The sequence below is a fragment of the Heteronotia binoei genome, chromosome 7 (genome assembly GCF_032191835.1).
Source record: "Heteronotia binoei isolate CCM8104 ecotype False Entrance Well chromosome 7, APGP_CSIRO_Hbin_v1, whole genome shotgun sequence".
In the NCBI taxonomy this organism is placed as follows: Eukaryota; Metazoa; Chordata; class Lepidosauria; order Squamata; family Gekkonidae; genus Heteronotia; species Heteronotia binoei.
The window spans coordinates 22,223,775-22,295,640 of record NC_083229.1 but is presented as its reverse complement, the minus strand read 5'-3'; the positions used below and the strand labels follow the sequence as shown (position 1 = coordinate 22,295,640).

The 71,866-nt window shown below is 45.6% G+C and overlaps 1 protein-coding gene across 2 annotated transcripts; it reads right to left on the bottom strand.

Annotated features, from left to right (window-relative positions):
• Window positions 1–39,632: 39,632 nt before the first annotated feature.
• LOC132574695 (kelch-like protein 12) lies at window positions 39,633–49,464 on the bottom strand. 2 transcript variants are annotated; one of them, XM_060242930.1, is made up of 5 exons: window positions 49,361–49,464; window positions 47,749–47,868; window positions 46,201–46,279; window positions 43,829–44,053; window positions 39,633–41,360 (listed from the first exon to the last, which is right to left on the bottom strand). In XM_060242930.1, exons 2-5 carry the CDS (start codon window positions 47,825–47,827, stop codon window positions 39,857–39,859), a joined length of 1,887 nt encoding a protein of 628 aa, XP_060098913.1. In that variant the 5' UTR covers window positions 47,828–47,868; window positions 49,361–49,464; the 3' UTR covers window positions 39,633–39,856. The 2 variants fall into 2 exon arrangements, with proteins under 2 accessions (XP_060098913.1, XP_060098914.1); XM_060242931.1 differs by lacking the exon at window positions 49,361–49,464 and having other exon boundaries at window positions 43,829–44,088; window positions 47,749–47,870.
• Window positions 49,465–71,866: the final 22,402 nt, after the last annotated feature.

Here is a 71,866-nt window from a genome sequence, read left to right as displayed (position 1 = left end):
TTAACTGAAAATGCCTGCTTTTATTTAAAGGAGTGTTTTTCCAACTTCCTGCATCCAAGACCCCCTTACATTTGCCTTGGAAATCCTCCCATTCTAGAGGATTCTGGGTTATAATATAGGCCTAGGGTTGCCAAGTCCAATTCAAGAAATATCTGGGGACTTTGGGGGTGGAGCCAGGAGACTTTGGGGGTGGAGCCAGGAGACATCAGGGCGGAGCCAGGAACAAGGGTGTGACAAGCATAATTGAACTCCAAGGGAGTTCCGGCCATCACATTTAAAGGGACCGCACACCTTTTTAAATGTCTTCCTTCCATAGGAAATAATGAAGGATAGGGGCACCTTTTTGGGGGGCTCATAGAATTGGACTCCATGGTCCAATCGTTTTGAAACTTGGAGGATACTTTGGGGAGAGTCACTAGATACTATACTGAAAATTTGGTGCCTCTACCTCAAAAAACAGCGCCCCCAGATCCCTCAAAACCTCCAGATCAATTCCCCATTATACTCTATGAGAATCGATCTCCACATACTCAGCAGACTCCCCCCCCCCATTTCTGGCAACACTGAAGGGGGACTGGCCTCTCTACTCACGAGTTGCTGCCAACTTCTTCAAAGTTACACAGACACCCCATCCCAAGAGGAAGCCTTTCAATCAGTGACTGAAGCCTCCGGAGGTAGAAACGCACATGGTCCTGTGGGGGCGGAGCTCCCCCCCTCCGCTGGCCAGACTCCCCGAGGAGACGCCTGTAGCAGCCGGAGAGGACGCAAGGACTACAAGTCCCAGCATGCACCTCACGAAGGGAGGCCGCGCCGTTTTCCCCCCACCCCTCCCACTTCCACGTTTTTGGAGATTGGGGGAAAAGGCTGCTAATCCAGGGGTCCCCCGGTAGGGCGGGGGGGGGGGTCGGGAAGCCTATATAGGCCACAGAACTAGTTGTAGAAAAATAGGTGGTGGGGCTCATTAGCATATGCCACCCCCCCACCAGCCAAAAACAACCTGACACAAAAAGGAGAGCCCTGGGCAAGCGAAGCCTGCTTAGGCTGGCTAGAGATCCAGCCCTTTCCCCACAGGCAGAAGGCCAGGAAGCCACCTGCTCCCCAAAATCACATAAGAAGTGGAGAAAGAGTGGTGTAGGCTTCTCCAGGGGTTGATGAGGACTGCTGGGTGTGTTGCAAAGATCCTGGTGGCTGGCTGGCTGCCCTCTCTCCTAATCCAGGGATTGTCATGCAGCTGCACCTACTATTCAATGGACAAGGTAGGTACGTGGGGGGGGGAGGAGGGGGGCATCAGAAAGGTTTAGGAGCTGTGCTCCTGTGAGCTCCTGCTGAATCTGAGGCCAGCGCAAGACATTGATCTGGCCTACTATCTCCACTATCACCAGGTAGCCCTTTTCCTGTGTTACAGTGAATGTATGGAAACCTGCATTTACACAGTTTTCACCAGCTTTCCACTCGTCAGTGTAGCTGACCATATTTTTGACAGGAAATACACACTTTGGAGTTCAGGAAATACACACTTTGGAGTTTACGTTCAATGAATTTACACCAACAGGATGTTGCAAAAAGACAACAACTGACTGCAGGCCACCAATACAACAGAGAGGCATTCTGAACTCAGACACTAACTCATACTAACACATTGCGGAGAAAGAGAAACAACAAGAGGTAGGCTGAACTTGCAAGAGAAAACATTCAATAAACTTTAAACGCTAGAGAATGCTCCATAGCTCCCCCTAAGATACAAGTGGACTAAACCACTCTTTCAGTGGTATTTACAGTAATTAAGACTCTCAGCAGACTGTTGCTTCTCCAACACATCTTGCATAACTCTCCTAGCTCTTGGCACTATCCTTTTGAGGCTTGCCAGAGGCATCTGTGGGAAGGTGGAGAAATGGACTGTGTGAGTGCGAGGAGGGGGAGGTATTTGTGAATTTCCTGCATTGTGCAGGGGGTTGGACTAGATGACCCTGGAGGTCCTTTCCAACTCTATGAATCTATAGCTTCCACCAGCCTCTTACTCAGGTGCTGTGTAGATTCTGGCCCAGTTTACATTGGATGGTATTGCTTGAACCTTCTGTGTGATACTACATCAGGCGTGGCCAAACTGTGGCTTGGGAAAGGTTTCTCTGTCTTTAAATCACTTCTCCAAGCCAAGTCAGCTAGCCACTTGAGGAATGCATTTAATATTAAAGTTGCTTTCCTTCCACCTCCCTCCCCATCTCCTTCCTTCCTTCCTTCCTTCCTTCCTTCCTTCCTTCCTTCCTTCCTTCCTTCCTTCCTTCCTTCCTTCCTTCCTTCCTTCCATCCTTCTCTCAAACATCTGATCTTTATATTTTGTGGCTCTTTTGTTAAGTAAGTTTGGCCCTGTACTACACATTAGATCAATAATGATGCTTCCCAGACAATCTGGTTAATGTAACTGCAGGGGAGAAGGATATGTGTACAGGAATTTGCTAGAATATGATTGTTTCGTCCTTCTTGAATTTGTCGATTTTCCCCTGCAAATGTACCACAGTGTTTCCCCTACAACTGGGCTTCCTTTAGTCTTGGAGTCTAGTTGTAGGAAAAGAGGCACTTGTACTGTGGTTCAGCAGGGATCAGAAAGGTGTGCAGAATGGCTGAAACACCCTCCTCTCATCTTCTGAGTATTCTGTGCAGGCATCCGTCCCTCTTCCTATTAACGCTAATGAAGAAAACATGGGTTTGAGAACCTCATTCTTTGTAACGTGCTCCTCTGCACCTAGGCATACACTGAGCCCAGGCTTCCTCTCTCTAAGCCTCTCCCAGCACAATTTTCTAACAGCAAATTACAACAGTGCATCATTCCTGGTTGTGGAAACCTCTGATAGAGGGCATGTGTCTAAGCACACCTCTGCGTAAGAGGGTGTCAGCCAGACCCCTAATGTTATTGCCTTAATCTCCAGCGTCTGTTTAGCAGAGATATATGGCTATCGGCCCCAAACGGGTGAGCTTCAGATGCTGAATCCAAGCCCTTACATGCCAGTAGGATCCCAGCTTATCACGCTGGGACGTTTGCGTCATTGCCTAAGGCGTTGGACACAAAATACCGCTGCACTGATAACCACTGGGTATCCTGCAGGATTGCTGTTGGGGTTCAACAGGAGATCCAAATGCTGTGACTAAGCAATGAGGCACTGTCTGGTTTTGGTAGCCTGCCATGGAAAGGATTTGTAAGAGGAAACCAGTGTGGATTTCAAGCCACCGTGGAGAATCATTGCATTCGTGAAAGAATTCTTATGCGGCAGTGTTAAAAGATGGATATTATTTCAGAAGTTGGAGTTTAATCTCACTCGAGTTCTAGTCGTTGTAGCAGACAGTTGTGCAAAATTATGATGTCTCTGATGGTGTGGATTCCCCTACCTCCAATCAGCTTGGCCGGGGGAGGGGGGATGTACTGGCAATGAGAACCAGTTTGGTGTAGTTGTTAAGAGTGGTGGACTTTAATCTGGAGAACTGGGCTTGATTCCCCATCCCTCCACATGCAACCAGCTGGATGACTTTGGGTCATCATAGTTCTCTCAGAACTCTCTCAGCCCCACCTACCTCACAGAGTGTCTGTTGCAGGGAGAGGAAGGGAAGGAGATTGTAATCTGAGACTACTAAGGGGAAGTGAAAGGTGGGGTATAAAACAACCACCACCACCTCCTCCTGTTTGGTGTAGTGGCTAAGTGCACAAACTCTTATCTGGGAGAACTGGGGTTGATTCCCCACTCCTGTTTGATGTAGTGGCTAAGTGCACAAACTCTTATCTGGGAGAACTGGGCTTGATTCCCCACTCCTGTTTGATGTAGTGGCTAAGTGCACAAACTCTTATCTGGGAGAACTGGGCTTGATTCCCCACTCCTGTTTGGTGTAGTGGTTAAGTGCACAAACTCTTATCTGGGAGAACTGGGCTTGATTCCCCACTTCTGTTTGGTGTAGTGGTTAAGTGCACAAACTCTTATCTGGGAGAACTGGGTTTGATTCCCCCATTCCTCCACTTGCAGCTGCTGGAATTGCCTTGAGCCAGCCATAGCTATTGCAGAGTCTGTCCTTGAAAGGGCAGCTTCTGGTAGAGCTCTTATTCCCACCTTCCTCACAGGGTGTCTGTTTTTTTTGGGGGGGAAGGTAAAGGAGATTGTAAGCTGCTCTGAGACTTTGAGTGTTGGGTGGGGTATAAATCCAATATCTCCTCCTCCTCCTGGCTTTGGCCAACAACGCAGTGGTGTCACCAGTGATATGGCAAAATCACTTCCAGAGCACACCAGAAGTGACATCAGCTAATCACTGCTGATACAGGACACTTTGGTATTTGGGAGTGTCCTACACTCCTGGGTGATGTCACTTCCAGTGTGTGCCGGAAGTGATTTATGCAGCATTGCTGGTGATATTGCAGTAGGCCTTGAGCCAGTGTGAGCGTAGTGCCTGTCTTTGAAAATTGTTTGGAAACACTTTCTGTGCCCTTGTGAAGAATTAACATTATTTGCAGTCACGAAACGCTGTGGAAGTATTAGTGTTAATACTGATTTGAACTGCAGTCTTTTTGCTTTAACATTAATGGAGCACCCTATGCATGAAGAATGATCGAAGCCGGAAGTTTCAAGTTGACCCCCTGCACGTTGGGACTCCCCCTTGTTGTTAATCATTGTTAGTTATTGCAATTGTACCTTGTCTTATTATTATTTCGTTATTTGGTCACTATAATCGTGTATTTGTATTTTTTTCTTGGTAATGAAGAACCTGGCAACCCTAATTCTGGCCCATGAACATTTCTGCCCCGTCTTTAAGGTGCTGTAGGGATTTTTGTCACATTAAGTACTCCAGACTCTGGCAGAGGGATGGAATTCTCCTCCCCTGTGGGTCTTCACAGGTCCCCCTGTTGTTCTACATAACAGTAAAATGCCCAAACAAAATTGACTTCCCAAGTAAACAAGTGCACTTTTGATTCTCAGCCTCAGCGATTGTTACTGGACCGCATCCATCCATTACCCAAATTTTTAGTTTATTAATCCTTTCATAAAACCATTAAAACTTACAGACCCTGGGGCAATCTCTTCTAGACATACTGAATTAAAAAAAAAAAAACCTCTGTGGGGTTGTTTTTGAGCCACTGCAGGCTGCTGTTCAGAAGCAATTACAGTCTTTGGCATAGTTCAAAACCTTTATTGTTTGTTCAGCTGCAGACTGCAAAGATGGAAAATTCTAAAAGATAACGTTAGAGATCCTTTGTGTGGCATTCCTGATACGTGATGGTCTGCTTCAGTGGACACAGCATGTGGCTCATGGCTGCCCACCTCTCACGAATCAAAAACACACTTGAAGTTTTGAGGGAACTTGTCCTTTGAAACCCGGTCACAAGTACGTGGCATCCAATCCGACATTTCAGTGTATTGTCATGATCGTCATTTTGTAAGGTTTTGCCCAAGTTCAATCACAAGGCTCCTTAGGTCGGTTCAAAAGAAGCTTTTAACGGTGAGGCGTGAACAAACATGAAGGGCATGCGTTCGCAAGACCAAGTCTTGCCAGACTGAAGTGAATTGGCGGTTCCCTAGCAAATATAGATTACAAAATAACGGCTCCCCTTTTTCACTCACCAGGACAGGCTAGCATATCTTCTACCACCTTCTCCCCCCTGTTTCTTTTTAGACTCTCTTTTTGGTGTAGTGGTTAAGTGTGCAGACTCTTATTTGGGAGAATCAGGTTTGATTCCCCACTCCTCCACATGAACCTGCTGATGTGACCTTGGGTCAGGCACACGTTCTTTCAAAGCTGTTCTGCTCAAGAGCAGTTCTGGGAAAGTTCTCTCAGCACCAACTACCTCACAGGGTGTCTGTTGTGAGGAGGGGAAGGCAAAGGAGACTGTAAGCCACTCTGAAACTCCTTTGAGTAGTGAAGGGTGGGATATAAATCCAATCTCTTCTTCTTCTTCTTCATTTCCACCCTGCCCTTCCTCTTAGTTAGCTCCCGTTATGTGTTTTTAGTGTATGTGTGTATGCAGTTCTGTCCATTTCTTTCTTTTTTTACAATTAAAACATTCCCAGTTGAACTTCTATCTCGTTTACTGGATAGTTCTCTTAAAGGGGAAATCCCCATAAACATTGGTGGAGAATCCCAGTCACCCCCCCTCTCACTTTGTCTCCTTTAAAGCTAATGTTCCTCAACTAATTAGGAGATGGCCTCTTTGGTTAAAAGAAAAGTCTCCCAGGACCCTAGACCGACACTCTATCTGCTACAGCACATTGGCTCTCAGTCATGCAATCCTTTGCAGTGTTGTGGTTGGCAGAAAGTGCCATCAAGTCACAGCTGATTTACGGCCATGGGTGGTATTTTAGCAGGAGCTCCTTTGCACAGTAGGCCACACACCACTGATGTAGCCAATCCTCCAAGAGCTTACAAGGCTCTTTTTTTTTTGTAAACTCTTGGAGGATTGGCTACATCAGAGGTGTGTGGCCTAATATGCAAAGGAGCTCCTGCTAGAATTCCACCCCTGCTTATGGCAATCCTGCGGGGTTTTCAAGGCAAGAGACAGTCAGAGGTGGTTTGCCATTGCCTGCATCCATGTCACAACCCCAGTATTCCTTGATGGTCTATTAGCCAGGGCTGGCCCTGCTTAGCTTCTGAGATCTCATGAGACTGGGCTAGCCTAGCCTATCCAGGTCAGGACAGTGTTATTTCAGTGTAAATGCACTGCCTGAGGTCCATGAACTTTGACTGGAGCAGGTCTGCCCATGAGTGCTTTACAACAGGTGCACACAAAGAGGTTGACTGCTAGACATAAGAACATAAGAGAAGCCATGTTAGATCAGGCCAATGGCCCATCTAGTCCAACACTCTGTGTCACACAGTGGCCAAAAACTCCCCCAACCCCAAGTGCCATCAAGAGGTCCACCAATGGGGTTAGAAGCCCTTCCACTGTGCTCCCCCCCCCAAGCACTACAATACAGAGCATCACTGCCCCAGAGAGTTCCAACAATAAGCTGTGGCTAATAGCCACTTATGGACCTCTGCTCCATATCCCTCTTGAAGCTGTCTATGCTTGTAGCCATCACCACCTCCTTGTGGGTGTAAGGAGTCCTCCTTTACACAGCCTGACAGGTGCAACGTGCCAGCAGGAGATCTAACTGACAGGTCAGGTCAGAGTGGCCTTGTCAGCAAGCCGGTTCTGGCTGGATAAGGACAAGGGGAAAGTACCTGCTGGAGTCAGCAAGATTATGGACTGCCTTGATTGGCTGATGTACATATATAAGGACTGCATTACCTGTGTATAGGTGGAGAGGTGAATGCTGGCGGAGCACATTGTCACTGAGATCCATGTTTGTCACTGCACTAGTTACTTTGTATATAGCTTGTAAATACACTGTTTTAATACTAGGTGCAGGTGTCTGGCTCACTTCCTTACCGGAGCTCACTATTGTACATATCTCAGTTCCTCACTATGCACACACACGCACCGATACTCCTGTGGCAGTGAATTCCACATGTTAATCACCCTTTGGGTGAAGAAGTACTTCCTTTTATCTGTTCTAACCTGACTGCTCAGCAATTTCATTGAATGTCCACAAGTTCTTGTATTGTGAGAAAAGGAGAAAAATACTTCTTTCTCTACCTTCTCCATCCCATACATAATCTTGTAAACCTCTATCATGTCACCCTGCATGCAGTCGACGTTTCTCCAAGCTAAAGAGACCCAAGCGTTTTAACCTTTCTTCATAGGGGAAGTGTTCCACCCCTTTAATCATTCTAGTTGCCCTTTTCTGCACTTTTTCCAATGCTATAATATCCTTTTTGAGATGTGGTGACCAGAACTGCACACAGTACTCCAAATGAGACCGCACCATCGATTTATACAGGGGCATTATGATGCTGGCTGATTTGTTTTCAATTCCCTTCCTAATAATTCCCAGCATGGCGTTGGTCTTTTTTATTGCAATTGCACGCTGTCTTGACATTTTCAGTGAGTTACCTACCATGACCCCAAGATCGGAGTGAACTTGGTCCTTTGAGAAACCTGTTACCAATGAACACAGAAGCAAAGGAGATGAAACCGAGTTAAAGAATAAACCGAGCAAAAGGAAATAATGTGGATTTAATAGGATATGAGTGGCATAAACTACATGGTACACAGTGATTCTTGCTTCTGAATGGTGATAAACGGAAGAGGAGACTTTGAACTCTAATCCAATCTGCCGTGGCTTTTACTGAAAACGTTCCACCATAATTCGATCGACTGCTGGTACAACTCGAGTTTAGATAATCTTACATTTCTGCTGCTCCTCAAGAATGCACTTGAATATCATGCCTAGTGATTACCAAAGTGAATAATTTTTGAAAGCTGTTGATTGTGGGCATCAAGTCCAGTGCCCATTAAGCAAGTGTAAAGGGGATTTCATATCAAAGCTTTAAGCTTCAAGCACCGCAGAGAGAAATGGTGTTTCTAAAGATGCCTTGAGACATAAATCCAACCAATGAATCAGTCTAAATTTTTTTTTTGCATGACTAAAAGTTGCCACCGTGTCAAGCAAGATACAAACAGGAGACATTATATCACATCCGAACACTGTGATTGCTATGAAGAGATCTGATGTGCAACGATTCACAAATAAGAAGATAGAAAGAGGTTCCAGGTAATAGTTTTGAGCCGCTAAAAACATATAATAAGCAAAAGTTGGGTAATGCATTTTATGAAGCTAAAAATCGATATAGCACAGTGTGCTAAGTGTTCAGTTTTCCAGAAGATCTTCAACAAAGCTCTTTAAGCATCAGACTGGATGCAAAAGAAAAGGAAGGAGGAGAAAAAGAAAAGTGTTTCAGGCTTATGATCTTGAGGGCCTGTCTACTCTTGGTTTGAGGCCTGTAGAGTTCATAGAAACCTGGACTAGGGTTGTCCAAGTGGAACCTAGAATTATTCCGGAATTACAATTGATCACACTGCAGAGGTCAATTCCCTCACTGTCAAGCCTTGCTTCCTCCTACTGATCAGCTGGCCAGCGGGAGGACTTACCAGGAAAAAGAGGAAAGCCCAGCCCATGTTGCTTGCTGCACAGGAAGTGATCTCATCACACCAGCAACTACTGGGTGACGCTCTGGTATTTGGGCAAAAACTCTATGGTAGAAGCCTGTTTTACCATAGAGTTTCCCCCCAAATACCAGAACATTGCTTGTAAGTTGTTAGCATGATGACATCACTCCCAGTGTGACGCTGGTAACATGGCCAGGGCCTTTATCTTTCTCCTGGTAAAATATGCCCCCCTCCCATTTCTCACTGGTGGCCAGGAGGGCCCTAGCAATACTCCATGGAGATCCCACCCTTTCTCAAACCCTGGCCTCCCAAAGCTGCACTCCCCAAGCCTCCAGGAATTTCCCACCCCAGAGCTGACAGTCCTATCTGAGAGACTGGGTAGAGCTGGTATCAGGTTGTACCTTAGGGCTTCTGGGAACAAAGACCAAAGTGATAGCTACCATTCATTAATATTAAAACTGGTGGTTTATCAAACGCCTCTATAGAACTTGAAGGGACACAAGTCCCTGAAAAGGCTGAGAGCAGATGAAAAATATGGTGATCTTTATATAAACATTATTAGAGACTGATTTTAGTTGATGCATTTGGTCATAAGATCCAACCAACTTTTCTTTGGGTGCAAAAGGGAGCAGGGGAATGTTGGGGATCATGGTACCTGCTTGTGGGGGGAGCCATTAGGAACATGAATTATAGAAATCAGTGAGATTAGCTCAGATTGAGTAAACAAGTTGGCTGGATCCAACCTACTGGAAGCCAAACTGGATATTACCTACTTATAGGGCTTTTTTGTATCAGAAACTCCTTTGCATATTAGGCCACACCCCCTCTGATGTAGACAATCCTCCTGGAGCTTGCAGTAGGCCCTGTACTAAGAGCCCTGTAAGCTCTTGGAGGATTGGCTACATCAAGGGTATGGCCTAATATGCAAAGGAGTTTCTGCTACAAGAAAAGTCCTGCACTTATGTTTGCAGGGGGCAAGCTACCCCGCTATCTCAGTCCCTGCCTTGGTGATTTCCCTCCGGTTTGAAGGATCCTCTCCCTCTATATCATCTAAATTGAAAGAAATGCCTCCAATCTAAGACTTCATAATTAATTTTGAGCTCTAGTGTAAATGAATGTTGAAGCTCATCACCTTTGCAGTTAGTCTCATCAACATAATAACATGTATTTCTTTCGGAGCTCTCAACAAATTGGAATCATGTTGAAGATTTCCCCCTAAATCAGGGAGAGAGTTTCAGAGCATAGCCATGTTGGTCTGCCGTTGGATTTGAGCCCAGTAGCGCCTTCGAAACTAGCAAGAGTTTCAGGGTATAGGGGAACTGTGACTCTTGAAAGCTTATGCCCTTAAACCAGGCAGCCAGTTTGGTGTGGTGGTTAAGAGTGGCAGGCTCTAATCTGGAGAACTGGGTTTGATTCCCCAATCCTCCACATGCAGCCAGCTGGGTGATCTTGGGCCAGCCATGGTTCTCTCACAGCTCTCTCAGCCCAACGTGCCTCACAGGGTGTCTGTTTGGGGGAGAGCAGCCCCTGCGCTAGGAGTTCTGCCGCTCGAGGCAGACCCCGGCACCAAACCCCCACAAAAGCTCCCAAAACATTGTGTGCTCACAAAGCTCACTCACGGCATGATGACATCACCAAAAGTGATGTCATCACGCTGGCCGGGCAAGCAGAGGACAAGGGAGTGACGGGCGGCGCATAACAATGCTCCTGCGGCTCCGCTTTCCCCTGCAGTATGCTCTTTGGAGGCTTCATTGGAAGTTTCTGAAGATCGCATTGTTTTAGCGGTGCCCGGCTGCTTTTGGGCTGAAAGCGGCCAAGCGGCACCTTCCCACTGCACTAATGAGCACAGCGGGAAGGCACTCCTCAGCTGCTTTCAACCCAAAAGCGGCGGGACAATGCTAAAACAGTGCACTCTTTAGAGACTTCCAAGAAAGTCTCTGAAGAGCGTACTGCACTGTGTAGCGCTCCTCTGATCCTGCCTTCCAGGCAGGCTTGAAGGAGCACTCTGTATGGGCAAGGGGGAGTGGCACCCCAGAGCAGGGTAGCACCCTAGGCAGCCACCTCCCCCGCCTATTCCCACATGCTGGCCCTGGTGGAGAGGAGGGAAGGAGATTGTAAGCCGCTCTGAGACTCTGAGTGAAGGGTTAAGTATAAATCCAGTCTCCTCCTCCTTCACCTCAGGTGCTACTGAACTTGAATCTAACTGCTCTAAATCAAGAGGTCTTTCATCACATGGAGGTGCGTAAGAGCTTGAAAACAAACCGGGCTTGTGCTTGTCGTGAATAAACTTCACCTCATCCGAATCAAGTTGACAATATGGAGTTCGGTGAACCAGCGGTCTGACTCAGCAGGAGGCGGATCCATATCGTGAAAAATACTTCATTTCGGCCAATGTGTTGTAGGCTACTGCCTTGTTTATTTCTGTGGGTTTTTTACACCACTTTTCTCCCCAAGGGGTCCCAAAGTGATTTACAAAAAAAATAATAAAAATGCCAAAATGCAGTTTACATAAACAGACAATTTGAATAGAAATACAATTCAAATGAAACAGCAGAAACAGAAAGTAAACTAGCTAACAACCAGAGCTGGAACAGTATCCCGCTGGGCTGACTCATTCAAGGCCTCAGTTTGTGTGTCGTGGGCTAAGAGCCAGAGGCTAAGACCTTTTCGGCAAGATGAATAGCAGTGTACGTGAAAGCAGCGGTATATGAGAAAAAGCAACGAAGCATACGGAAACAGCGACGATATTACTGCAGCTGTACAAATTGATGTGACGGCAGTATAGGCAGTAATATGCTCGTAAAATGTCCATGTGGAAATTTATCCTGCTCGTAACGTATATGATGTCATCTGGACTTTCATTTGGATATGTTGACTACATTCTGAACATCTAGAATTTGCATAGAGGGCAGCGCTTATTAGCAGTTGGTTCCTTTGTCAATACACTCAGCATTCCTTTTTCTTCACTACGGATGGAGGCTAGACCAGGGGTGTCCGAACTGTGGCTCGGGAGCCACATGTGGCCCTTCCACACATATTGTGTGGCTCTTGAAGCCCCCCCCCCCCATCAGCCAGCTTGGAGAAGGCATTTGTTTCTCTTTAAATCATGTATTCAAGCTAAGACAGCCAGCGGCATGGAGAATGCATTTAAAATTAAAGTTGCTTTCTTTCTACCTCTTCCTTCTCCTATTTGCTTTCCTTCCTCCCTCCCTCTCTCCCTGTTCTCAAACATCAGACATTCATGCCCTTCACATGCCTGAAGGCTTCCAAGTTTCATCAATGTGTCTGAATGCAGCCAACAGTTAATGAGAGAAGATGGAGGAAACCAGGGCTTTTTTTTGTAGCAGGAACTCCTTTGCATATTAGGCCACACACCCCAGATGTAGCCAATCCTCCTGGAGTTTAAAGTAGGCCTTGTACTAAGAGCCCAGTAAGCTCTTGGGGGATTGGCTACACCAGGGGTGTGTGGCCTAATATGTAAAGGAGTTCTTGCTACAAAAAAAAAAGCCGTGGAGGAAACTATCGCCAGGGTTCTGAGATTTTTTTCCACAGGGCTGAAACAAGGAAGCCCGAACAGTTGCTAGCGATGTTGAGTTTTTCCTTGCAATAAAAGCTTTCAGGTTTTTGCATGCTGAGAATGAAATTTGAATGGGCTTCTATTTTTAATAAGGCTCACATTCATTTAAAAAACAAACCCAGAAAATTTGTCCTATGCTTGCCATCCTAGTTACTATTTAATTAGCATAAAGTATTTTGAGCATTGTCGAGGAAAATGGATAAACCAAGCCCTGAGGGGCGTCCCTTGCTCAGCGGACCTCAATATTGCATCATACCTCAATATTGCATCTTGCTCAGTGCAGTGTTTGGGGAGAGATTAGGGTTGGGGGCTGCAGCTGGTACAGTTGTTTCTATAAATGCTCGTCACGTTGCCTTATGATGATGCTTTGATGATGATTACTCATGGGCTAAGATTTCCAGGGAACATTATAATGTAACAATAATTTATCTATTACTTTCAGTCATTGGACACACCCATTATAAGGGACAAATACACTTGCAGCAAATCTGTTCCAACTTGGGATCCATTATTTTGGGTGTCCTCTTTAGGGTTGCCAGGTCAGTGTTGGTAAACAGCTGGAGACTTTGGGGGGTAGATCTGGGAGAGGGTGGGATTTGGGGAGGGGGGGCCTCAGTAGGGTACAATGTCATAGAGTCCACCCTTCCAAGCAGCCATTTTCTCCAGGGGAGCTGATCTCTGCCAGCTGGAGATCAGTTGTAAAAGCGAGAGATCTCTGGACCTAGGGCTGCTAAACTCCTAGGTGGGGAGGGGGTTCTCTCACTCCAGAGAATGCATTGGGCCAGTGGGCGGGATCCCCTCCTGACATCGCTGGCACAATGACATCACTTACAGAGAACGTATTGGGCCAGTGGGAGGATCCTCTCTTGACATCGCTGGCACAATGACGTCACTTACAAGTGATCGTGCCAGCAACATCGCATGCTGGGATTGGATAAACATATGGAACAGAGGTCCATCAGTAGCTATTAGGTATTGTTGGAACTCTCTATCTGGGGCAAGTGATGCTCTGTATTCTTGGTGCTTGGAAGGGTGCTTGGGAGGGACAACAGTGTGAGTACTTCGAGTGTCCTGGCCCCACTGCTGGACTCCCTGATGGCACCTGGGCTTTTGGGCCACTGTGTGACACAGAGTGTTGGACTGGATGGGCCATTGTCCTGATCCAACATGGCTTCTCTTATATTCTTATGCGCTAGGAGCTTCTGGGAAAACTCTATGGTTTTCCCGGATGCTCTAGCAATTTGGGAGGGAAACTCTATGGTACCATAGCCCAGAGGCCACAGGGGACTTGGGAACCCTATCCAGGTTCCACTTGGAGGCTGGCAACCCTAGTCCTCTTTGGCCTTCCCACTGTGCTTCCTATTGGGAAATCTGGTTAATATAACATAATTTTGCCCAGTCATAGATGCACGATGCTGAATACAGTAAAGAAATCTTCCAAGAAAATAGGTAAAACTATTTATTCAAGTAGGTCCAGTTCAGAGGATATAGTGATGGCTACAGGAGTAAACAGCTTTAAAAGGCAGATTAGATTGATTCATGGAGGATGTCTATTAATGGCTACTAGCTATGGCGGCTGAGGGGAACCTCCATGTTCAGAGTCAGCTTCTAAATCCCAGAGCCAGGAGGCAACATCAGGGGAAGGCCTTGACCTGTTGTTGGATCTCCAGAGGAATTGGTTGGCCACTCTGTGAGATGGGATGATGGACTACATGGGCTATTGGTTTGATCCAGCAGGGCTGTTCTTATTTTCTTAAGAAGGCCTCAGCCTCTATGCCCTGTTGTGCAACCTCAAGAGGACCTAGTTGGCCACTGTGTGAGACAAGATGCTAGACTAGATGGATGTTTTATCTGACCCAGCAGGGCTCTTATGTTCTTATGAAGGCCTCAGCCTTGAAGCCCTGTTGTTGGCCCTCCAGAGGACCTGGTTGGCCACTGTGTGAGACAAGATGCTAGACTAGATGGACGATTGCTCTGATCCAGCAGGGCTGTTCTTATATTTTTTACCTCAGAATGTTGCACATGCTTTGCCGGAGAAGGAACATCCACATTTGATTTGTTTTCTTCACTTTTGGGAGAGTTTGGTATCAGCTTTCTGGCTAGCCAGTTTGGCGTAGTGGTTAGGAGTGCAAACTCTAATCTGGGAGAACTGGGTTTGATTCCTCACGCCTTCACATGTGCCTGCTGAGTGACCTTAGGTTAGTCACGATTCTTACAGAGTTGTTCTCTTAAGAGCAGTTCTGGGAGAGCTCTCAGCCCCACGTACCTCACAGGGTGTCTGCTGTGGGGAGGAGAAGGGAAGGTGACTGCAAGCTGAGGCTACTATGGGTAGTGAAGGGCGGGGTATAAATCATCATCATCATCTGAAGGTAGGAAGGTAAAGGAGATTGTGAGCTGCTCTGAGACTCTGAAATTTGGAGTGGAGGGCAGGATATAAGTCCAATATTGTCGTCTTTTTCTTTTTCAGGACAGGGTATCAACAAGGCAATTCCTCCTCCAGATCTTGGACAGGGACCACAACATCAATGGGATTTGCTCGTTCATCTGTGGGTTGCAGATGTGGCTGACTCGTACTCCTATCATTGTTCACTCTTGGAAAGCGATCTTGTGCCTTATGAGCTCCTTTGGCTAACATGCAGCATAAGAGGATATGTGGAAAAATTAAACGGATGCTTAGCATATTTTGCTGTTTATGTTTCAGAAAAAAATTGCCTGGGGGAAAAAATGAGAAGCATCTTGATTATAACAGGGAACAGCTGGAGAATGAGAAACGATTTGAATACTACCCTTTGGGAATTGTGGCAAAGTGGATCAGTGATACCTTGGGGAGGGATAGTGGCTCAGTGGTAGAGCATCTGCTTGGTAAGCAGGTCTCAGGTTCAGTCCCCGGCATCTCCAACTAAAAAGTGTCCAGGCAAATAGGTGTGAAAAACCTCAGCTTGAGACCCTGGAGAGCCGCTGCCAGTCTGAGTAGACAATACTGACTTTGATGGACCGAGGGTCTGATTCAGCATAAGGCAGCTTCATATGTTCATACGATACCTTGCTTTGCTACTGCTTGTTTTGGGTAGATAGTAGAGCAAGGTAGAGAAGACTCACGGACCCCAACCCTATTTTCTGTCTCTTCTTTAATTTCTTCTGCCACTATTCAGAGTTTTTCTTTACTTGGAACCTCTGAATTATCAGCTTCACAGAAACGTTGTGAATTCTCATATTAAGGACATTGGCTTCCAGGTATTCTTGGGAAATAGGTAATCTGCAATTTGGGTTAACAAGATGTGAGTGTGTGTGTGAAGTCAAGTGCCATCAAGGAGCCACCACCAGTTCATAAGGACATAAAAACATCTGAGCAATAGTCTATTTAGTCTAGCATCCTGTCTCATACAATGGCCAAACAGTTCCTTTGGAACAACAGGGCATGGAGGCCAAGGCCTTCCCCTGATATTGCCTCCTGGCTCTGGGATTCATGTCTCCCCGTGATTTTCCTCCCCCTGATTTTAAAAGGGGGCATCTCTAACTGGTGGCAAGGCTGTACAAAGATGAAGAAGAAGAAGAAGAGGAGGGGGAGAAGGAGATTGGATTTATACCCATCTGACAGCAATGAAGATCTTGAGAATTTAGGGGGAGGTATTTGTGAGTTTCCTGCATTGTGCAGGGGGTTGGACTAGATGAGCCTGGAGGTCCCTTTCAACTCTATGATTCTACCCTGCTCTTCACTACCCGAAGGAGTCTGAGAGTGGCTTACAATCTCCTTTCCCTTCCCCTCCCCACAACAGACACCCTGTGAGGTAGGTGGAGCTGAGAGAGCTCTGACAGAAACTGCTTTTGAGAGGAACAGCTCTGTGAGAACTTGTGACTGACATCAGCAGGTACATGTGAAGGAGTGGGGAATCAAACCCAGTTATCTCAGATAAGAGTCCGCACATTTAACTACTGCACCAAACTGGCTCTTACAAATAGTCATCTTTATTGGTAAAGAACACATTGAAAAGAAACCCTGGATAAATTCTACCAGGCATTCACTGACTGTCACCCCACCATCAACCTGACAATGAACCAATCTGTGCAAGAAATATATTTTTGGGACACTACTGTAAAAATACAAGATGGATGCATAGACCCCCACCTTATACCAGAAACCTATGGGCTGACAAACATATCTACATGCTTCCACCTACCAACCTAAACAACTCCTCACCCACAATAATGCAACACCTAATTTGAACATGGACACTGGTACCAGAGCTTGCAGTAAACCCAGATGCCAGCTTTGTTACCACATACACCCAGACAACACAATCACTGGACCTAACAACATCAACTATACCATCTCTGACTCATTCACTTGCTCCTCTGCTAACATTGTATATGGCAGCAGGGGTTTTTTTTTTTTTTTTTGAGCAGGAATGCAGAGGAACATAGTTCCAGCTGGCTTGGTGTTAGGAGGTGCGGCCTAATATGCAAATGAGTTCCTGCGGAGCTTTTTCTACAAAAAGCTGTGTAGGACAATGGTGACATCAGGGTGTGTGGCCTAATATGCAGATAAGTTCCTGTTGGGCTTTTTCTACCAAAAAAGCTCTGTATGGCAGTAAATACTAACAATGTCCGTCAGTTCAATACATGGGGCAAAGAGATCAAACCCTACACCAAAGGATAAATGGACACAAGTCTGACATCAAGAATCACAAAACTGAGAAACTGTAGAACAATCCCGCCTTCCAGGACATTGAATGGGGCACCTCAAAGTAGCTCTTTTGCATCTTGGCTCAAGTTGGCCCTTCCTGGCAACACTCTCCTTACCCTCTGCCTACAAGTGATAGTTGGTGACTTCCAGTACAGCGTACCTTAAGAAATGTGCATGCTCACAAAAACTTATCCAACTTTGTTGGTCTTAAAGGTGCCACTGGATTCAAACTTCATCTTGTGGCTTCAGACCAACATGGCTACCCATCAATACAGCTCAAGGCGGGGCGGGGCATCGCCAGCAGCAGCAATGGACGCCTAAGCGTGGTGCTCCGCTTTTGACTCTCCCCACTCTGGCTTTATCCCCACTCAGACAACTTCTCAGCCACTTATTTTATTATGAGAAAAAAAAAATTGGACACAGGGGCAAAATGACAGATGCTCTTTCGGGCTCGGTCCAAGCATATTTTGCCAGAGAAACAAGATCCAAAATTCCAGCAGGATCGACTGATTTGGTGGGCAAAATGGCGGCAGAGGGCGTGACTCCGGCACCTGAGGATCTACTCTCCTTTTGGCAAGAGGTAATGGAAGCACTTCATAATCTTGAAAATAATATGACTGCTAAACTCGCCAGCCTTATTCAACCCCTGTCTGCCCAGATTACTGAACTGAACTTTCCCCAAAATAAAGTTGCAGACACAGCAGAATCTGCATTGAATGCAACTCTTGATTTACAAGAAGGTGCTCAGTACTTTTACCAACAAGATGAATGGGTTGCAGACAAAATACTAGCGATCGAAAACCAATTGAAAGCTCATAACATTAAAATTCGCGGAATTCCTGAGCAAATGGAATCTTCCTCTGACCTGTGCCTCTTAGTAAAAGAATGGCTTCCTAAAACTTTTAACTTTCCTGATGGGGCTAACCTGGAAATAGATGCTGCTTATCACATAGGTCCCCCACGCAAGCAAACAAAAGCTCGCCCTAGAGACATTCTACTCCGTTTTAACAATGCCGCTATCAAATTTAAAATCCTTTCTATGGCTAGTTCTAAAGGCACCCTTCTCTTTCATGACCATGCTATTTAGCTTTTGCAAGACCTTTCAGCCAAAACTCTGCAGAAGAGAAAGGCTTTAAAACCTGTCATTGCAGTCTTGCAAATGTGAAATATCGCTGGGTTGCCTACTGTAAACTGCAAGTCACATTCCAAGACCATACATTTCAGGCGCATGACGTGGACACTGGAATTAAATTGCTTGAAAACCTTAAACTGAGCATTCCCCAAGAACTTTGGCAACTCGTGCATGTAGAAAGTCCCAACAAAGAAGAACACAGATGGAGCAGAGTTTCAACGAAACGCCAAAGAGAGAGACGACAATCTTCAATGAGTTAACAAATCGTCATACCTGTAGTTCTGGTTTGCTTTTAAAAGATTTGGGTGAGTAAATGCTTCTACTGGAGAAACCCATCTTGGAACTTTTGAATAGATTTTAGGCTTTAACCATGACCAAGTATGGTATAAAGATTTCCGAAACCAATGATTCTTAAAATAAGAGTGACCTTCAAGTCTTTGATACCACAAATATGCATGCCATCCCATAGTCAAATCATGACCTTCTAACAATTGTCTCTTATGCAAGCTCTTCCTCCTTTAAAACAGCTTTCTTCTAACTCCAGTCTTTCTTAGATAGACCAATCACTGTGCAAGAAATCCAAGACTATATCCAATTAATGAAATCAAATCACCGGGAAGGGATGGATTTATAGCTGAGTTCTATAAACAATTTAAATCTATAATTTCCTCCCATTTAGCTGATGTCTATAACCAAGTTCTCTCATCAGGAATCATGCCTCGGTCCCAAGCCATAATTATCGTACTACAAAAAAAAAGACAGACCCCTTGGATATGGGTTCTTATAGGCCCATATCACTACTCAATCAAGATTATAAAATTTTTGCTTCAACCCTAGTAGTGAGACTCAATACCTTCATAGGCAGACTTATCCATCATGATCAAACAGGATTTATCCTGAACAGGGACTTAACAGATAATACTAGAAAAATGTTCAACATAATACACTACTGTAAACAGTTTCAGATTGATTCTTCATTCATTTTATCAGTTGATTTTGAAAAAGCCTTTGATACTGTTGAGGTTCCTTACTTAATTACATTGCTAGAGTCTATGAATTTTGGCTCTAACTTTCTAAGAGTTATCCGTGCTTTGTATTCCTTCCCCTCAGCAATAGTCAGAGTTAACAATTTGGATTCAGATGACTTCATTTTAGGCAAGGGCACTAGACAGTAGCTGCCCCCTGTCTCCACTACTCTTTACTCTTGTTATAGAGCCATTGGCTATCTCCATCAGGAATGATCCTCGTATATTAGGCATCACAACAAAAAACCATAGCTTCAAACTCTCTCTTTTTGCATATGACCTTGCAATCTTTGCAACTCGTCCTGAAATCTCTTTACCAGCAATCACTACCCAACTCCATTCCTTCTTTTTAGTATCTGAACTGAAAGTCAATCCATCCAAATCGGTACTGTACCCTATTTTGCTCTCTCCATTGCAACAGGAGTTTATTCAGTTAAATTAGGACTATAAATGGCTTAGTAAATTTTGGTCATATTTGGATGTAAATATCCCAATAAGTCTTGTTGACACTATTAAATTTAACCACCACCTTTTAAATAAGTCAATAGCAAATCTTCTTAAAAATAGGAACTCTTCCTCTATCCCTTGGATCGAAAAAATCCAAATTCTCAAAACTTTCATATTTCCAAAATTCTTATTCTTATTTAGAGCTTTACCTGTTCTTATTCCAATGGATCTCTTTAAAATAAGGAAGCGTTCCTTTCTTAATTACATTTGGAATAAAAAAGCTTCAAGAGTAAGCTATGACACTTTGATTCACCCCTCAAGTCTAGGGGGTCTTGCCTTACCTAATCTTATTAGATACTATGAGTCAGCCATTCTCAGTGGGCTCCTTAAACAATATAATTCACACTTTCAGGCTGACTGGAAACTTATTGAGCAAGATTTTCTAGGAATTAAACTTTTTCAAATATCATTTGGGAGGTACTGAAAAAATGCCAATGCACATTATACTTAACCCCTTCCTCAAAGCATCATTGTCACTATGGGACAAATTGAGGCCTAACATTGCACCTGAAATCTCTCCTGTTTCTCATTTTCTTAGCCAGTCATGGTTTCTCTCTGGCTTTTCATCTTCTTTTCCCACCTGGAGATCAGCTAATCTGCTCTCCTTTGCTGACATTCTGTCTGAAGGCAGTCTAGTTGACAAAAGAGGTCTAGAAGAAAAGAAACAAATCTCCATTAAGTGGTATGAATATCTACAAGTAAGCCACCTTAAAGATTCTCTAACTCACAAATCTAGGTTAGACAGGCCACTCACTCCCTTTGAATACCTTCTCTCCTCTAACAAACTGGATTTTAAAGGCATAATTTCAATCCTCTATAAAGGTTTGATTTGAATCGACTGCACGCATTCACCCTCATACCAGGCACCATGGCACCGGGACTGTGAATTTCAACTATCAGAAGATCAGTGGATGCACATCTGGTCCTCTCCCTCTTATACATCTCCTTCGTTGAGTATACAGGCTCAAAGTCTCAAGCTGCTTTCTAGATGGTATATGACGCCCAAAAGGCTGCACAGCATCTCAACAAAGCACTCTCCATATTACTGGAAAGCTTGTGGATTAGAAGCCAATTACCTTCATTGCTGGTGGCATTGTAGACAAGATTTTTGGCGACTAGTGTTAGCACACATTAAGACAATTACAGGTTACAACATTCCTCTGAAACCAGAACTGATTTTACTAGATTTATGGGTAGATTTTCCTATTCCAAACCTAAGCAAAGCTCTGATATCTACACTCCTAGTAGCTGCAAAAATGGTGATTGCTTTTCATTGGAAACGACCTGGTCCGTAAGATGAAATATCTCTGGTTCGGGAGGACTTATCTCAAAGAGATGAAGGGTTAGCTGTTACTTTTCTACCGGGTAATGGATCAGAGTTGTCCACTGAGATGGTGACAAACAGAATGGACTGCCTGCCAGAGTCTCGAGGCGGCAAGAGGAAGGTGGCGGGCCTAGCTTGCCTGGGAAATTATAGATGTTTGTACACAAATGCTAGAAGTGTTCAAAGTAAAATTGGTGAGTTGGAATGTTTAGTGTTGGGAGAAAACATAGACATTGTTGGAATTTCAGAAACTTGGTAGAATGAGGAGAATCAGTGGGACACGGTGATTGCTGGATATAAGTTATATCGGAAGGATAGGGAGGGAAGGGTTGGACGTGGGGTGGCTTAAAGATAGTGGCTAGACATAAAAACTGTGTCATCATAGGTGATTTTAACTACCTGCAGATTGATTGGGTCAATATGTGTTCTGGTCGAGAGAAAGAGATTGAGTTTCTAGATGCTCTCAATGACTGTGCTATGGAGCAGATGGTCTCTGAACCTACCAGGGTGGGGCGATCCTGGATGTGGTCCTAAGTAATGCCCAAGACTTGGTGAGAGATGTAAAAGTGATCGCACCGCTTGGGAGCAGTGACCATAACGTTATTGATTTCACCATTTGTATAAATAAAGAGTTGCCCCAAAAGACCGCCACAACCACGTTTAACTTTAAAAGGGGTAAATTCTCTGAGATGAGGAGGCATGTGAAGAGGAAACTGAAAGGAAAGGTAAATACAGTCAAAATCCTTGGGGAAGCTTGGAAGCTATTTAAAACTACAATCCTAGAAGCTCAGATAAAATATATACCACAAGTTAGGAAAGGTACAAACAGGTATAAGAGAAGGCCTGCATGGTTAACAAACAAAGTAATGGAAGCTGTAAAAGGGAAGGACTCCTTTAAGTGGTGGAAAGCTAGTCCAAGTGAGATTAATAAAAGGAAACACAGGCAGTGGCAAATCAAATGCAAGACTGTGATCAGGCAGGCAAAAAGGGACTATGAGGAGCATATTTCAAAAAACATAAAGACCAACAATAAAAATTTCTTCAAATATATTAGAAGCAGGAAACCAGCCAGGGAGGCAGTGGGGCCCTTGGATGACCAGGGGGGGTCAAAGGATTACTGAAATGGCTGAGAAGCTGAATGCATTTTTTGCCTCTGTCTTCACTGTGGAAGATGAGAAGTGTTTGCCTGCTCCAGAACCACTTATATTGGAAGGGGTGTTGAAAGACCTGAGTCAGATTGAGGTGACAAGAGAGGAGGTCCTACAACTTAAATGAATTAAAAAGTAATAAGTCACCAGGTCTGGATGGCATACATCCAAGAGTTCTGAAAGAACTCAAAGTTGAATTTGTGGATTTTCTGACAAAAATCTGTAATCTTTCATTGAAATCTGCCTCCGTTCCTGAGGAGAGTTGGGAGTGAGCAGTGAAGTGGCCAAGTTTGCAGATGACACTAAATTGTTCAGGGTGGTGAGAACCAGAGAGGATTGTGAGGCGCACTAAAGGGATCTGTTGAGGCTGGGTGAGTGGGCGTCAACGTGGCAGATGAGGTTCAATGTGGCCAAGTGCAAAGTAATACACATTGGGGCCAAGAATTCCAGCTACAAATACAAATACAAATACACATCTCACAGAGGTCTGAGAGGAGCAGAGCAGAGCACAGCAGCTCTCATAGCTGAGACAGCTGGAGAAGTTGCTGAGAACTTGAGTTTTGAAAGACTTCATTCTGAGGTTTGTGGACTGCCTAAAATTTTGAGTTGTGATAGCTGGGGAACTGCTCTTTGTTTGGTTGAGTGGGCTAAAGGTGAAAGAGATTGAGAGTGATTGCTGCTGATTGCTTAGGAGTGCCTCTGCTCCACCCTCTTTGCATTTTAAGCTGCGCCTTGTTTGCCTGCTCCAGAACCACTAATTTTGGAAGGGGTGTTGAAAGACCTGAGTCAGATTGAGGTGACAAAAGAGGAGGTCCTACAACTGATAGACAAATTAAAAACTAATAAGTCACCGGGTCCGGATGGCATACATCCGAGAGTTCTGAAAGAACTCAAAGTTGAACTTGTGGATCTTTTGAGAAAAATCTGTAATCTTTCATTGAAATCTGCCTCCGTTCCTGAGGACTGGAAGGTAGCAAATGTCACCCCCATCTTTAAAAAGGGTTCCAGAGGAGATCCAGGAAATTACAGGCCAGTCAGTCTGACTTCAATACCGGGAAAGTTGGTAGAAAGCATTATCAAGGACAAAATGAGTAGGCACATTGATGAACACGGGTTATTGAGGAAGACTCAGCATGGGTTCTGTAAGGGAAGATCTTGCCTCACTAACCTGTTACATTTCTTTGAGGGGGTGAACAAATACGTGGACAAAGGAGACCCGATAGATGTTGTTTACCTTGACTTCCAGAAAGCTTTTGATAAAGTTCCTCATCAAAGGCTCCTTAGAAAGCTTGAGAGTCATGGAGTAAAAGGACAGGTCCTCTTGTGGATCAAATAATAATAATAATAATAATAATTTTATTTATATCCTGCCCTCCCCACCAAGGCAGGCTCAGGGCGGCTCACAAACATGTAAAGTGCCATAACATACAGCAAATATCATAGAATAAAAATACAATAAAACACATTAATAAATAGATTAATTAAAACCACAGCAGATAAGGTGCTATAATACAAAACGATGTATATCAGATGGCTGGATAACATTTCAGGATTCAGTCTTGTAGGCCATTTGGAAAAGAATAGTTTTACATGCTCTGCGGAACTGATTATAGTCCCTCAGGGCTCGAACCTCGGCTGGTAGTTGATTCCACCAATGGGGAGCCGTTATTGAGAAGGCCTGCTCTCGAGTTGTTTTCAGTTTGGCCTCCCTTGGTCCAGGGATTTTTAAAAGATTTTGGGAGCTAGATCTCAGTGCTCTCTGGGGAATATATGGGGAGAGGCGGTCCCTAAGGTAGACAGGTCCTCGGCCATATAGGGCTTTAAAGGTAATAACCAGCACCTTGTAACGAACTCGGAACACAATTGGCAGCCAGTGCAGCTCCCGCAACCTAGGCTGCACGTGCTCCCACCGAGGTAGTCCCACTAACAGCCTGGCCGCTGCATTCTGCACTAGCTGCAGTTTCTGAGTTCGGTACAGGGGCAGCCTAGGTTGCTAGGTTGCTAGGTCACCGCGTTCCAGGAAAGGGGCCAGCTGCTTCGCCCTCCTACGATGGAAAAAGGCGGCTTTAGCAGTGGCTGCTATCTGTGCCTCCATTGTCAAGGAAGGCTCCAGAAGCACTCCCAGGCTCTTGACCCTGCGCACTGGTATCAGTGACGCACCGTCAAAAGCTGGTAGGGAGATCTCCTCCCCTGGCCTGCAGCGGCCCACGCAAAGGACCTCTGTCTTCGCTGGATTCAACTTCAGCCCACTTGACTTGATCCACCCTGCCACGGCTTGCATCGCCCGGTCCAGGTTTTCAGGAGCGTCTCCAGTCCGGTCGCCCATCAATAGATAGAGCTGGGTGTCATCAGCGTACTGGTGACAACCCAGCCCATACCTCCGGGCAATCTGGGCAAGGGGGCGCATAAAGATGTTAAACAGCATCGGGGAGAGAACTGCCCCCTGAGGCACCCCACAGTTGAGTAGGTGCCTCTGGGACAACTCTCCCCCAATTGCCACCCTTTGTCCCCGACCTTCAAGGAAGGAGGAGAGCCACTGTAAGGCTAGCCCCCGAATTCCTGCGTCGGCGAGGCGGCGGGTCAGCAGCCGATGATTGACCATATCGAACGCTGCCGACAGGTCCAACAACAGCAATACCGCCGAGCCGCCACGATCCAGATGTCGCCGGAGGTCATCCATGAGGGCGACCAGCACTGTCTCCACCCCATGGCCCGGGCGGAAGCCGGACTGGTATGGATCTAAGGTGGAAGTGTCATCCAAAAAACCCTGTAACTGCAACGCCACAGCCCTCTCAATAATTTTGCCCCAAAAGGTCCAACAACAGCAAAAACTGGCTGAGTAATAGGAAGCAGAGAGTGAGTATAAATGGGCAGTCTTCGCAGTGGAGGATGGTAAGCAGTGGGGTGCCGCAGGGCTCGGTACTGGATCCCATGCTCTTTAACTTGTTCATAAATGATTTAGAGTTGGGAGTGAGCAGTGAAGTGGCCAAGTTTGTGGATAACACTAAATTGTTCAGGGTGGTGAGAACCAGAGAGGATTGTGAGGAACCTGTTGAGACTGGGTGAGTGGGCGTCAACGTGGCAGATGCAGTTCAGTGTGGCCAAGTGCAAAGTAATGCACATTAGGGTCAAGAATCCCATCTACTAATACAAGTTGATGGGGTGTGAACTGGCAGAGACTGACCAAGAGAAAGATCTTGGGGTCGTGGTAGATAACTCACTAAAAATGTCAAGACAGTGTGCGTTTGCAATAAAAAAGGCCAACGTCATGCTGGGAATTATTAGGAAGGGAATTGAAAACAAATCAGCCAGTATCATAATGCCCCTGTATAAATCGATGGTGCGGTCTCATTTGGAGTACTGTGTCCAGTTCTGGTTGCCGCGCCTCAAAAAGGATATTATAGCATTGGAGAAAGTCCAGAAAAGGGCAACTAGAATGATTAAAGGGCTGGAACACTTTCCCTATGAAGAAAGGTTGAAACGCTTGGGACTCTTTAGCTTGGAGAAACGTCGACTGCGGGGTGACATGATAGAGGTTTACAAGATAATGCATGGGATGGAGAAAGTAGAGAAAGAGGTACTTTTCTCCCTTTCTCACAATACAAGAACTCGTGGGCTTTCGATGAAATTGCTGAGCAGACAGGTTAAAACGGATAAAAGGAAGTACTTCTTCACCCAAAGGGTGATTAATATGTGGAATTCACTGCCACAGGAGGTGGTGGCAGCCACAAGCATGGCCACCTTCAAGAGGGGTTTAGATAAAAATATGGAGCAGAGGTCCACCAGTGGCTATTAGCCACAGTGTGTGTTTGTGTGTGTGTATAAAATTTTTTTTGGCCACTGTGTGACACAGAGTGTTGGACTGGATGGGCCATTGGCCTGATCCAACATGGCTTCTGTTATGTTCTTATGTTCTTAAGTTGATGGGGTGTGAAGTGGCAGAGACTGACCAAGAGAGAGATCTTGGGGTCATGGTAGATAACTCACTGAAAATGTCAAGACGGTGTGCGATTGCAATAAAAAAAGGCCAACGCCATGCTGGGAATTATTAGGAAGGGAATTGAAAACAAATCAGCCAGTATCATAATGCCCCTGTATAAATCGATGGTGCGGTCTCATTTGGAATACTGTGTGCAATTCTTGTCACTGCACCTCAAAAAGGATATCATAGCATTGGAAAAAGTGCAGAAAAGGGCAACTAGAATGATTAAAGGTTTGGAACACTTTCCCTATGAAGAAAGGTTAAAACGCTTGGGGCTCTTTAGCTTGGAGAAATGTTGACTGCGGGGTGACATGATAGAGGTTTACAAGATTATGCATGGGATACAGAAGGTAGAGAAAGAAGTACTTTTCTCCCTTTCTCACAATACAAGAACTCGTGGGCATTCAATGAAATTGCTGAGCAGTCGGGTTAGAACAGATAAAAGGAGGTACTTGTTCACCCAAAGGGTGATTAACATGTGGAATTCACTGCCACAGGAGGTGATAGCGGCTACAAGCATAGCCAGCTTCAAGAGGGGGTTAGATAAAAATATGGAGCAGAGGTCCATCAGTGGCTATTTTTGGCCACTGTGTGACACAGAGTGTTGGACTGGATGGGCCATTGGCCTGATCCAACATGGCTTCTCTTATTTTCTTATGCAAAAATGGTGATTGCTTTTCATTGGAAACGACCTGGTCCCCTCCAAATAAAATAAAATCCTCCAAATAAAATCCTGGTATGCAAAAATCTGGGAAATCTATGCAATGGATAAAATCTCTATGTCACTCCTACAGATAACTCTAATCCCTCGAATAACCTACTATATAAATGGCTTCCCTTTCTAGAAGCCTCTTAACAATCAGCAATGTATGGCTAGCTCATGTATTCCTAGTTGGTTTTATGACATTATTAACTACATGTAAAATATGATATGGAGACTGTAATAGTTTAAATATTATTTGCATTGCATTTTTTGTTAATGGTCATTGAGAAGTTCTTAATGTCTATTTATATGCTTAATTTATTTTGTTTCTGTACAGCTCTATATCTGTAATTTGCTTTTTTAACTCAATGATGCACTTGTTGACATTGTTACTGTTCAAATAAAAATTAAATTCATCATTTAAGGAAAAAAATAGAGCTCAAGGCAAGTGCACAATTGAAGAAAAACAACAAATATGACAAAAAGAATCTTTGTTATCTAAGAACACCAAACCAGAGAACCATACCAAACGTACCCTGTACTCCTTCATGCATCCCTTCCTACATTCCAGTAAAGTAGCTCGTTCTCTGACCTCCTCCTGTTTGGCTCTCTTGCCCTTTGCTATGCCTAACTCGATCAACTATGATGTCTTCATAAGCATTGGCTTTCTCCCGGCTGCGTGTGAGCCTGTGAAATGGCAGGACTTCTGCTGGGCTGTACCTCTAATTGTGTATCTGCTTTCGGCAAGGCAGGCTTATTGCAAGACACTGCTGAGGTGTCCACGAAGAAGCTTAACTCTTGTGCTCTCTATCTAATTAGCTGCTTTAAAATCTGCGTAGCTATTTTATTTGCTCTTAGAATGTGGAAAAACATATCAATCAAGAACTGGTCAGAAATCTGCTCTTGTCCTTGATATTTCTTAAAGAACTTCAGCGCTTCCTTTAATATCACCACAGTGTTAATTTCCCCAGTCGTCTTCAGAGAATGTGAAACAGTCTGCTGGTAAAGCAGGATTTAGCTTTCCCTTTGGCAAAATTTTTGCCTTTTCCTTCATTGCATTAGCAGCCACACTTGTACATTGGGAATTTTCTTTCAATCCAACCCTAGGAACTCGGTTGAGGAGATATATGCATCAGGCAGACAAAGAGAATGAAGCCAAGTTGTGTTTGTCCAAAAATGTATTGTCCAAGATCATCCAGGAAGTCAAGTTCCTCTTCTTACCAGTACATCAAGATCATGACCATCACTTTGCATTAGAACTTGTTGAGTGAACTAAAACATGGCAGAATAACACAGGACTAGATTTTGACCATGTGCCAACGTACCCCCTTGTAGGTGATGAATGGACTGAGCATGCACATTAAATAGAAGAAGATGATATTGGATTTATATCCTGCCCTATACTCTAAAACTCAGAGTGGTCTAGGGTTGCCAAGTCCCCCGCGTTCTCCAGTGGGGGACTTTCGCGGGTGCAAAGCATGTGTGCGATGCAATGACATCACCCGGAAGTGACTTCATCACACTGGCAATGTTGCACATGGCCGCTCGAGCCATTTCCAGGAAAACTCTATGGTTTCCCCAGATGCTCTAGCCATTTGGGAGGGAAAAACTCCATGGTACCTATTGTACCATAGAGTTTTCCTTCCCAAATCGCTAGAACATCCAGGAAAAACAGAGTTTTCCTGGAAACACCTAGAGTGGCTGTCACGTGATGTCATTGTGCCAGCGATGTAGGGGGAGGTTCCTCCTGCTGGTCCAATGTGGGCCGGCGGGATGGGATGGGATGGGAACCTCCTGGGTGGGGGAACCCCTGCTCAGACTGGGGGCTTGGCAACCCTAGAGTGCTCACAATCTCCCTTAACCTTCCCACCCCCACAACAACAGATACCCTGTGAGGTAGGTGGGGCCGACAGAGCTCCCACAGAAGCTGCCCTTTCAAGGACAACTTAGCGAGAGTTATGGCTGACCTAAGGCCATTCCAGCAGGTGCAAGTAGAAGAGTGAGGAATCAAACCCAGTTCACCCACATAAGAGTCTGCACACTTAACTGCTACACCAAAATGGCAAGCTCAAGGTTGTGTTGAGCCAGAAGCTTAATGCTGCATCTTGCGGTATGTATAGTAGGCACACCAAGACCGTGTATAGTAGGCACACCAATCCCAGTGTTATGCAATCCAACATGCTCATAAGCTTCCCTTATGAGCATGTTGGATTGCATAACACTGGGATTTGAGGGCAAATGTATTGGGGTCACATAGATAGCACTAGGATTTGGGGTCAAATGTATTTATTTTTCAAAAATGGAAATGGCTAATGCAAGTGCTAGATTATGCGGGAGACTATAGTACCTTTCAGGCATCCTAAATTATGCAAACATTGGACATTTTCAGTTGGTTCAAGGTGGTAGAATCTTTGTATGTAGGACTAGGGCATCAGGATAGCAACAGCAGGCTGCAGCCCTGACCTACTGAAATTTAAGTACAAGTATTATGTGCACACTACATGATCAGGAAACCTGAAAAACAAGGCTGTTGTACAGAGAGAACCATCTATATAGCAGGTGCTTAAGCCTTTTGAGCCTGGGGGCAACTTTGGAATTTATTTATTTTATTCGATTTTTTGCCCTTCCTTCCCGAAGAACAGGCTCAGGGCAGGTTACATCATACTCTAACACAGTGTGGTAGGCACAGCCACTACAAAATGGCTGCTACAGGAGGAGAAACCAGTCACAAAATGGCTGCTGTTGCTAACTTGCAGTCACACAGAGAAGATCCTTGCACTGTGCTGGCAGCTGCTGCCATTTTTTTTTTTTAAAAATCTGCAGTCAATCAAATCTGCAATGGCCAATCAAAAGCCTTGGTGGGCAAAAGCCCCATCTGGCCCTCCAACTTTCTATAAACTCTTGGTGGGCTTGTGGCAGCAGGTGCTATAGCACTAACAAGTACCACATTGGAAACTCCTGATCTACAGGTTTGATCCAATGGGCCTTATAGCTGGGGAAGATGCTACCAGTAGCACACTGAATCTTCAGGATCTAACTCCTAAGTATACATTTAAGTGAATGCATCTAAGGCCACAGGGGAACTTACACCAACCCAGGTTCATTCTGCTCCCCTCAAGAACATGTGGGGAAGGCTAATCTTATGTATTTGCTGTGTTTGTAGGCCTGAGCTTGAGTATGCTTCCATCACTCTCCAGGATCCTGATGCCTGCAGTATGATTGGCTGTTCTGTTAGAACCAGCCAATTGGAACGCAAGACATTTCTTCCAGGAAATGCAAATGAAGGATCCTGGAGTGACTATTAGGAGGGATTGCTGCCAACTAAAGGGATGCCAAACCAACAGGAAGGCTGTGTATAGGAGTACCATACAAAGCCCAAAGGCACACAACCCAAAAAGTGCTGTGGAATTATATAACAATCAGTACAAAATGTAATGTTTAATTGCACATGCTGACTCACTGGACACCCTCAATTGAGTACTGTATGTGGAGCTACGCTCCATTGTTCTTTTGAATGAAGATTCCAAAAGCTCAACGAAGGCTCAATAAAATTCCATTGTAGTCCAAATGAAATCAAAATGGAGTGTGAAGCAAGTCCACATAAAGCCAACTAAAGGGGGCATGTTTTACTTGGCCACAGTGTATATATTGAGTTGAGCTGCTTGCGTTGTTTGTGACTGTTCTTGCTCCATAAATCATTACTGCTTTCCTTAAGCTGGCTAAACTCACTTTACAATAGCTAATGTTCACATAATGTTTGCATTTAGGTTCCACTTCAGTTGTTTTATTAAAAAGTGACACTTTCTGAATCAAGTTTGAGTCCAGTGGCACCTTTAAGACCAACAAAGTTTTACTTAAGGTATAAGCTTTCTGAATCATAGAGACCGATTTCGCACTAGGCTTGTTCCAGGTGGAGAATCCTTTTGCCCCCCAGCACCTCTCCGTTTTCGCACAAGCTGCCGCAGAGCTGCGAATTGCCTCGCCGCTTTCCCACAGCAAGCAAAGTCCTCTTACAAGCGTTTTCTGCTTGCCGCAGGAAAGCAGAGTGCCAACTCACAGCTCTGTGGCAGCTTGTGCGAAAATGAAGAGAAGCACCGGGGGCAAAAGGGCTCCCCGCCCAGAACAAGCCCTAGTGCGAAATTGGTCTCAGTCAATGTAGCAAAAAGAGACATAGGAAGGCGATTCTGAGAAGTGCCTGGAATCTCTCAGAACTAGGCTTGGAATTCTCTAAGCTTACAAGGCACCAGAGGCAGGATACAAGTTTAAAAGATGAAAGAAAAACAGGGGGAGAAAATTAGCAACTGACATCACCCACACGTTGTTATTCCCGGAAGAATCCAGCACCTCTGCCATTGGGACAAACTAACACGTACAATTATTTTCATCTAGTCGCACATGATTTCTAAAGGGTTGACACGGCAAAGTCCTTGACAGACTCGTGAGTGGAAGCCAGCAGTACTTTTTATATGTCTGTTTGATGGCGTACCCTGGCAGCGATGGGATCTCTGCCTTCTGCTGCCGCGTTGGAAACACATCAGACAGATGGCCGAAGAGGGGAAGCTTAAACTTCGCTGAGAGTTAAAAGCACAAAGCGCTGCGACGTGCATTCAATTAAGGTATTTCAGTTCTCAGCATGCATACTGATTGGACACCTGGAGGGAACTTCCGCCCATCTATTGTTCAGGAGGCAGCCTCGCTGCTTAGATGTTTAATAATTATATTGCACCTCGGTCAAAGCAGCCATGCGGCTTAGTGAAGGGAGTGTTGAACTAAGGCTGAGAAAGCCCGAATTCAAATCAAAACCACCTTGGCCATAAAGCATGTTGGGTAGCTGGGGTGGCCTCTCTCAGCCTAACGTTTCTCATAGGATTTTTTTTTTTAGAAGATTAAATGGGCTCAGTCTAGGATTGCCAACCTCCAGGTGGTAGCTGGTGATTTCTTGGGATTATAACTGATCTCCAGGCAGCAGAGATCAGCTTATCTGGAAGAAATGGCTGTTTTGGAAGGTGGACTCTATGGCATTACTGACCCTGCTGAAGTTCTTCCCCTCTTCAAACCCTGTCCTCCCCAGACTTCACCCCCCCCCCCCAAATCTACAGGAATTCCCCAGCCCGCAGCTGACAGCCCTAGCTTAATCACATTTAATTTATTTTTATCATCTTATCCAGGGATGAAATTCTAGCAGGAGCTCCTTTGCATATTAGGCCACATCCCCTGATGTAGCCAATCTTCCAAGAGCTTACAAAAAAGAGCCTTGTAAGTTCTTGGAGGATTGGCTACATCAGGGGTGTGTGGCCTAAAATGCAAAGGAGCTCCTGCTAGAATTCCACCCATAATCTTATCTTCCCCAAAACTAGTTCTCAAAATGCATTAAAAACAAAGAACTTATGAGGGAATGAAAATTCCTTCCTCCTCACCCTGTTCCTTCCTGCCCAGGTATTAAGATCGTAAGAAGAGGCCATCCTAATTGTCCCATTGATCAGAGAAGTTCATCTGGTGGGCATAGGGCTGCCAAGCCCCCAGTCCGGACGGGGAATCTCCCACCTGAGAGGTTCTTAACACACCGGCCCACATGGGGCTGGCAAGGGGAACCTCCCCCTGCATCGCTGGAGTGATGACGTCACCCGAAAGTGACATCATCTAAATGGCGATGCCCGTGCAGGGCCGCTCTAGGTGTTTCCGGGAAAATTCTATGGTTTTCCAGGATGCTCTAGCCATTTGGGAGGTAAAACTCTATGGTACAATAGGTACCATAGAGTTTTAACCTCCCAAATAGCCAGAGCATCTGGAAAAACCATAGAGTTTTCCCAGAAACGCCTAGAGCAGCCCCGCATGGATGATGCCATTTTGATGAAGTCACTTCCGGGTGATGTCATTTCGGTGCGCGCATCGCGCATGCGAATGTCCCCCCCCCCCAGGGAATGAAGAGGACTTGGCAACCCTAAGTGGGCAGAAAAGAGAGGGTCTTTTTTGGTGGCAGGTCTATGATTATGGGACAACCTCCACAGGCATGTGAATCTAGCCCCTTCATTTTCAGTCTTTGGGAGGCAGCTAGTTCTATTTTGGACTGCATTTGGCTAATTTAGGTTTTTATGTATTGGTAGTCCTATTCAGTGTTTTAAATTCTGACATTGTAGGTGTTTTTTAAAATTAGTAAATGCTGTTTTATTTATATTGTAAGCTGCCATGTTCCACAAGGTAGAAAGTGGCTAATAAGTGTTTTATATCAATGTCAATCAATCCCCAGCGCTTCTCCTCTTCTGCTTGCTTTTCCCACGTGCCCAGTCCACCTCCGTATTACAATCTGCCAGTTCTTGGGATCCCCCACAAAGCCATGCAACTGTCTTATCCCTCCCTCTCCTCCAACTATAAATTTGCCTTCTTTCATCTTTACCAACTTTCAGTTGGGGTGGAGGTCTCCTGGGATTACAACTGATCTCCAGATGACAGAGATCAGTTCCCCTGGAGAAAATGGCTGCTTTCGCAAGTGGACTCTATGGCAGGGGTATTGAACTCATTTGTTATAAGGGCCAGATGAGACATAAATGAGACTTTGGCGGCTGGATCATGTCAGGCCGGGCCGTGTGTGTGCCTATTTAAGATTAGGTAGCAGAGGTATAAACTTTATAAAGGACACAGACAAACACAATTAAAGATTTTTTTAAAAAACAAAAAAAAAATAAAACATGCTTAAAACATTAGTACTCGGTCTTAAAGATGCTTTCTTTGTATTTCTCCCATAGGATCCAGGGAACTGGGCAAAGGAAGCTCTGGGTCTTTCCTTCCTTCCCCAGGGAACCAGGAGGGGGTGGAGCCTCAGCTAATAGAAGGAAGAGAGGCTTAGCTCAGTAGTTCTGCTGTGTGATTGAGAGAGCCTGGCAAAGCACCACCTTTCCTCTCTAAGGGAGAAGCCTCAGCCGATGGAGGCCAGATAGGAGCCCCCTGGGGGCCTGATTCAGAGCCCTCTGGTGGCCTGATTTGGCCCCTGGGCCACATGTTTGACACCCCAGAGTTAACAGATATACACCTGAACACCTATTCAAGACTGCTACAGCACAGACATTGTCTCCAGATTTTGATGCAGTAATTCAGAGCAAGAGGTGTCAGTTTCAAAAACTGTTAAATAAAATATTGCAAGAGTGCTGATCTTTTAAGCAAGTTTTAAGGTTTTTAAAAAAATTTTTCTGTTTGTCTGTGTCCTTTATGAAGTTTACATATCCACTACCTGGCATTACATTTTATGACACACATGGCCCGGCCCAACAAGGTCTCATTTATGTCCGATCTGGCCCACAGAACAAATGAGTTCGACACCCCTGCCCTTGGTGGTCTCATTAGTGGTTCATTCACCCACATGGTTTGGTCACCTTAATACAACTTGGACTATCCTGTAAGAATATAATAGAAGCCATGTTGGATCAGGCCAGTGGACCATCCGGTCCAACACTCTGCCACACAGTGGCCAAAACACACGAGGTCCACCAGCGGGGCCAGAACTCCAGAAGCCCTCCCACTGTTGCCCCCCAGGAACCAAGAATATACATCCTGCCATGAAGGAAGGGGGAGTCAAGATATTCAGTCTCACCGAGGTTTATTGACTTTCTTTCACCACAACATGTGAACAAAGCAGGCTTCAGCGAGCTCAGGCGTCGTTAGGATAATTGATTTCGCAACTAGTGAGCTCTGCCTTACTTTAATCTCCCATCATACCTGCCAAGAAATTTTATACCGTGGCAGAGAACAGTGGGCTGTCTCAAATATGCCAGGTGTAGTGAGAACTTTAGAGTACTCAGCTGCTAGTTTGCAATCAACCTCAGCGTGTTTTGTTCTGAAAGCAAAAGTGAGTCCCGCTTCCTTCCCCGACATCACGATTGCAATTTCTGTTCAATTATGGATCTTTTCGGGGAGCATCTATATGTAAACAAGCTCATCTACCACCTGTGGCCAGCCATCCCAGATAATGCCTCGCACTTGCAAAAATGCTTAAATCATACATTCGCACACGCACACTCAGACATCTATAGTGCAGTTTGCGGGATGTGCTTGAAAGCATCTTCCCTGATCCCATTCTCATTTTTTCATTCAAGGCCTGTAAATAACAAAGGGATGACAAAAGACAACCGTTCCAACCTTTTGAAACTGATGCTTTTGTGAAATCAAACAGGGAGAGCGATTAAATTGCGGAATTCATTGCCAGAGGATACAGCGATGGCCAAAGGAGCAGACAGCTTTAAATGGGGATTAGATAGATTCAAGGAGGATAGGTCTACCAGTGGCTACAAGCCATGGTGACCAAAGGGAACCTCCATGTTCAGAGGCAGTCAGCCTCTGAATCTTGAGGCAAAATCAAGGGGAGGTCTAAGCCTCTGTGCCCTGTTGCTGGCCTTAAAGAGGAACTAGTTGGCCACTGTGTGAGACAGGAGGCTGGACTAGATGGACCATTGGTCTGATCCATCAGGGTTCTTCCTATGTTCTAATGGAGGCCTCAGCCTCTATGCCCTTTTGTTGGTTCTCCAGAGGCATGGGTCGACTTCTGTGTGAGACAGGATGCTGGACTAGATGGACCATTGGTCTGATCCAGCAGAGATCTTCTTATGTTCTAAGGAAGGACTCAGTCTCTAGGCCCTGTTGTTGGCTCTCCAGAGGAATGGGTGGGCTGCTGTGTAAGCCAGAATGCTGCACTAGATGGACCGCAGGTCTGATCCAGCATGGCTTGTGTTCTAATGTTCTTAGACCAGTGTCAGGGTGGGTTTGGAGGCCATGAAAAGGTGGTCCAGAAGATGAGAGAAGGAACTGCTTTTCTGCACCTGGATGATAAATGTTACATATACATTATTCTTATCACCTGCTTTTAAGAAACTGTGAAAACGGCCTCTCCCATGCTTATCCTATCATGCTCTCTCTTTCTCTCTCCCCCCTGAAACTCAGAGCCAGGAGCAACATCAGGGGAAGGTCTCAGCCTCTATACCCTGTTGTGGGCCCTCCAGAAAGAACTGGTTGGCCGCTGTGTGAGACAGGCAGGGCCAGCCCTAGACCATCTGGCACCCTAGGCAAGGCTCACTTCTGGCGCCCCCCCCCCCCCGCACTTATAATCATTTTTCAAAAACAGATGAATTGTGGGGGAAATGAAAAGGACAAAACTTGAAATTGCTCCCTGACCTGGATAGCCTAGGCAAGACTGAAATCAAAAACTAAGCAGAGCCAACTATGGCAAGTATTTGGATGGGAGACCTCCTTGAAAAAACGCAGTTGGGAAGGCCAGCTCTATTCAGCCACCTCTCTGAATATCCTCCAACAATTGATAATTATGAAGCATTCCATGGTTTCAAGGCTACCGTTAATAACAGAATATGGAATCATGACAAAACCGTTAGCAGCTACTATTTTATCGCTATTGATACAAAGGAAGAAAGAAGATAGCATAGAAAGAACTGGTGCTATCAAGCCTTAAGAAACTATTAAATTGAGAAGTGTATACACACACATACTGTGGCTAATAGCCACTGATGGACTCTGCTCCATATTTTTATCCCATCCCCTCTTGAAGGTGTCTATGCATGCAGCCGCCACCACCTCCTGTGGCAGTGAATTCCACATGTTAATCACCCTTTGGGTGAAGAAGTACTTCCTTTTATCCGTTTTAACCTGACTGCTCACCAGTTTCATTGAATGCCCACAAGTTCTTGTATTGTGAGAAAGGGAGAAAAGTACTTCTTTCTCTACTTTCTCCATCCCATGCATAATCTTGTAAACCTCTATCATGTCACTCCGCAGTCAATGTTTCTCCAAGCTAAAGAGTCCCAAGCGGTTTAACCTTTCTTCATAGGGAAAGTGTTCCAAACCTTTAATCATTCTAGTTGCCCTTTTCTGCACTTTTTCCAATGCTATAATATCCTTTTTGAGGTGCGGTGACCAGAACTGCACACAGTATTCCAAATGAGACCGCACCATCGATTTATACAGGGGCATTATGATACTGGCTGATTTGTTTTTAATTCCCTTCCTAATAATTCCCAGCATGGCGTTGGCCTTTTTTATTGCAAACGCACACTGTCTTGACATTTTCAGTGAGTTATCTACCACGACCCCAAGATCTCTCTCATGGTCAGTCTCTGCCAGTTCACACCCCATCAACTTGTATTTGTAGCTGGGATTCTTGGCCCCAATGTGCATTGCACATTTGTCATGGTGGGGCTTTTGAGAACCAAGCACATTTTCACAGAGAAAGCGACTTCAGATTCTGCCTAAAAGTGATCTTCTGCTCCAAAGTGACAGCTGCCTAATTTAATGGTTGCTTGTCAAGCCTTAGTTTTATGCACACAGATAAGTTTCAGGGTTTTGCTTTTTTTGAAACCAGGTGGTATCTTTTTAAAGAGAGAGAAGGATTTTATCATGGTTCTTATCCAGCAAGACTCTTCTTATGTTCCCCTACTGATTCCTACCAGGTGTTCTTGGTATGTACTGAACTTGACACTGTGCCAGCCCCTGTAGTTGTCAACTCATTGCAGCTGAATGCACTTGTTGTAAGCAACTTTGCCTGCAGCAGCCATCTCTTGCAATTTCTCCAATCTCTCGCCAATTACATGGCTGTTGTTGTGGGCTGGGCCACAGCAGTCTCAATGGCTTAACTTCACACCCTCCGCCCCTCAGTTCTTAGACCAATAAAGCCCTTTATGCAGCCTGACCTGTTTCCTTCAGTCTTTCACCTCCTGGTTGAAAAAAAATGCAAGGGCAACACATCCCGGGTTTTGGAAACGGTGTCTTGGACAGGTACGGTGTGGTGATACAAAACCCTACAGGCCCGGAGGATTCCTTTGAGGAAATACACAGGTTACTGCCAGGGGTCGTTGTGTAGAAAAATAGGTGGTAGAGCTCATTCAGGGGATGTTATGCAGCTGCACCTACTATTCAATGGACAAGGAGGAGGAACTCTCAGAAGGAGGAGGAGGAACTCTCAGAAGGAGGAGGAGGAACTCTCAGAAAGGTTCAGGAGCTGCTCTCCTGTGAGCGCCCACTGAATCTGAGGCCTGGTTACTGCAATTAAACCCATTGCCAAGTTAATGATTTTTAAAGCTGCATTCTTATATTCTTCATCATTGCTTTAGTCAGCATGGGAAACTCTCTTGGAAAGAACCTCGGTGCATGAAATAAGATGAAAGGCAATGGAGAGAAGAACCATTCTCAATAGCTGCTTTCCAGCTCACAAATCTCTGGAAGTCCATCAGTGTAGGAATCAGGGGGAGGGGTTTGTAGCAGGAACTCCTTTGCATATTAGGCCACACACCCCTGATGTAGCCAATCTTCCTGGAGCTTACAGTAGGCCCTGTACTAAGAATTCTGTAAGCTCTTAGAGGATTGGCTACATCAGGGGTTGTGGCTTAATATGCAAAGGAGTGCACTTGGCTCCGAGTGCACCCGCTGCCGCACCACCTCGCCTGCCCTGGCTTCGCTCAGGCTTCTAGTGTCACAGGAAGCCTGATCGGGGTTGGGGGAGCGCTACGACACTTGCAGACCATGCCCCTTGCAAGGAGTGCTCTACGCAAGCACCAGCCCTGGCTCCGCTCAGGCTTCCTGGGTCGCGGGAAACCTGAGCGGGATCAGGAGCATTGCAGGGGAGAGAGGGGGCACTTGGCAGCGCCCCCAGGCGGGGTGGCACCCGAGACAGTTGCCTTCCCTGCCTACTCTCACATGCCAGCTCTGCATGCAATGCATTTTCTCATTTGTTTCGCCACTAATGGATAGTCTGGGTTAACAAATTAAAATAATTGTAGAAAGGATCGGTGCAGATGTCAGTGGTCAATCCCTTAACTGCTGTTAAAAGATTGGGAGTGACCTGATCAAGCAATCCCTCCTCAAAGTTCCTCCCCAGCATTCTGCTGAATCAAGGGCTTAGATACCGCTGTTAGATCCGAAACGTTAAAAAACAATGTTCTCTCAGCCTCGGTTTCAACCCTTGACATCTTCAGAAAGGATCTCAGATGTTGGGAAAGGCCTTTCTGAAATGCTGGAGATCTGCTGCCTGTCAGTGTAGTCAGTAATGAACTAGATCAGGGGTGGCTGAACTGTGGCTCAGGAGCCATGTGTGGCTCTTTGACACATATCATGTGGTTCTCAAAGCCCTTACTGCCCAGCTGGCCAGCTTGGAGAAGGCATTTCTCTCTTTAAATCACTTATCCAAGCCAAGCTAGCTAGTGGCTTGGAGAATGCATTTAAATTTAAAGTTGCTTTTCCCCATCTCTCACTCACTACTCCCTCTGCTTCCTTCCTTCCTTCCCTTCCCTCCCTTCCATCTTTCCTTCTCTCAAACATCTGATGTTCATGTCTCGTGGTTCTCAAACAGCTTAACATTTATTCTATGCAGCTCTTACATTAAGCAACTTTGGCAACCCCTGAGCTAGATGGACAAATGGTTTGATTTGGTAAAGGTATAAGGCAGCTTTACATACAGAAAGTCCGAGGAAAGGCAGGGTAGAAGTATAATAAAGAAAGAACTTCTAGCTGAGTTAAGACAATGGAGAAAATAGCCAGCCATTAAGAGTATATCCTGAGGCTTTTAATAAGAGTCTGGGACAGACATAATCACTTTGTAGCTAGTGGTGAGTCCAACAGCATGGGGGTGATGCTTAGTGATCACGTCCATCCTGAGCAGCTCGTTATTTCATGTACAGTGGCCAGGAAATAAAAAAAAAGATATCTGCAGGTGAAGGGCAGTCCCATTTTAGGATCTTTGTTATGAGGTTTCATTGCATTGGTTGCTATCGTCCACCCCAGCAGCAGTTAAGGCTGCAGCCCTCTCTGGCAGAAAAACTCGATTGTCCTTTCTTGGTCTCCTCCACCCCAACGATCGCCAAGGCTGTTGACATCTCCAGCAGAAGAAACTGGATTGGCTTTTTGGGCATCTTCAAGATGGCGCAGCTGAATATTCTCCCTTCATCGGTCGTGGGGATTTCCTCTGGGCACTGAATCCAGCTTGTGTCCTGTGGAACCCAGCTGTAACAGGTGTTGTACAAACGGTTATCATCTTTGCCGGCCAACAGGTAAATCTTCCGCCCCTGCTCCACTGCACAAGCAAAAGTCAAGGCCACCGGCAGCTCTGGGATGGTGACTTCCCAGTCAACTCTGCCATCTTCGTGGAGGTAAAAGCTCCCTTTGGTGCTGGAAGGGATCTCCTCTGAGGCCACGGCACTGTGGGCCAGAAAACTGCCCCTTTCCTCTGTGTATCCACCGATTACGTACATCCCGGAACCGACAGAGACGGCGGCTGCTCCGTAGCAGGCAAACTCCATGAGCACTTCATTCCACCAGTCGGTCCTTGTGTCATAGATAAGAAGGCCCCTGTAGTTCCTGTTGGCTTTCCCTCCTATGAGGTAAAGTTTATTATTGAGAACGGCAGAAGCCGGGTACATCAAAGCGAGGGGCAGGTTAGAGATAGGAGCCCAAGTGCTCTGGTTCACACTGTAGGTCTCGGCGGAAGTCAGAGGACCTGTATCACTGCAACCTCCCAGAGCGTAGAGATTCTTGTCACAAGCCAGAAAGGGATGCACTGCCCGGGCTGTGGACATAGATGAAAGCTGAGTCCACTGTCCAGTCAAAGAATTATACTCATACAGGCTGTCCACAAAGGTGCATTCCCCTGTCTGGCCTCCGGACAGGTAAAGTTTGAAATCCAAGGACGCACATCCAGAATAACTTAGATATCTCAGTGGCGGCAACTTCTCCCACTTCTCTGCGTGAGGGTCGAAACAGTGAAGGTAAGAGTGCAGGCTATCCCCGTTCTCGGTCCAGTTTTCATGGACTTCCACGCAGACAAAACAGTCGTCGTACATGCCCTTCCTGAGCCCCCCGCTCTCTAACAGTCTTCCTGTCCCATTCAACTCCTTCCACCTCAGACGCATGTGCCTGTAATACTCGGAGACATCTGCTTGGACTTCCATGATCTCCTCAGGAATCAGCAGGGGGAAACGGACATGCCCCAGTAGCTCCTTAAACACAGGGAGGCGAACAGATGGCATGTACTCTGCCCAGCTGCGGATGGCTTGGTAGACGGTCAACTCGGAGGCCACTTCCAGCCTGTCCGAGGAGATAAGGCCAACCAGTGAGTGGTACTCTAAGCTCAGAAAGTCGTCTTTCTTGCCAAGGGCCCCAAAGTGTTGGCTGATGTAGGCCAAGGCTGCTTGCAGCAGAGCATGGTGACCATGTTCGTGAGCCAGCCGATAAAGATTGAGGGAGTTTTTCATGGTGACATTTTTCTCCAGAAACCTGGCAGGACAAAAAAGAAAGACACTCAGTGCCAGCCGTGGTAGGCCAGTGGTTTCTCCCATTCAGATCCTCAGATGAAGATAGGAGTTATTTCTATCTGAGATGTAAGATCATTTCAATGATAGTCTTACAAATTCTGGGTAGTGGAGTAAGTCCACACGGACCCCCAGAATCACTGCCACCCCCTGAATAGAGCCAAGCAAAAAGTGGCCCTCACCCCAGGCAAGGTGGGCAGGAGCAATCACTGCCCCTCAAAACCCCAAATGGGGCAGGCACAGGGCTTTTTTGTAGTAGGAACTCCTTTGCACATTAGGCCACACACCCCTGATGTAGCTAGTCCTTGGTTGCGGTCACATGTTACATTAAAAGTGGGTATGTAGCACTCAAATTTGAACCGCTGAATATTGATTCGATGCAGGGCCAATCAGACGAGCATCCAAGAATGCGACTCATCCTGTTGTTGAGCGATCAGACATCCAATACTATCATGCTCTTTTCTTGGAGCATGTGTGATCAGATGGTGATTCCTGGGTGTGTGTGGGGGGGTGTCCACTGAACATGTGCCCAACTGTTGGGAGGTGGCAAATCAAACATTGCTTCAGAGGCGGGGGGAAGGGGGGAGGTTCTGGGAATTAACGTTGCCGATTCAAACCAGGGGACTGCCAGAAACTACTGGAAATTGGCAGTGACAACGATATCTGGAAATCCTCCACGTTGAAAAATTGATCCCCCCCCCCGTTCTGAATAGTGGGATAATGTCCCCCCCCCCCAATCCTGTGTTGATCGGAGAAGCAGAAGCGTCACCTCAGATTCCCGGATGATCTGGCAATGCGCATGTCTGCTGAGGCTTACAAGGGGCAGTATCGCGCATGAACTGTGCAAACAGAAAAAACCCGATCGTGTGCCACTTCTGTGAAAGAGGGACGACTTTCTACGCTATCAAATTAATGTGGCATTGATCTGCAGCAAGCCGGGATGACCCCAGATGACACTCGATTGCCAGATGTGGATGTCTGGACGAACATATTTAATCCGTCAGCAAGACGGAACTGTGTTGCCACTAATGGTACGTCTGAACACACCCCTCCTGCAGCATACAGTAGACCCTGTACTAAGAGCCCTGTAAGCTCTTGGAGGATTGACTGCATCAGGGGTGTGTTACCCAATGTGCAAAGGAATTCCTGTTACAAAAGAAGTCCTGGGCAAGTACAACTGGCAGCAGGAACTTCCTGCCTCCTCCTTTCAGGAGGCGGAGCTGTGGGCAGTTGGGGAAGCTACCCCTGTAGCCCATTGGCTAAGACTGACCCTAGATCATGTACTGTTCAGGGCAAGGCCTTTTCCGTGGTGATACCACAAATATGAAACACCCCCATAGGTTACTTGAGATGGCAGCTAAGTCACTTTTCACTTGCCTTAAAGACAAATGTAATTTGTTTAGACATTAGGTTTCTGATTTTATCACCCCCTTTGCTGTTAATGCTCTTTCATTTTTTTTTAAAAAAAGAAATACATTCTTGCAATTTTATGGCACTGACATTATGAATGTTTTATTGTGCTACGTTAATGAGCCCACCAAGAAAAACTATTAGTGTTAATGAACCAGTTTTTTTTTTTAAATTATATATGTGAGAAGAGGATCAAACATTATTTCATGACAGTGTTTTCAGGGGGGCCCACCCTTTCTGAGCCTGTGGGTACCTTTAGAATTCTGACACAGGATGGGGGGCGGTGAAATCATAAACCAGCTGACCCCCAAGTGCAGGGACAAAGAGGGGTAATTTTAGAAATACACTGGGAAAAAGAGGCATGAGAGAGAATAAAACCCACACTGAGGCGAGAGGGGCCACTGAAGCAACATTATTTTAATCTGTATAGGCCATCAGATCTTGACTGGCCAATCAGAAGCCCTGTGGGACAAAAGCCCCAACGTGTCCCACCCACTTTCTAAAACCACTTAGTGGGCACCAAGAAAAGCATCAGGGGGTGTTACGGGGGCTTCTGCCCGCTGCTGGCCGGTGAGGGAAACCCCACCTTCAAACAGCCACATTGCTACAGGATGTCCCCAACATAGTGAAATCACCCATAAAGTGACATAATCGTCACATCGGGGACATTGCACAGTGATGCTCTCATTTGAGGGCAAAACTCTATAGTTTGAGGGCAATTTTACCACAGAGTTTTGCCCTCATACCAGAGCATCACTGTGTAATGACCTCAATTTGATATCACTTCTGGATGATGTCATCATGCTGGGGACAACCCAGACACCCCCCATATCCCCCCACTGGAGTGACAAGGGGATCTGGCATCTCTAATTCCATCATTCTCTCTAAACCCATGATTAGGACCACGGATTTGGAAGCATTAGGAATGTTCCAAAAACATTCCAGTTCTTACGTTTGGGAAGCTGAAAGCAGAATTGCCACTTATGAGAAACTCGCAGACTTAAGGAGGACCACTGGCATTACCTTCCAGTTATTTCTTTCAGCGGGAGGATCTGGAGCTTTCCAGCTGCAGTGAAGAGGTCCTGGGCTGTTTCTAGCGTGAGGGAGAGCTCTTCTGTGTAGAGGTAATTCAGAAGAGTGTGGAGAGTGGAGGAGGCCATGTCTTTGAGCTGGAACTCCTTGATTTGGAGCCCATTGGAATGTATGAAGATATCTCTGAAGTAAGGGCTGACCGAAGCTAACAGCATCCTGTATTTAACAAGAAGAATCCTCAAATCAAAGGTCTGAGAGGGAGAAGGATAATATTATTGACTGAACATAAGAACATAAGAGAGGCCATGTTGGATCAGGCCAGTGGCTCATGCAGTCCAACACTCTGTCACACAGTGGCCAAAAAACCCAGGAGCTATCAGAAGGTCCACTAGTGGGGCCAGGACCCTAGAAGCCCTCTCTCTGTGCCCCCCCCCCGCCAAGCACCAAGAATACAGAGCAAAACTGCCCCAGACAGAGAGTTCCAACAATACGCTGTGGCTAATAGCTACTGATGGATTGCAGTGGTATTCCCATCTTTCCTCCAAGGAGACTGGGTTAGCCTACAGGTTCTCCCACTCTGCTGTTATAAGGCTGCCGCAATGATGGCCACAGGCACAGTCAGCTTTAAAAGGGGATTAGACAGAATCATGGAGAATCGGTCTTTCAGGGACTACTACCCATGGTGACTAAGGTGACTACTACCCATGGTGACTTCACATTCAGAGGCAGTAAACCACAGTCAGGAGGCAACATCAGGGGAAGGCCTCTGCCTCCGTGTCTTGTTTGTTGGCACTGCATGGCAACTGGTTGGCTGCTGTGTGAGACAGAATGCTGGACTTTATGGACCATAAGGACATAAGAGAAGCCATGTTGGATCAGGCCAATGGCCCATCCAGTCCAACACTCTGTGTCACACAGTGGACAAAAACCCAGGTGCCATCAGGAGGTCCACCAGTGAGGCCAGAACACTAGAAGCCCTTCCACTGTTGCGCCCCCCACCCCCAAGCACCAAGAATACAGAGCATCACTGCCCCAGACAGAGAGTTCCATCAATACCTTGTGGCTAATAGCCACTAATGGAACACTGCTCCATATGTTTATCCAATCTCCTCTATGCTAGTAGCCGCCACCACCTTCTGTGGCAGTGAATTCCATGTGTTAATCACCCTTTGGGTGAAGAAGTCCTTCCTTTTATCCATTCTAATCCGACTGCTCAGCAATTTCATTGAATGCCCACGAGTTCTTGTATTGTGAGAAAGGGAGAAAAGGACTTCTACCTTCTCTGTGCCATGCATAAGCTTGTAAATGTCTATCACGCCACCCCCTCCATCAATGTTTTTCCACCCCAAGCATTTTAACCACTGTTCTGATCCAGCAGGGCTTTTCTTATGTTCTTACGTGATCTTATGTCCTTATAATGAACATGGTGCCAGGCTCCGTCCCTGATCGATGCACATTAATTTGAACAGATTATTGACCCAGTGTGCATACGCATTGATGCAAATATTGAACCAACAGAAAAGGCAGCACTGTTGCCAATTCTGGGCTGGGAAATTCCAGGAGATTTGGAGCCTGGAGAGGAGAGGGACTTCAGCAGGGCATAATGCCATCGATGCCACCAGAGCTTTTTTTGTAGCAGGAACTCCTTTGCATATTGGGCCACGCACCCCTGATGCGGCCAATTCTCCTAGAGCTTACAGGGCTCTTAGTACAGGGCCTCCTGTAAGCTCTTGGAGGATTGGCCACATCAGGGGTGTGTGGCCCAATATGCAAAGGAGTTCCTGCTACAAAAAAAAAGAAAAGCCCTGGATGCCACCTTCCAAAGCAGCCATATTCTCCATGTGGGATGTCACCTGCAGATATTTATAGTTTGGAGAGAAACTGTAATTCCAGGAGATCTCCAGGACCAACTTGGAGGATGGCAGCCCTAAAAAGCACTCACGTGGAGAGGCTTGTATACATAAAGGAAGTTGCACACAGCCATACCAACATGCATAGGCTGGGGTATAGAACTTAATGCTGTGATCATGTTTAGACCACATTTTTGGAATTAAGAAGAATACTTGGTTTTATAACTCTACCTTTCACTACCCAAAGAAGTCTCAGAGCGGCTTACAATCGCCTTCCCTTCCTCTCCCCATAACAGACACCCTGTGAGGTAGGTGGGGCTGAGAGAGCTCTGAGAGGAATCGTGACTGGACCTGAGGTCACCCAGCTGGCTTCACGTGGAGGAGGAGTGGGGAATCAAACCCAGTTCTCCGGACTGGAGTCCTGCTGCTCTTAACTGCTACACCAAACTGGCTCTCAGTTTAACTCATGCAAATTTTTCTACCCGTATACAGGAGATAAACATATAAACTCACTGGTGACAAGGAAAGCTCTTTCCTTCCGCCTCCAAGGTGACATCGCAGAGCTGCTGAGCCTGGTAGAGCTGTTTCAAGCCTGCAAGAGAGCACAGAATCCAATGAGGTTGGATCTAAGGTTGCCAGCTGTGAGTTGGGAAGTTCCTGGAGATTTGAGGGGTGGAACCTGGGGAGGGTATAATGATACACTGCACAGCCTCTGAAGCAGCCTATTAGAATAGAGTTGGAAGGGACCATAAAGGACATTGTTATGTATAGAGACTGAAACTTGGCCTTAGGATCAAACAGGGACTTGGCTGAGCTTGACGCTCCACCACAATAGCCGCCTGGATTCTGGGAGGAGGCCAATCAGGGGTCGTTAGGCCAGCCGTGAACCAATAGTTGTGTGTGATGGGGTTTTGGGTGGGGTTATTTGCATGCATATAAGCAGGGCCTTTGGACCTGCAAGTGAGTCCAGTTTCTACCTTGCTATGCTGAATCACTGAATAAAGAGCTGAATTCACTATCTCCTGAGCTTCCTCATGCTTTGAACCCATCACGTTATAGACGAGTTCAAGACCCCCTGCTCAACGCAGGATCAGTCTGGAGCATTCCTGACAAGTGTTTGTCCAGTCACTGCTTGAAGACTGTCAGTGAGGGGAACCTCACCACCTCCCTAGGGCAGGGCTTTTCTTGTAGCAGGAACTCCTTTGCATATTAGGCCACACACCCCTGATGTAGCCAATCCTCCAAGAGCTTACAGTGGGCCCTGTAATCAGAACCCCATAAGCTCTTGGAGGATTGGTTACATCAGAGGTGTGTGTGGCCTAATGTGCAAAGGAGTTCCTGCTACAAAAAAAGTCCTGTCCTATGGAGTTAATTTCAGTGCTGAATTTTCTCCAGGGGAACCAATCTCTGTAGTCTGGAGATCAGCTACAATTCCAGATCTTCAGGCCCCGCCTGGATGCTGGCAACCCTAGCTAGATCTCATGGGTCTGCTCTACTAGTGCTTTCCTGTGGCAGAGCCTTTTCTGTTGCAAAATCTCCTTCTGGAGGAAGGCACCATGGCTAGTAAGAACAGAACTAGATGATCCAACCGAGTGAAATAAAAAGCAGCTGCTAGCTCTTCCTTCTGTGACAGAGAGGCTTCTGGGATGTCACCAACAAGAGAGACCTGGCACGGTCTCAGTTAATTACTCTCACCTGCCCATCACTCTCCGGTGTTGATATATTTATTTCCTTAACTATGTTTTCCCCGCAGAAGTAAACCCAAACAAGAGGTATCCATATAAACTAAGTTTGTTTTTCCTGGTTTGGTCCTTGAACCTGTCAAACATCTTCATTATGTTGTATGCTGATTTGCTGCTCACCCATGACCTATATGCATGGACTGGCAACTTCCATTTCAATGTATCTGAAGAAGTGTGCGTGCAGACAAAAACTTATAGGTTGAATAAAACTTGATTGGTTTTCAAGGTGCCACTGAACTCTAACTTTGTTCTGCTGCTTCAGACCAACATGGCTATCCATCTGAATCTGACCCCCAAGTTCATTAGTTTGGAGACTCACCCTGACATAAATAGGTTTCATGAGACTGAAGTGATTTTTCAGCGCCGTCTTCTTCATCGCTGTCCCTCTGGGAATCCATGCTCTTTGCTACCAAAATAAGCTCAGGGTCATCATGTTCACCTACAGGAGAAAAGAACAGGGCTTGAAAACCATTCATCCAAGTTCAAAATATGTGTTGAAATAAAGGAAAAATCTAGGCCATATGTTCGTTCAAAGAGGGCATTCTGACTCTTGATTCCTGAAATCTGCACCTCTTCATCAGCTAGAACAATGGTTCAGAACCCCAACATAATTTCTGAATACCAATTATTGGGGGTCAACAGTTAAAAGAGGCTTGGACTCCATGTTCCTGCTTATGAGCAACATCAGGGCACTGATTGGCCCATTGTGGGAAATAAGATGCTGGACCAGTATCTTATCTAGTAGGGCTTTTCTTATATCCCTGTAAATTCGTGTGCCTTGTCCTGGAGAGACCAGGCTAGCATGACCTCTTCAAATCAAATGGAGAGCCAGTTTGGTAGAGTGGTTGACGGTGCGGACTCTTATCTGGGAGAACCGGGTTTGATTCCCCACTCCTCCACTCGCAGTTGCTGGAATGGCCATGGATTAGCCATAGCTATCGCAGGGGTTGTCCTTGAAAGCGCAGCTTCCAGGGGAGCTCTCTCAGCCCCATCCACCTCACAGGGTGCCTGCTGTGGGGGGAGAAGATAGGAGATTGCAAGCCGCTCTCTGATTCAGAGAAAAGGGCAGGGTATAAATCTGCAGTCTTCTTCTTCATCTCAAAAGCTAAGTAGGGCTGGGGAGTCTATAACGCTGTCTCCACACTGGGCTGAGGTACATTTTCTAGTTCCATTGTTCAAGTGGAGCGCCATGTCTTCGAATATGGAAATGTTCAAGTCAAACCTCGTGGAGTATGTAGCTCCATCTGCCTTTGCAGCAACTGCACACGTAGTTGCTTGTGCTAGCCATTGCCCCACACAAATCATTGAGAGCAATGGTTTCTGAAATGTCTAAGTAGCATTGGCCCTATTTAGTACTTAGTTGAGAAACCACCAAGGATGTCCAGGGTTGCTATGCAGAGACAGGCAAAGGCAACCTGTTTGTCTCTTGTCTTGGAAACACTCCAAGGTCACCATAAGTTAACTGAGACTCAATGACACTTTTCATCTTCTCTATGATTTAGGGTACTAAAATTTGAAAATATTGTCCTTGTGATCAGATTCGCTGCTGAGTTCCGGAGTTTCTCTTATAAAGGACTAATTTTTTATTAACTTCCAAGCTTTAAATTTCAACCTTGGCACTTCAGAGGGATAAATGAGATTCCTTTGATATTTAAAACACAAATATTTGTGGAGCTAAATATGCACGTTTCCGGGCATGTGTCACTTCTATGAAACATTTTAGCAAATCAGGAAATGAGGATGGTACAATTTCCATTAAATTATAGCCCCACCTCTCCACTGCTTGTCTTACTGTGTTATTAAAATCTGATTACCAGAACCTCCATATTTCCCCCATTTCTCTCTCTCATCTCTTCAGTCCCCCCCGCCCCCATATTTCCCTGTCCTCAATGCCCCCAAAGCTTGCTCCCCATCTTTCTCAAACTCCCCACCTTGGTCTTATATGCATATCTGTGGTCCTCTGTCTTTTCTAGCCTTGCATAGCAGGGAGCTCAGAGGGCCATAATGACAGGGCAGCCTCTGGCTTAGTTCTAACAGTTCCAACTGCCAATGGATGGCTCTTAAGGGGCCGGGCACCTTATATAAGCAGCGGGTGAACAGCTGTACAAAAACATTGCTTTTTTTCCTCAATTGGACTAATGTACCAACATTTATAGTCTAGATTTCTCCAGGAGGATCAAAATATGGAGGGTTGACATTGTGTCTCTCTTATGCTTAAAGCCATAGTAAAAGTGGACCTCAAACTAGGCTATCATAACGTCAGATACTGTAATAGTTGACAGGTGTTATCAATGGAAGAGTGGGTTCTGTATAGTGAGAAAAGCTGGAGTTTAAAAACAAAAACAAAAAAAGCTTTCATGAAAATTGGTGCTTACAAAAGGACACAGCAGGAAGTCATTTCGAAATCCCCCCTAAAGCTCCCTGCAGTTTCTCTCCCTGAGTGAAGTTTAGTACCAGAACTGAATGAAAAGCATGCAAAAAGAGCTCCTATAACAAGCAAGCAAGTCGGGGTGGCCAAACTGTGGCTCAGAAGCCACATGTGGCTCTTTCACATATATTGTGTGGCTCTCAAACACCCCATCGCCCAGTTGGCCAGGTTGGAGAAAGCATTTGTCTCTTTAAATTACTTCTCCAAGTCAAGTCAGCCTGTGGCTTAGAGAATGCATTTAAAGTTGCTTTCTTTCCATCTCTCTTTCCTCCCCACCTCGCCCATCTATTTGCCTTCCTTCCTTCTCAAACATTTGACATTCATATCTTGTGGCTCTCAAACATCTGACATTTATTCTATGTGGCTCTTACATTAAATAAGTTTGACCACCCCTGCCCTTAGGTGGTGGTGATCTGGGCCACAGTGAGGCTCATGCCGGTATAATGTTGAGGAATCCATTTCATGTTTTAATTAGTTCCAGGATACTAGGCTCTGGAGCAGTTCCAGTCCAGATTTTACTCATGTCTAGAGAGAAGCTGGACAGAAAAATCTATGAAGGAATCTGGTAGGCCTTGTGTTCCTTCATTAGTTTATCCTGAATAAAGTTACTGGATGTTAAGACAGCATCAGCGTCTTCCTGGATGACCACAGCATCTTACAGCAGCAGCCTTCTTTTCCAGTTAAAACTAGAGTTCCATCCCTCAGTATATATGATTCAGGGAGTTCTTCTCCAAGACGCTTTCCACCAATCTAAGGAGCCTTCCTCCATTTTATGTGGCTCTTCCACCAACAGGACTTGGAGGAAACCTACCTTGGTGGGAGGAAGGCTTTAGCCTTTGCTCAGTAGAATGGTAGGGAGGATGGGGAGGATAGAATTAACCTTGCTGTAATGAACTCACAGATTGTCAGCCTCCAGAACACCTCGTGTTTTCCCAAATTATGAATGATTTCCAAAGTATGAAGGTCAGTTCCCCTGGAGGAAATAGCTTCAAAGGATGGACTCTATAGTCAGATATCCCTCCCCAAACTCTGCCCTCTCCATGCACTTCCCCCAAATCTCCAGAAATGGAGTTGGCATCCCTACCCTCTAGTAACCTTTACCTCTTCACAAATTAAACTTCAAATAAAAGCAGGGTTACTTAAACAAGGAAGAGGCAGAAAATCAAACCTAGGGAAATGTTAACACTCAAACTTAGACAACACCCTGTTCACATGTTACAGGGATCACACATGCCATCTGCAAGTAAGCATCTACACTGGTTTGCAGGGATCACTTTGTAGCAGGAGCTCTTTTGCATGTTAGGCCATACCCTCCCCCCCCCCCCCCCCCCCCCGATGTAGCCAATCCTCCAAGAGCTTACAGGGCTCTTCTTACAGGGCCTACTGTAAGTTCTTGGAGAATTGGCTGCAACAGAGGTGTGTGGCCTAATATGCAAAGGAGCTCCTGCTACAAAGTGAGCCCTGCTGGTTTGTATGAAAGGGCCAATGTGTTTTCACTTTACAAATGACACTGGGTTTAAGGTTTCAGCTGTTTGTGTATTGAATGGAATCTAAGAATCACTCCACATGTACCTAAGGAACGGTTGGATGTTTGGTGTACATTTGATGCTCCAGCATGGTGACCATGTGTGCCATGGTGCCCTCTGACACTTTTTTTCTGTTGCCTGCTATGTGTGGGTGGGACCAGGAGAAGAAAAAGATATTGGATTTATATCCCACCCTCCACTCCAAATCTCAGAGCGTTTTCGCACTGACCTTAATAGGGAGCGACGTCCCTCTTCACCGCGCAGCGTCTGCGCGGATTTCACACTAATTGCTCCGCAGAACCCGGAAGAGCCGCAAAGTCCCGCGGCTTCTGCATCGCAAATGTAAACTGGTTTTTGGCCAGTTTACATTTGCGACGCAAAAGCTGCGGCTCTTCCGGGTTCTGCGGAGCAATTAGTGCGAAATCCGCACAGACGCTGCGCGGTGAAGAGGGACGTCGCTCCCGATTAAGGTCAGTGCGAAAACGCCCTCAGAGTGGCTCACAATCTCCTTTATTTCATCCCCCACAAAAGACACCCTGTGAGGTGGTTGGGGCTGAGAGGGCTCTCACAGCAGCTGCCTTTCAAGGACAACCTCTGCCAGAGCTATGGCTGACCCAAGGCCATTCCAGCAGGTGCAAGTGAAGGAGTGGGGAATCAAACCCGGTTCTCCCAGATAAGAGTCCACACACTTGACCACTACACCAAACTGGTAGAAAAGGCCAAGTAGGTTTCTGACTGACTATTGGAGATTTGATTGGTTGTGCAGATTTTTTGAAATGTTGCTTTGGCAGTAGTTACCACCACAGTATAAGGCTCTACACTGTGTTACTGAAGTTAAGCTGTGGTAATTATTTTGCGACTGGTTCTGTCTCCTGTGGCAGCCATTCTGTGGTGGCCATTTTGTTGCTGTGTCCACCATGCAATCCTCCAGGCTCAATAAAAGTTAGGGACCTCTAGTGTACACACCTTGTACATGCATTCACTGTAACTTCTGAACAGGTATACAATGAAAGATAACAACTGAAGAGACGAGTCTCTCTCTGTGTGTCTTTCTCAGGCCTTTTGTAAGTCTTCCACAGACTTTCTTGCAGGTGTCTGTGGCTTTCTGCAGCTGTCAATCTCCAGTGCCTACTGCTGTTTTTAGGTTTCTCACAAAAATACTGTTTTTTCACAAAAAACCTTTCTCCTCAGATGACTTCCTTTGTGCTTTCTCCTCAGAACTCTCTCCTTTTTATCTCTGAAATTTCTCCTCCCTTTTCCTTTTCTAAGTCACCTCCTACAAACTTCTCCTCAGAAACAAAAAAGTTTCCTTCAAAAACTCCATCAGAGGACCAAGCATACAGGGTTACACAACTACAACAGACTATTTCTAGCAGAAATCTGTAGCTAAAAAGTCAACAAGAGTGAAAGTAATTCAGTTAGTGAGTACTAGTGAGAAAGAATCCAAAAGCCCAAAAGTGCAGTTTGTCCATCTGGATTTGCTACAGTTGATTCTGATAAAGGGAATCTAAAGAGATGCAAATTTGGATAATGCCGCCCCCCCCCCCCCGACTTTCCACGTAAACTAATAGGTGGGGCTTTTTTGTAGCAGGGACTCCTTTGCATATTAGGCCATACACCCTTGATGTAGCCAATCCTCTTGGTGCTTACAGTAGGCCCTGTAAGAAGAGCCCTGTAAGCTGTTGGAGGATTGGCTACATCAGGGCTGTGGCCTAATATGAAAAGGAGTTCCTGCTACAAAAAAAGCCCGGCTAATAGGATCTGAACTAGCAGTAACTGATTAAGAACAAGATTTTGGGGTCATGGTGGACTCAGGGCTTTTTTTGTAGCAGGAGCTCCTTTGCATATTAGGCTACACACTCCAAGAGCTTACAGGGCTGTTAGTACAGGGTCTGCTGTAAGCTCCAGGAGGATTGGCTACAACAGGAGGTGTAGCCTAATATGCAAAGGAGTTCCCTCTACAAAAAAAGCTCTGGGTGGACTGATCAATGGAACACATTATACTGATACGTTTATTCCATTCTACCAGAGATTATCAGAGGCTTTGACTTCCATGGCCTGCTTATAGACTTTGTGGGGGCATCTCGTTGGCTAATATGTGAAGCAGAATGCTGAACCAGATGGCTCTAATTCAGCATAGCTCACCTTTAGGGTTGCTAGTCCACAGGTCCCAGCGGGGGATCCCCCAGTTTTTCAGGCTACTTCTCACTGCCAGACAGTTGGATGGCAGGTGGAAGCCCTACCCTCACAGCCACCCTGTGCCTTCAAACCTCAGCAGGTTTAGAAGAGGCTTGCAACTGTTTGTGTTCCTGAATGTGTGTTCCTTCCAAGCTGCAGTGAAAGAATGCTCGCTCTGCTCTTTGTTCAGGAAGTATAATCAACAAAAAGATCACAGTTGATAAGACAGTCAATGAAAGAAGCAAATACTGTGATGTACCGTCTAACAACGTTTAATAAAACCATTTAAAAACCTTTCAAATATCTTTTTGTACTTCGCTAGAAATAACAATTTCACATAACAGTATTATCACAAAAGTCCATTCTCACATTCCAATATTACAAGAAAGGTCCTATGAGCACCCGGAGATAGACTCATTTCATCAATGGACTTCCTCAGGAGTTATCCTTCCTATTTGTCTTCCACGGTTACCAGCCTCTTGTAACAACTCAGTGTTAATGCTCTTCTTCAACATCTTCTATCTTAAATTTTCTCATCCACTCAATGACACTTAAGTGCATATAGTTATATTAGGAGCTTAAGCCAGTGCAAGCCTTCTGGAGTTTGCTGGCCAATAGCTCTCTGCAATATTTTTATTAGAAGCAAGCTGTTCTTATAGATGGCCAATTGCTCTCTTACACTCTCTATAATAATTATTTATTGATTCATTCATTCTTAATTTCGAGCAAGCCATACTTTTGACAGCAAATTAGCTCAAATCAACTTAAGTGTAAAATTTTAAGAAGGTCAGTACTGTGCCTCTTCTATAACTTCTATAAAAACCTTTTAGAGTTTTCTAGCAAATGCTCTATGCTAGTAGACTCTAGCATAGAGGATCACTGCTTTGGAAGGTAGACTCTATGGCATTATACCCAACTGAGGTCCCTCCCCTTCCCAAACTCCACCCTCCCCAGTATCTACCTCCAAATCTTCAGGATGGTTGCCAGTTCCCAGGCGGGAGCGGAGGATCTCCCAATTTCATGGGCTCAACCCCAACAGCCACAACCCTGTGCAACGTCCCCAGTATGATGATGTCATGTGGAAGTGACATCATCATCATGCCAGGGACATCGTATGGCGGTGCTCTGGTTTTCAGGCAAAACTCTGTGGCTTGAGCCCAATTTTACCATAGAGTTTGCCCCAAACACAAAGCATCACTGTGCAATGTCCCTGATGTGATGACATCATTAGATGGGCCAGTGGCCTGATCTAGCAGGGCTTTTCTCACATTCTTAGGGTACTGTCAGGGGGAAAACAACACAAATCAACTAGAGGGGACGGAAAATTCAGGAAACAACAGAAACGGCCAGCTCCATAGCCCTGCTAATGAGGAAGGCCTAGAAGATGGATGAGGAGAGAAGTAGAATTTGGAGAGTTGTGGATCCTAAATCTCAGAGCAAGTTTTCAGCACAACTACTCCAATTATATCAGATCAGAAACCAAGTAATTGGGAAAAAGTGACTGTGTCACTTCTGGCATTCCGGATCCAAATTGCAGCCTGTGCTGCCATGCCGGCATCTGTGCAGTTCTAATTAACGCTGGTGTTGCCCTTGGCTTTCCGCAAGACAAATCTGATTTGTGGGGGATCATATAAGCGTAGCTTTTTTCATTTCAGTGTGTGTGTGTGGGGGGGGGGGGAGTGCTTCATGTTTACAATGGCAGTTGAACTTTGCCAAGTGTTTTGGACTCCTTCGGTATACAAACTCTATATAAATGTAAAATATTTGATAATTGTTTACTATTATTCCATGCATGACCAATGCCTATGGGAAGCGCTCTTTGGTGTGCATGGAGCATCGTGTGTTGTGATCCCGAGATACCGCCCGGCGTTGCGCCTCACCACATCTCAAGGAGTTTCACACGTATTACAAAAATTAGATAAAGGCAGGCAGCTCTCTGCATGCATAGCATCACACGTCGTCTGTGCGCTTTGCCTCTTTCATATACGTTTTTTTAAACAGAGACTCTCGTTCCTCCAAAAAACAAGATTCCTTTCGCGCATATGCCTTCCGTCATCATTGTTTGGTTCTGCACTGCTGAAATTACCCCCTGGGATTCTAGAGTGGAGTGAACACTGATGAATTTTTGGTACCTTGTGCACACGTGCATATGAAAGGCAACACTTGAGAGATTTTGTGTGTGTGCATGTGTTTTAATTTTCAAAGTAGGCACTGAAAGGGCCTTGGTTACCCCTTGCCTGAGTTGCCCTTTTTGTTTTTGTTTTTTGCAAAGCTCTAAAGGTAAAAAGTACCCTTTAACATGAACTGGGCATACAGAAACCATTTACTTATTTCCTGGGATGAAATCCCCCTCCCCCCAAAAAAGGTTTCACCTTTTATTGGCTAGGGTTGCCAAGTCCCCAGCTTCCCGCAGCGGGGGACTCTCTCTCACGCGCGACACAATGACGTCACCCGGTAGTGATATCATCAAAATGGCAGTGCCCATGCAGGGCTGCTCTAGAACTCCAGAACTCTATGATTTTCCCAGATGCTCTAGCCATTTGGGAGGAGGAAACTCTATGGTACCTATGCACCATAGAGTTTTTACCTCCCAAATAGCTAGAGCGTCTGGGAAAACCATAGAGTTTTCCTGGAAATGCCTAGAGCAGCCTCACATGGGCACCACCATTTTTATGACATCACTTCTGGGTGATGTCATTGCACCAGTGACGTTGGAGGAGGTTTCCCTCACCGGCCCAATGTGGGTTGGTGGGTTGGTAACCTCCCGGGTGGGAGAACCCCCATCTGGACCAGGCAGTGGTTCTAGAGCTTTGTCCTTTTAGGGCATAGTTGACTGCACCACGGTGTAGTGGTTAATAGTGGTGGACTTTAATCTGAAGAACCAGTTTGATTCCCCACTCTTCCTGCACATGAAGCCTGCTGGGTAACCCTCGGTCAGTCACAATTCTTTCAGAACTCTCTTGGGATGACTTGCCTCACAGGAGCCTGTTATGAGGAGAGGAAGGAAAGAATAGAGAAAGGAAAACGGATAGGAAGGAAAGGATAGAGAAAACTGTGGTATAAAAACCGACTCCTCCTTCTTAATTTCAACTGCTCTCCTGATGACAGAGATCCGTTTCCCTGGAGAAAATGGCTGCTTTGGAAGGTGAAAAAACAAAGAAGGGAAAGAAACTTAACTCAAAAATTGGAGTAAGAAACCAGAAAGGTTAGTATGCAATTAAAGGGCCAGACATTAAAAACAAACTATAAAATAAATCATAAACCAACATACATGTATTTATTGTAGAAAGCTAAAACCATTTAAGGGCCCATCATAAACCTCTAACTCTTGTAGGGTTGCCAAGTCCAATTCAAGAAATATCTGGGGACTTTGGGGGTGGAGCCAAGAGACTTTGGGGGTGGAGCCAGGAGACATTAGGGCTGGAGCCAAGATCAAGGCTGTGACAAGCATAATTGAACTCCAAAGGGAGTTCTGGTCAGCACATTTAAAGGGACGGCACACCTTTTCAATTCCTTCCTTCCATAGGAAATAATGAAGGATAGGGGCACCTTCTTTTGGGGCTCATAGAATAGGATCCCCTGGTCCAATGATTTTGAAACTTGGGGGGTATTTGGGGGAGAGACACTAGATGCTATACTGAAAATATGGTGCCTCTACCCCAAAACACAGCCCCCCCAGAGCCCCAGATACCCGTGGATCAATTCTCCATGATTTTCTATGGGAATAAATCTCCAGAGGGAATAATAGAGTTCCCAGAAGACATTTCCCTCCCCTCCCCCCGCTTTCTGACGACCCTGAAGCAGGGGGAGGGCCTCCAAACTGGGGGATCCCCTGCCCCCACCTGGGGATTGGCAACCCTAAACTCTTGGCACATAGGCTCTGACCTTACACCTATCTTGATCAATTCTGGACCATGTGGCATACAATAAGACACTGGATGCAATATGTATGTCCTTGATTAAGAGGCCTCAAGAATATCTTTAAGCCTTTGTCACTTGTGGTCCAGCATTGTTCTATTGTTTTACTCTATTCTGTATTATGAGCCAATACGTGTACTTACCTTTCTGACCTCTGAAGAAGACCAGTCTAGGTCGAGACGCGCCAGGTCAAGTTGAGTGGGTTCCCATTGTGGTTTTATGATTGTACATAGGATAGAGGCTTATGATGGGCCCTTAAATGTTTTAGCTTTCTACAATAAATACATGTATGTTGGTTTATGATTTATTTTACACTTTGTTTTTAATATTTGGCCCTTTAATTGCATATTAACCTTTGAGGTTTCTTGCTTGGGAAGGTGGACATCGTACTTCACAATGTACTCGATGGCACTGTACTCCAACTGGGGTCCCTGTCCTCCCCAAACCCTGATCTCTCCAGGTTCTGCCTCCAAACTCTCCAGAAATTTACCAGCTCCGAGCTGGCAGCGCTATGCCGCAATCAGATACATGAAGAGATGCAGGGCATTTTTTGAGTGGGAATGCACAGGAATGCAGTTCTGGCTGGCTTGGCCATTAGGGTGTGTGGCCTAATATGCAAATGAGTTCATGGTGGGCTTTTTCTACAAAAAAAGCCCCTGGGATGGCATAGAATTGTTTAAAATAAATAGTACATTTCCACTTCTGGTTTTTTACAAGGCGCTCAAGGTGGTACAACCCTGTGAGAGAGGTTATGCAACAAGAGAATGAATGAACCATGGTCACTGCCCATGTATTATGTATAGTCACACCCCTTTTTTATTAAGTCAATCCATTTCATGTTGGGCCTTTCTCTTTTCCTTCTACCTTCAACTTTTCCTAGAATCAGGGCTTTTTTTTTTTTTAGCAGGAACACAGTTTTGGCTGGCTTGGGATCAGGGGTCTGTGGCCCAATACACAAATGAGTTCCTGCTGGGGGTTTTTTTCTACAAAAAAGGCCCTGTGTGAAGCAATGGTGGCATCAGGGGGTGTGGCCTTATCTGCAAATGAGTTCCTGTTTGTTTTTTTCTACACCCCCCCCCCACCTTGAATGATTGTCTTTTCTTGTAAGTCTTATTTTCCCATAATTTGGCAAATGTACAATATTATTAGGGTTTGTAGAATCTTTCGGAATCAAGTGCCGTGTTCTACTGGAGAAAGTTTTCCTTCCAGACGTTTCGTTCTCAGCTGCGGAGAACATCCTCAGTGGCGTTGCAGCCGGAGCAGGCGCTCTGACCTTCTTGGCTGCTGTGCATTGAGTGGGGCCAGGGCTGCTGGAGAGCTGCTATTTTTAGGCTGGAGGGGGTGTGATGAAAGGGCAATTGGTTTGTGGATGTGCCCATTGTTTGGTGGGGCTTCCTGGAAGGGTAGTGATAAGGAAACTGGCTGTTGAATGTGACCATTGTTCTGTGTTAATTGCTGGGAAGGTTGGAAGGGGTTTGAAGATAAGGAAGATGGTTGTTGACTGTGCTGATTGTTCTGTGGAATTTGCTGGTTGTTCTGAGACTTTCTGCAATTTATAGTCTGAAGGGTGTTTTGCAGAGCTGGGTACCAAGATTGGTGGATGAAAATGCCTTCTTCCTTTCTGTTAAAATTGTGCTGGTGTTTGTAAATCTCAATAGCTTCTCTGTTCAGGCGGGTATGATAATGTGAGACCGTAGAAAGGACTTCAGTTCTTTCAAAGTGGACGGCGTGGTCTCCTTCTTGAAGTGCATGTTCAGCGACAGCTGATTTTTCTGGCTGAAACAAGCAACAGTGTCTCTTGTGTTCGGTGAGACGGGTGTTGATACTGCGTTGGGTAGTGCCAATGTAGACTGCACCACAGGAGCAGGGTATTTTGTAGACTCCAGGGGACTCTCATTCTCTCATTTTGTTTTCTTGTTAGTCTGAATAAGTTGGTTGAAATACAGCAGATGGTTACATCCAGCAATTAACTACAGGCTGGCTTCATTAGGGTGGTGTCCCCATGAGGTCTCCTTTCCAGGCACTGACCAGGTTTGTTTAGCTTCCGCTTGCCTTCAGCCAGGCTCCTGCATTATGTGGTCTGCCCCTGCTGCTTGCCTTCAGCCAGGCTTCTGCAATGTGGTCTCCACCTGGGATGCATAAAAGGTGATTAAGTGACCGTAAAGGATGGAGTGGCAGGGAAGATGCAGGAGGCATTCTGTGGCTCTGCAGTTTCCCCAAATGTATTCAAGACTGTGTAGCCAAGGGCTGTCTGGGGGTGATTGTTAGGGTTGCCAACCTCCAACTGGAGCATGGAGATCTCCAAAGTACAGAGATCAGTTTCTCCACAGAAACTGGCTGCTTTGGAGGGTGCAATATACCCCGCTGAAGTCCTGTCCCTTCTTAAACCCTCCCCTCCCCAGCTCCACCCCTCAAATCCCCAGGAATTGCCCAACCCAGAGTTGGTAACCCTAAAAAGAAGAGAAGAGCAGTTGAGCATCAGCAATGACATGAAGTTTTGTCCTTAGGCAGTGCAGTCCTATGTAGACTTACCCCAATCTAAATCAGTGGGTTTAAAGTAGCATAACTCTGCATAGGATTGCACTGCAGATCACTTGCATTTGGAACAGGGAATCATAACACAGAGTTAAAACTGGTATTTTGTGCATTGAGCAGGTAAGAAATTGGCCAGGAAGGAGCATAATATTCCCAATTTGGTTTATTTTTAGATCTGCTTGTCTATGGTATCCATTGTTCTCTTTTCACCGCCGGTTCTGTGGATTCATTTGTATTCTGCATACATTTTGTAGAGTTTTAATGTGCAATATGTGTATTTATGTGGACGATTTAATCATTTTCATCTATATGACAAGAAAGACGGCATACGAGGACTTAACGGGCAGAGGGAATTGCCCCCTTTTGCTTCCCCCTGTTGGCTGGCCCTTTTTTCTTCTCCTTCAGCTTTGGTCCCTATTCCTCTGCTAGCTCCATCCAGCATCCCCCTTGCTCATTTCCTCCCAGCAGGAACTCATTTGCAAGTTAAGCCACACCCCCTATTGGCACTATTGTTTCACACAGGGCTTTTTTTGCAGAAAAAGCCCAGCAGGAACTCCTTTGCATATTAGGCCGCACCAGGGGTGGCATTCTAGCTGGAGCTCCTTTGCATATTAGGCCACACACCCCGATGTAGCCAATCTTCCTAGAGCTAACAAAAAAGAGCCTTGTAAGCTCTTGCAGGATTGACTACATCAGGGGTATATGGCCTAAAATGCAAAGGAGCTCCTGATAGAATTCCACCCCTGGGCCACACCCCCTGACACCAAGCCAGCTGGAACAGTGTTCTTGTGCATTCCTGCTCAAAAAAATCCTTGCTCACTCCACTCTCCACTCATCTCCTTCTTTTCCTCATCATGGCCACCACGTCATTCTAAATGGCTGAACCACTCTGATCCCTGCACAATGGCAAGAGACTGGGCATTCTTTGAATTGTGTGTGTGGGAAATGTTTGGGGGAAATGACTCCAGGTTTTAATGTCCTTTGTCCAGCACTGGGCAAGTCCCTTGGCACCTGCTGCTAGATAAAACCGACCACAGAACACCAGGTGGAGGCCTCATTGTTGAGATGGGTTGCTTTGGCAACACAGAAACTGCAACTGAGATCTTGTGAGTCGATTTTGTGAATCTCAGTCAGGAAGGAACTCTGTGGTTCTGGTTTACTTTTTTACATCCATTGAACATCTGGGGATTTGTTAACTCAATTGTTTAACCTTTATCTTTTGGGGGTTTCCTCCACGGTTGACCATAGCCCTGTGTAGCCCAGCTGTGCAGATGTTTTGATCCCCATGAGAGACAGACACATGTGGCTATTAGATTTATAGGCAAATAAGCATCATTTATGGACACACAAAGCATACTGGGAGAATGCTTACAATTATATATTGTGCAAGGAAACTGAAAATGGTATCAACATAAAGAATCATGGGTTTCATTTGCACAAGGGAGATGCTAAACGAAATCAGGATGTATCAAAAGAACAGGAATAAGAAATTCAAAATCCTATGTACTTATTTTATTTATTTTTCTCTCTCTTATTTCTTTCTTTTATTTACCTCATTTATACTCTACTTTTGTTCACAATGGGGACCTGAAGCAATTAACAGGCTTCTCCTTTTCCATTTTCTCCTCACCACAACCCTGTGAGGTACGCTAGGCTTAATTTTTTTTTAAAAAATCTGTCTTTCTAACAAACAAAAAGAGCAAGGGGAAAAAAACACATACAATTCCACAACTATATAAGATTTTTTAAAAAGAAAGAAAGAAAGAAAGAAAGAAAGAAAGAAAGAAAGAAAGAAAGAAAGAAAGAAAGAAAGAAAGAAAGAAAGAAAAAACATTCTGCAGAACCAAAAAGAGAAGGAAAGAAAATATTTTTATTCATAGATTCTAGGGTTGCCAAGTCTAATTCAAGAAATATCTGGGGACTTTGGGACTGTAGCCAGGAGACATTGGGGGCGAAGCCAGGAGCAAGGGTGTGACAAGCATAATTGAACTCCAAGGGAGTTCTGGTCATCACATTTAAATGGACAGCACACTTTTTAAAATGCCTTCCTTCCATAGGAAATAATGAAGGATAGGGGCACCTTCTTTTGGGGCTCATAGAATTGGACCCGCTGGTCCAATCGTTTTGAAACTTGGGAGGTATTTTGGGGAGAGGCACTAGATGCTGTACTGAAAATTTGGTGCCTCTCCCTAAAAAAAAGCAACAACAGCCCCCCCAGAGTCCCTGATACCTCCAGATGAATTCCCCATTATATCCTATGAGAATCGATCTCCACATAGGGAATAATGAAGTGCCCAGCAGACATTTCCCTTCCCCCCACCCCATTTCTGGCGACTCTGATGTGAGGGATTGGCCTCTCTACTCATGAGTTGTAACCAACTTCTTCCAAGAAACACAGACACCTCATCTCAAGAGGAAGTGTTTCAATCAGAGACTGAAGCCTCTGGAGGAGGAAAGTCACATGATGGCTGTGGGGGTGGGGCTTCCCCCTGCTGGCCAGCTGACTGGGGGTGGGAAGGAGCATGGGAAAGAGGAAGAACCCCCACTGGGACCTGGGGATTGGCAAGCCTAATAGATTCATACATCATTGCTAGTGTTGTCAACTATGAATTGGGAAATACCTGGAGCCTTTTTTTTTTGCAGGGGTGGAGCTTGGGAAGAGCGGGATTTGAGGAGGGGAGGGACATCAGCAGGGAATGCCATAGAGTCCATCCTCTAAAGCAGCCATTTTCTCCATGGGAACTGATCTCCATAGTCTGGAGTTCTGCTGGTATTCTGGGAGGTCAACAAGCCCCAGCTGAAGGTCGGCAACCCTCCTCCTCCTTGCTTCTCCTTCCTCCAGTATTGTGAGTCAAGCAACACATGCAAGATGACATCATCACACAGAACAAGAACATAAGAACATAAGAGAAGCCATGTTGGATAAGGCCAATGGCCCATCCAGTCCAACACTCTGTGTCACACAGTGGCCAATATATGTGTGTGTGAGTAACGTTTCTTCCTCCAGTTTATTGGCTACTTGTGGGATGATCAGGGCTTTTTTTTTGTAGCAGGGACTCCTTTGTATTTTAGGTCACACCCCATGATTTAGCCAATCCTCCTGGAGCGTACAGTAGGCCCTGTACTAAGAGCCCTGTAAGCTCCAGGAGGATTGGCTACATGAGGGGTGTGTGGCCTAATATGCAAAGGAGTTCCTGCTACAAAAAAATCCCTGGGGATGATGGAATTTTGCAGAGAGAGATTGAGAGAGAGAGAGAGAGAGAGAGAATCCCTCAATTTGTGATGTGGAGGCAAACAATGGGCATCCTCTGGTTCAATTGTAGGTTGAGACAGGAAGATATCTGGGATAGAAAACTAATCTTAATCAACAAAATGGCATTCTGTTTGCACTGTCAGATACCTGGATAGCCCCAATTATTCCGATCTCATCAGATTTGAGCCCTCGCTGGTATTTGTAGGGCTTTTTTTTTTGTAGCAGGAACTCCTTTGCATTTTAGGCCACACACACCTGATGTAGCCAATCCTCCAAGAGCTTACAGGGTTCTTATAAAAGGGCCTACTGTAAACTCTTGGGGGATTGGCTAATATGCAAAGAAGTTCCTGCTACAAGTTCCTGCTACAAGTCATCTGGTGGGGAGTTTGTTACAGCATGTAAGGCGTGTAAGGCAAAAAAAAAAAAAAAGCTGCCCTGAGCCTGGTTTGACGGGGAGGGCAGGATATAAAACAAACAAACAAACAAACAAACAAACAAACAAACAAACAAACAAACAAACACATACATACATACAAAAAAAGCCCTGGGTATTTGGATGGGAGATAGGCTTGCCAATCCCCAGGTCCCAGTGGGGGTTCTTCCGCTTTCTCAGGCTCCTTCCCACCCCCAGTCAGCTGACTGGTGGGGGGAAACCCTGCCCCCAGAGGACCATGTGCCTTTCTACCTCCGGAGGCTACAGTCTCCGATTGAAAGACTTTCTCTTGGGATGGCGTGTCTGTGTTACTTTGAAGATGTTGGCAGCAACTCGTGAGTAGAGAGGCCAATCCCTCGCTTCAGAGTTGCCAGAACCAGGGGTGGGGGGGGGAGGGAAATGTCTGCTGAGCACTTCATTATTCTCTATGTGGAGATCGATTCTCATACGGTATAATGGGGAATTGATCTGGAGGTTTTGGGGGCTCTGGGGGAGCTGTTGTTTGAGGTAGAGGCACCAAATTTTCAGTACAGCATCTAGTGCCCCTCCCCCAAATAGCTCTCAAGTTTCAAAATGATTGGACCAGGGGGCCCAATTCTATGAGCCCCGAAAGAAAGTGCCCCTATCCTTCATTATTTCCTATGAAAGGAAGACATTTAAAAAAGTGTGCTGTCCCGTTAAATGTGATGGCCAGAACTCCCTTGGAGTTCAATTATGCTTGTCACACCCTTGTTCCTGGATCCGCCCCCAATGTCTCCTGGCTCCACCCCCAATGTCTCCTGGCTTTACCCCCAAAGTCCCGAGATATTTCTTGAATTGGACTTGGCAACCCTAATGGGAGACCTACAAGGATTAACAGGGTTGTGATGTGGAGGCAAACAATGGCCATTCACCTCTGAACATCTCTTGCCTGGAAAATCCTAAGAGGTCCCTATAAGTCAGTTGTGACTTGACAGCAAAACAACAACAACAAAACACCCCCCCCCGGGCATTAAACTCCTTCAGTGCTTCTCCCTCCCTAAAAAAAAAAAACAAGAATTCCTCACCAACTGCACACCAGCTTTCATTGCAATAATATTTCAAATGTATTTCCAGTCTCCTTTTAAAGGACAGCCTAGAACTCTGTGCAAGAGAAGTCCCAGGGGCTTCCCCTCAGTGCTGATTTGCATCTTGGATCATGCGACACAATCATTTCCAACCAAGCCATCTGGTGGGGAGTTTATTACAGCGTGTAAGGCAAAAAATAAAAAAAATAAAAATCTACCCATCAGATACAGGACAGGAACGCAGCTCAGCCCTTCTTTCCCACATTTCCAATAAAGGTTGGTGTCAGCTGAACAGCTGCACAAATGATGGGTTTTCGGAAAATATACACGTTCTTTGACCAACGGGTTGCTCTTTTGCAATTCCACCTTTGCCAGGAGTTCTGCTGAAATTAACGCCTCAGGAGAAGTCAAATTACATTTCGTTCCATGGAGGTCCCGAATGGTGTCGCCAACTGAACCCACCCCAGGTCATCCCAATACGATATTAGTAGAGAAATTAAATTATGTCCTAGAAATATACATATAATTGCAAACATACGAGGACACAGGCATTCCAAGGAAATAGGAAAGTTTCAGCAGATAGGGGGCAAGACTTCAGCTAGCTGGGTTGAAAATTGAGCTTGCAAAAGCAATATCCCCACCTTTCTGAGGGTCCCCCCCTCTTCCTCCCCAGCTACCTTGTCCATTGAATAGTAGGTACAGCTGCATAACAATCCCTGGATTAGGAGAGGGGCAGCCAGCCAGCCACCAAGAGCTTTGCTACTCCCCCAGCAACCCTCATTAACCCTTGGAGAAGCCCATGCCACCCTTTCTCCATTTCTTATGTGATTTTGGGCGGCGGGCAGGTCGTTGGCCTTTTGACTGGGGTGGAGCGGCCAAGGAGAGTCCCAGGTGAGCAAGGCCTGCTTGGGCTGGCTGGATCTCTAGCCAGCCCAATGAGGCTTCACTTGCCCAGGACTCTCCTTTCTTGTGTTGGGTTGCTTTTGGCTGGTGGGGGGTCATATGCGAATATGTTATGCTAGTGAGCTTCACCACCAGCACAGACAAGAATGTAAAATCAGCACAGATGTTCCTAGTGGAAGGGATTCTCAGCTTGAGCTAGATCCATCTTACAGGATACTATCGTATGTACATATACCACCTGGTCATTCCCTCATAGAATCATAGAATCCCAGAGTTGGAAGGGATCATACAGGCCATCTAGCCCAACCCCCTGCTCAGTGCAGGATCAGCCTAGAGCAATCCCTGACCAGTGTTTGTCCAGCTGCTGCTTAAAGACTGCCAGCGAGGGGGAGCTCATCGTGTCCCCAGGGAGCTGATTCCACAGTTGAACTACTCGGACTGTAAAAAAAGCTTTTCCTAATATCCAGCCACTGTCTTCCCTCCCTTAATTTAAACCCATTATTGCAAGTGAATCCTATCCTCTTCTACCAACAGGAACAGCTCCCTGGCCTCCTCCTAACCCCCTCCCGCCAACTTGCTTCACAGTATTTAAGGCACTGTGGGTGGGGGGATGAGGAATGAAGGTGAGGAAGGAAAGCAAGATGTTTATGATCCTGGGTGGAGACTGAGGTGAGGTGAAGCAGAGGTAGAAGAGGGGAAGAGGCAAGTCACCTGAGGCCGCTATGTCCCTTCCCCTCACTAAAGACAGATGTTACTTTGGTACTTGGCATATAGAAGCAGTTGAGATGGCTTGTTTGGTGGGATGCAGGGAATATCCCAGTCTTCACCACTATGTGCCACTGAGTGAGGAGGAGAAGGTGGTACCTTTACTGATAAGAACAGGAGGTACCAACAACGGACTTGCTGTGGCTATGGTTTCAGGACTGTGCAATCACGCAGTTCCTGAGAAGCTAATAGAAGCTGGTATGAAGATGGGATGCTCATGTTCATATGTTGGCACCAAAGTCCACTAGCCACCCAGAAGGTGCATGTGTGCAGGGTGCTGTAGCCGTGGCCCCAGAAACTCCATCTCATCTCCAGGGCTGACCCAGCCATGAAAACTAGGTGACTACCTAGGGCACCGGCCTTTTGGGGATACCAAATTGGGCACCCCCATGTGACTTGGTGATGTTATCAGTGCGAGGAGGGGGGGGGGGACACTGGAAGTTAGCCTTGCCTACGATGCCAGACAGTCTAGGGCTAGCCTCACTCATCTCCCGTTGCACACCAATGAGTTCATTGCCTTCCTTTTGGTGGTGCATAGTAGTGGAGGATGAGATAATCCTGGCACCCATCGCACAAGCCCAAAGTACAAAAACAGGACATTCTGGGCAAGTAACAGTAAAAGAAGCTACCAGTGTCAGTACAAATGGCATACCTGCTCCCCCCATTTCACAGTTGGTTCGCGCCTTCTGCAGAACGTGGCGAGCAGACTTTGAGTACAACAAGTGGCTTAATTATCTTGTGGCCATCTGTGAATGTCGCAGCAAGACAGAAGTTAGCATTTAAGTTGTGACAGCCACGCAGAACAGACCAGATCAGGAGGACTTCTGCTCTGGATAGGTCCATGTTAATGTGAAAAAAAGTGCGAGGGAGAAGTGTGTGCCTGTGTCGGATGAGACATTATGAACCTATACAGAGATTCAGAGTATCACAGTTCTCCTTTCCTCAGTACACAACATTCTCTCTCTCTCTTGCTCTACAGTCACAGCCAATTTATGGCAATCCCTTAAGTTTTTCAAGGCAAGAGACCTTCAGAGGTGGACTGCTTTTGCTTGCCTTTTAGTTGTGGCCCTGGTATTCCTTGATGGACTCCATCAAATGGTAACCAGGGGTGACTCTGCTTATTTTCTGAGATCAAGCTTGATTGGGTTATCCAGATCAGGGCTTTAGTATCTCCCCCCCACCAAAAAAAAATAGGCAAAATAGGAGAGTGTAGTCTCAGAAGGTTAAGCCAGCAACTTTGTTGTTGTTCAGCTGCACAGTCGAGCCTGACTCTTTGCGACCCCATGGACAAAGTCACGCCAGGCCCTCCTGTCTTCCACCATCCTCCAAAGTCTGCTCAAATTCGTGTTAGTTACATCAGTAACGCTGTCCAGCCATCTCATCTTTTGCCGTCCCCTTCTTCTTTTGCCTTCTGTCTTTCCCAGCATCAGGATCTTCTCCAGTAAGTGCTCCCTTCTCATTGGGTGGCCAAAGTATTTGAGCTTCAGCATCTGACCTTTCAGGGAACAGAGAGTCCGGGAAAACCACAGAGTTTTCATGGAAACGCCTAGAGCAGCAGGTGCACGGCATTGCCTGAGCGATGACATCACTTCCAGGTGATGTCATTGAGCTGGCTACGTCGGGGAAGTTTCCCTCTGCCGACCAAATGTGTGCCGGCAGGTTGGGAACCTCCAGGGTGGAAGAACCCCCACCTGGCCGAGGGGCTTGGCAGCCCTACCCAAGGGAGAAACAGGTGCTTTTAGACCATAGCAAAATTTTGATATCTCTCTCTCTGTTTCCTTCAGACACATTTTGGATTAGAACAGCAATAGAATGGCTTAGGCCGGGGCTCTAAATGGGTAGCTGGCAAGCAATATTTATTGAACTTCAGTGCTCTTCCACTGGTAAATCTCTGGCTAATAAATCTTTTAAAAGATAACACATCTGTGCTGGTGAAAAACTTAGAGGGCCATCCTCTACCATTAGCTTATTTCTCTCTAGTTTTCCACCTCCTCTCTTTTCTTCAGCTTCGCCATAAAAAGAGAAAAAGGAAAGGAAAGGTCTCCTGTGCAAGCACCAGTCATTTCCGACTCTGGGGTGACGTTGCTTTCACAATGTTTTCACGGCAGAAGTTAAAAAGGGTCGTTCCTGTTGTTTTTATTTGCAACCTCCCCAGAGGAATGTTGAAGCAGACATATTACCGGGGGAAGAATCAGTACAAATTCTTTTATTTCTTCACAGATAACTTTGCTGTAATCCAGTAAGGTGGGAGATAAAAGAATACTGATTAGAGAGGAAAAAATCTTTAACACGGAAGGGCTTTTTAAAAAGTGTCTTAACCCGTTGGGGATGTTTGCGATTATAGAAATCTTTTATTTCTACATCAAGAGGTTTTGAACAAATGCTCAGAAACATCAACATGCAAAATGAGCCCTTTAATTTCATTCTACGGAGCCATCCGAATGCCTTGTTCAAACTAGCAGTTAACAAGCGTGAGGTAAAAATGCATGAAAGTCCAACCGTAAAGATAACTTGGGTCAGACTCAGAAATGTACTTAGACCAGATAGCCTGTCCTTTCATTTGAAGTGGCCCTATGCTGTCTCGGACTAATGGTCCATGAATCTCAGGGCCATTTTCTTTTTTTATGTAACTACAGTTCTATATTGATATTTATATCATTTTTCTCTCAAAAGTGGCTTACAATATCGTTTTCCCCGGTCCAATTTATCCTTACAACAACCCTGTGAGGTAGGATAGGCCGAGGGTATGTGACTAGTCTAAGGTCACCCAGCAACCTTCCATGGCAGAATAGAGATTCAAACCTGGGCCTTCCAGATCCTAGTCTGAGTCAGTGCTAGTTTGGTGTGGTGGTTAAGTGTGCGGACTCTTATCTGGGAGAACCAGATTTGATTCCCCACTCCTCCACTTACAGCTGCTGGAATGGCCTTGGGTTAGCCATAGCTATCGCAGGAGTTGTCCTTGAAAGGGCAGCTCCTGTGAGAGCCCTCTCAGCCCCACCCACCTCACAGGGTGTCTGTTGTGGGGGGAGAAGATATAGGCGATTGTAAGCCACTCTGAGTCTCTGATTCAGAGAGAAGGGTGGGGTATAAATCTGCAGTCTTCTGCAGTCTACTGATGTCAGTCCTCTCTAGGAATTGCCAAAATTCCTTGAGAGATGAGAGATTATTTCCAGGTTTTCCCAGATGTGATGTCATAGCATTACTGATGCTGAATGTTGGGGTTATTTGATCTGTTTGAATTACCATGCAACATTCTCCAGTCCCCCACCCCCCCTACTTATATCATACAGGTACATTTGTCAAAAAGCCAGAATTGACTACATCTCCTTGTTATTGACCAAACTATTGCTATACAATGTGTCAAATGGTTCGAATATCCCCTTGACTTACTTTGGAGAAGGGATTCGTTAGAGAGGTGTTTTTTTTCTGCAAAGAGATAACCGTGTATACAATGTGTTATGCATCTGGGAGGTGGTTATGTTTTTTAAGAATACTGTAATTGATATTGATCTTTCAAATTTTTTTTTTACCAGCATCACTCAAAATTTATGGCCAGCATTTCCTCCCACCGGTAAACAGAGTTCAGATAGAGGTTTCTTCTGATCTTGAGCTGTGCTTGCTGTAAAAAAAAAAAATTCAGAACGGAACAGACATATCGAAAAGACAGAACAAGTTATAAGAAAATATGCTTCTGATCTGTGGTTAATGTGCTATGGAAGAGCAGTAGAAGAAATGGAGCTGTTCCGAGGACGTAATGGCCTCTGCATAATTTCACAATAAATTAACGGGTTCAAATCCAGTCTTCTATGCCCCTGTGAAATCTCTGGCGTCTTAAAGGTAATTTTTCTTCTAGGCATTCAGGAGTGAGTCAGGTGCTATGCATCAGCACAAAATCTGAACAGAATCCTTGTCTTCTGTCTACAATGTTTTAATCCTTCCTTTCCTCCAACTCTGTAACTCCATTTAGGATCACTCTGCAGGTCTTCCTTTAGAAGCACTTCATGCACACAGAATGGTGCACTTTTAAGCCATTTTTCATGCATCATGGGCAGGTGGATTTTGCCATTTCATACATGGCAATTTCACAGACACACACATATTAAATAATACACTTTCAATCCACTTTCAATGCACTTTAGTGATCATTTGCAAAGAGATTTTGCCATTTGACACAATAAAATCCAGTTACAAAGTAGACTGAAAGTGCATTATTCAGTGTGTGTGAAAGTGCTTGCAGTAAAATCCCATTGGGACTGCCCTGGAAGAGAATTTCCTTCCACCAGAAGAAAGGTGGGAATCGCCCAGGAAAAGATTCCTTTATCCCTTTCTCCTGGCCATGGCTCTCTGTGGCTGGGAGAAAGGGGGCAGGGATCACCTGGGAAGGGTTAAATGGGTTACATGGCTGCAAACCATTTAACCCTGGCAGCTGAGCAGGTCCGCCACACAGCTGTTAGGTTTAAATGGCTGGGAGTCATTTAACCTTTCAGTTTTGATTCCCTCCTTATTGAAGACACAAACTCTATGGTAGAAGCTATTTTTACCATAGAGTTTTTGCCCAAATACCAGAGCACTGCCACTATGTCACTGATGTGATAATGTCATGTCAATTACATTGTTATGTCACCAGTGATGTAGCCTGGGCCTCCCTCCAGCTCCTGGTAAGTCCCTCCACTGACCAGCTGATCACGGGGAGCAGGGCCTGGTGGTAAAGGACCTCCCCACCTCCTGCAGGGCAACTATAGTAGAATACAGCATCAGGAGAAGGCCTTGGCTTCTGTGTTCTTCTTACATTCTTATAGGCATTGGAAGTGTTATTGAAATAATGCATGAAAATGCATAATAAATAGGCTTCCCAATCCTCAGGTCCCAGCGGGGGATCCCCTGGTTTTACAGGCTTCCCCCCTCCCCCAGCCAGCTGGCCGGCGGGGGAAGCTCCACCTCCACAGCCATTATGCACCTCCAGGAAGGATTCCCATAGGGAATGATGGGGAATTGATCCACGGGTGTCAGGGGCTCTGGGAAAGCTGTTTTTTGAGGTAGAAGTACCAAATTTTCCGTATACCATCTAGTGCCTCTCCCCAAAATACCTCCCAAGTTTCAAAAGAATTGGACCAGGGGGTCCAATTCTATGAGCCCCAAAAGAAGGTGCCCCTATCCTTCATTATTTTCTATGGAAGGAAGGCATTCTAAAAGGTGTGCTGTCCCTTTAAATGTGATGGCCAGAACTCCCTTGGAGTTCAATTATGCTTGTCACACCCTTGCTCCTGGCTCCGCCCCCAATGTCTCCTGGCTCCACCCCCAAAGTCCTCAGATATTTCTTGAATTGGACTTGGCAACCCTAATAATAAATATTGAATATACATTTCTGTAAGAACCTGTGTTTACATGGAAATCAATTTTAGGAGTGCTGTGGAGCCAAGGAATTGTTTGCTACAAGTGTGCTGGTCAATGG

Coding starts and splice junctions, on each gene's coding strand:
- LOC132574695 (XM_060242930.1), bottom strand. CDS start 47,827: ATGGATTCCCAGAGGGACAGCGATGAAGAAGACGGCGCTGAAAAATCA. Junction 44,054..46,200: donor AAGAGCTTTCCTTGTCACCA/GTGAGTTTATAT, acceptor TGTTAAATACAG/GATGCTGTTAGCTTCGGTCA. Junction 41,361..43,828: donor CTGAAAGAAATAACTGGAAG/GTAATGCCAGTG, acceptor TTGTCCTGCCAG/GTTTCTGGAGAAAAATGTCA.